General features: G+C 38.5%; 6 protein-coding genes across 9 annotated transcripts in view; 1 reads left to right on the forward strand and 5 right to left on the reverse strand.

Annotated features, from left to right (window-relative positions):
• Nucleotides 1-878: 878 nt before the first annotated feature.
• cers1 (ceramide synthase 1) lies at nt 879-14,372 on the reverse strand. Its single transcript, XM_056242689.1, has 7 exons — nt 14,112-14,372; nt 5,055-5,214; nt 4,136-4,316; nt 3,390-3,551; nt 2,664-2,811; nt 1,903-2,027; nt 879-1,126 (listed from the first exon to the last, which is right to left on the reverse strand). Exons 1-7 carry the CDS (start codon nt 14,355-14,357, stop codon nt 1,084-1,086), a joined length of 1,065 nt encoding a protein of 354 aa, XP_056098664.1. The 5' UTR covers nt 14,358-14,372; the 3' UTR covers nt 879-1,083.
• A 2,574-nt stretch (nt 14,373-16,946) lies between these two features.
• Nucleotides 16,947-29,169, forward strand: tnfaip8l1 (tumor necrosis factor, alpha-induced protein 8-like 1). The gene is made up of 2 exons (XM_056242691.1): nt 16,947-17,209; nt 28,575-29,169. The coding sequence occupies exon 2, from the start codon at nt 28,580-28,582 to the stop codon at nt 29,138-29,140; it is 561 nt and encodes a 186-aa protein (XP_056098666.1). The 5' UTR covers nt 16,947-17,209; nt 28,575-28,579; the 3' UTR covers nt 29,141-29,169.
• Nucleotides 29,170-43,295: 14,126 nt separating this feature from the next.
• Nucleotides 43,296-50,297, reverse strand: mydgf (myeloid-derived growth factor). Its single transcript, XM_056242685.1, has 6 exons — nt 50,049-50,297; nt 48,674-48,724; nt 47,512-47,573; nt 47,262-47,343; nt 46,688-46,760; nt 43,296-43,543 (listed from the first exon to the last, which is right to left on the reverse strand). The coding sequence occupies exons 1-6, from the start codon at nt 50,196-50,198 to the stop codon at nt 43,464-43,466; spliced, it is 498 nt and encodes a 165-aa protein (XP_056098660.1). The 5' UTR covers nt 50,199-50,297; the 3' UTR covers nt 43,296-43,463.
• A 1,267-nt stretch (nt 50,298-51,564) lies between these two features.
• loxl5a (lysyl oxidase-like 5a) lies at nt 51,565-55,599 on the reverse strand. Of its 2 annotated transcripts, XM_056242699.1 has the most exons (6): nt 54,754-55,599; nt 54,127-54,235; nt 53,907-54,044; nt 53,119-53,275; nt 52,919-53,014; nt 51,798-51,917 (listed from the first exon to the last, which is right to left on the reverse strand). In XM_056242699.1, exons 1-6 carry the CDS (start codon nt 55,586-55,588, stop codon nt 51,798-51,800), a joined length of 1,455 nt encoding a protein of 484 aa, XP_056098674.1. In that variant the 5' UTR covers nt 55,589-55,599. The 2 variants fall into 2 exon arrangements, with proteins under 2 accessions (XP_056098673.1, XP_056098674.1); XM_056242698.1 differs by lacking the exons at nt 53,907-54,044; nt 54,127-54,235; nt 54,754-55,599 and adding an exon at nt 51,565-51,724 and having other exon boundaries at nt 51,802-51,917; nt 53,119-53,269.
• A 1,782-nt stretch (nt 55,600-57,381) lies between these two features.
• Nucleotides 57,382-60,292, reverse strand: mibp (muscle-specific beta 1 integrin binding protein). Of its 3 annotated transcripts, none has more exons than XM_056242696.1 (8): nt 60,119-60,292; nt 59,273-59,363; nt 58,778-58,826; nt 58,435-58,609; nt 58,065-58,136; nt 57,877-57,983; nt 57,699-57,784; nt 57,382-57,599 (listed from the first exon to the last, which is right to left on the reverse strand). In XM_056242696.1, the coding sequence occupies exons 1-7, from the start codon at nt 60,142-60,144 to the stop codon at nt 57,699-57,701; spliced, it is 606 nt and encodes a 201-aa protein (XP_056098671.1). In that variant the 5' UTR covers nt 60,145-60,292; the 3' UTR covers nt 57,382-57,599. The 3 variants fall into 3 exon arrangements, with proteins under 3 accessions (XP_056098671.1, XP_056098670.1, XP_056098672.1); XM_056242695.1 differs by having other exon boundaries at nt 57,382-57,602; nt 60,119-60,291; XM_056242697.1 differs by lacking the exons at nt 58,778-58,826; nt 60,119-60,292 and having other exon boundaries at nt 57,382-57,602.
• A 1,104-nt stretch (nt 60,293-61,396) lies between these two features.
• The window catches only part of atcaya (ATCAY kinesin light chain interacting caytaxin a), a 9,900-nt gene continuing 8,039 nt past the window's right edge, over nt 61,397-63,257 (reverse strand). Inside the window, exons 6-11 of the mRNA XM_056242694.1 lie at nt 63,046-63,132; nt 62,866-62,964; nt 62,737-62,772; nt 61,963-62,028; nt 61,713-61,874; nt 61,397-61,611 (exon numbers count right to left, since the gene is read on the reverse strand). Of these exons, the coding sequence (XP_056098669.1) occupies nt 61,844-61,874; nt 61,963-62,028; nt 62,737-62,772; nt 62,866-62,964; nt 63,046-63,132 (319 nt within the window). The 3' untranslated portion in view covers nt 61,397-61,611; nt 61,713-61,843. The remainder of the gene's footprint in view (nt 61,612-61,712; nt 61,875-61,962; nt 62,029-62,736; nt 62,773-62,865; nt 62,965-63,045; nt 63,133-63,257) is intronic.

Here is a 63,257-nt window from a genome sequence, read left to right on the forward strand (position 1 = left end):
ACTTATAGCACGCACGGAGATGAAAAAGGTATGTATGGACTTATCTAACTCTGGGGGATAAGGTGAATAGGCTAAAGTCCCAAAAAGTCGGAGTGTTCCTTTAAACATGAAATGTATTAATATTACCATGAAAGTATTCTGTATCCTTTTTTAGTACAAATAACGAAACATTCTAAATTCAAGATAAATATTGAAAAGCAAAATTACATTAGATATTAAGTTCTGTTTTTTGACGAATATATCAAAATTAATTAAGTTTTTACTTGAAACAAGAAAAATATCTACCTATGTTTATTTTTTCTGACCAATATGAACCAATATTTATTGCAGTCTGGGTGTTTTTTTTAACCTTGCAAAGTTATGGTTGGTATATGTCTATTTTGACTTTATAATAATAAAGAACATGAATTTTGTGACGAAATACCATTGAGTGTGATTGGATGTACAGCCTGCCCTTTGATGCCAACAACAAAAGATATGGTAAGAATTTCCACTTATTTTACTGCCCTAACTATGCATGATTTCATGGTTAATATTATTTGCATTAACATTATATGAATTTAACATTGCCTTCCCCTCCTTTTCTGAACAGATCTTCAACCAATTGAGAACCACTCCACTAGTACTCACTACAACAAGATACGTACTAACCCTTTTTAATGCCTTCACTCCTGGAATTAAAATACACCAGAAAAACAAAAAGTCTAAATCTAATCAAACAAACTGTCAACCACAAAACCTGATTATAATGTGTTCCACTGTTCTCCTAAATGCATGGTATTGTATTTCATATCCAAAGATATTCAAGTCACTCCCGAAATAAGTTCCTGATTTAAAAAATAATAGATTAATTTACTCGTTTATCTTAAATTAACATTTTTAAAGCAATAACAAATAACATTCACAGTGCTATGATTATATTACAATTACAGTGATTAACAAAAACAAAGACGATGGTTGATTTGTTTCTTGTTCTCTGTATGACTGTCCAATCACCTTGGCGGTCCGAGGTTAGAATCAAACTAGGTCACGTAAGTACCTTGCAGTCATGGTTAAGTGCCTGCAGATGGCAGCATCTAGATATTATTGATGTTTCTTCTTGCTGGTCCCATTCTGCACATGGTTCCTAAGAGGAAATAAGATGCATAAAAACGCACAGAGTTAGGCTAGAAAGAGGTGATCACAGGATGCATGTGGCGTAGTCGGATATCACTTCACTTCAAGGTCAGACAGATAAGGAGAGGACTAATGCCATGACGATAGTCACATCTACATGAGACGGCTCTCTCATCCAATCGCCAATCAGGTCAAAAGAGACTGCCACACTCTGTGATCTCAGATTGCGTTACCCTAAACCTAAAGCTATTGATGTCAACAGGCGTATGGCACAAAGCTACCTCACCATGTGGTTAGAATATCTAGAGCTATAACAAACACTGGCCAACGGTGAAACTTTTAAAGAACTGGAGCCCAGATTTGGCAGAAATCAAGTGTAGAATATGGCCTTGTTTTATATACTCTTCTGGTCTAGTTAGCTTTATCATTTTTGGTAAAGCAAAACTACAGAAAATTAACATTATGCTGCCTTAAAGTTAGGTTGGAATGAGCATATTTATGGGTTAAGTGCACATGTACACCACCGCATAATTATAATTACCAGTAGGAATAACCAAACAATTTGGTTCAAAAGAAATTATTTGAACGCTCAACAAATTTTAATTGCACCTTTTCAACTCGCAAGTAGAAACTTCACAAGGGGACTTTGAAGGACCAATGTTTTAAGGTAGAAGACATTGGCAAGTCACAATTCTGCCTCAACTGCTAATCGACCACACAACTTCCTCTTTATTACGTGCACATGCTGTATACCTGAACCACAGACTGCTGCATTTCTCCACATACCCTTCGTTAGACGTCTGATCGTTAGTGTCTGTTCTCTCCTTTAGATGATCTTCCTCGTACTCCCGGACATCGTTTACTTCCTTCATCTGGCCTGTCAGGACCTTCGCCACAAACAGCACGATGAACTAAAAGAGACCAAAATGTCTTGACATTTCATAGCAATAACATAGAAATGCAACTTGAACAGGGTTAAATGGTGGTAGGTTCTCAGCTAGTTACCAAAAGTTACTTTGTAGGTTAAAATTCAAGTGGAAAGTTAATGGGATCTGTCAAGGTAGTTCTACAAGATGCTTGGGATAAAGTATATGCTAGATAGGTAGCTAACATAAGCTAACTGATCCCACTGATAACAGCAGTCGTTTTAGTAGAACATGTTATCTTAAGCAACTTAAAGTACACTTATTCCTGGGACAATCTCTCTAGAGCAGTGGTCTCTAACCCTGTTCCTGGAGGAACCCCCGACATACACATTTTGGATGACTTGCTTATTTGACACCCATTAAAGGTCTCGAATCTTGACTGTCAAAGCAGGTGTGTTTGATTTAGAGACAACCAAAATTTGCACGGTTGGGAGTTTTCCAGTACCAGGGTTGGGAAACAATACTCTTGAGCAACCTATGGCCTCTCTATTGGACTTGTTTAAGGGCACCATGATAATAGCTCTCAGTGGACTCATTAAACGGCTCAAGCCAGCAACCTTTGGGTTACTAGCACTGAGCCTTACTATACTGCCACTGTCTTCTGAAACTACCCATTCTTACCAGGAACCAGTAGATATTCATGAGGAGCAGAGCAAGCAGGAGTGTGTTGAAGAAGAAGTAGAAAGGGATGGTGGGAACTGACTGGATGCTGGTGACGCAGGAGGCCCACATAACTTTTAGGGGGAACCAGTACAAACGGAACCAAAACCTGCACAAATGTCAAGAACAAACTAGATGAAGCCAACTACATCTTTCGAGCATCCTCTGGACATTTGTTACATGAACAAGGTTGGAGAAATCTGGCCCTCGACGGCTACTGTCCTGCAGAGCTTAACTCTAACCCTAATCAAACACCTGTCTGTAATGTCTAAGTAATCCTGAACATTTTTTCAAACTCTGCAGGACCGTGGACCTCGACGGTTAGAGTTGCCTAACCCTGCTATAGACCCTTATATGGGTAACTTCATTTAATCAAGTAGGGAATGTTTCTGGATGAACATCCTTTGTTTTTGCACAGCATTCCTATCATCCTTTCCCCTCCCTAAACCAAGGTTACTCAATCCTGCTCCTGGAGATCTACCTTGCTCCATAGTGTAGGTCCAGAAAAGGTTTTGATCGAGCAAAATCAGAGGGTAATTATCATTTGATTGGAATTTTCCAGGACCAACAAAGGATGTATGTCTACGTGTACAAATCACTTTGAGCCTTGTATAAGTTTTCCATGCTGTGTCATGTTTGCATCAATAAACATAGCTTCTGGTTTCTTGATCAACAGGCAAGCCTTACCATGTGATGCTAAAGCTAACGGCACCCATGTTGGACAGGACGTCATTGATGAAGTACTCTTTCCCTCCCCGGATCTTGAAATAAACGTTGACCTTGGTGAATTCCAACTGAATGTCATTGATGTCGTGGAGAAAGAGGACGAGAATGCCAATGTTGTGGTATCTGAGAACGATATGTTCAAAAACACAAATGAGTGGTTAATGAACTGTGGCTTTTAGTGGCATATCATTTGAGCTAATTCTTTGTATAATTTATTCTTTAAGATGCAAGTTCTTGTTGTAACCAGGGTTTGAAATGTACTTTTTTCCTCACCTACCAATTTGGCTACTACATTTTTAATGTTACCGGCCATTCAGAACTTCTATTGGCCAAAAAAGAAAGAAAGAAAGAAATGAACCAGACTAACTACATGCCAGCTAATATTTATAACTATTATAAAATTTGGATTTTATACATTAATTTCTTATTCAAACAAAATCCTGTCATCCAGCATCTGTTTGTTGCATAGTGACGTGCATGTTCAGGTAAGCCAGATATACGCAGATTCTGCGCAATACGCTGTATTTAATATATCACGATGACTCACTAGTTGAGTATTTGCGCTAAATCTGCGCAGATTTGGCTTACACGAACTTCCACAGTTGATTTTCACCTGCATTTGGCGGGTGTTAATTTCAAACCCTGGTTGTAACTAAGAAAAAAAAAAACAGGCTGTAGATTAAACAAAGCCCGTAAATTTGCCTGACCTAAAGGCATAGGAGAATGTGATCAGGGCCAGAGTGATGAAGTGATGCACCACCATGACAAGGGAGTCCTTCCTCCATGCGTCCATGTAGACCGTTGCATATATCGAATGGCCGTAGAAGCTGCCCTGGATAAGGTAAGCTATCGCAATATCGGTGGGTACCGACATCCCACTCTTCCAGTCTAGACCGAAAAGACAGAACAAAACAGTGACACTCCACAACCATAAAAAGAACAACACTAGATGGTAATGACCTTGACTTGCTGACAAAAAGTCAAACTGGCCTCATAAAACGTTGGTGGATGGTTTATGCTGATATAGCAGAGATTAAAGCTATTACTCTCAAGATGCCATTCATTTTCAATGACAGTTGATGGTTTCCGTCAACAGCGATCTTTGGCATCGTGATAATCTTTATTGGGATTAATAAAGTAGTATCGTATCATTCATGCAAATGAGTAGTGAGATGATGCAGCAACTACCAATTGGAGCGTAAATGGTTATCAGTGGCCTGATAAGTGATAATCAGAATAACTGTAATTATATTGATAAGAAGTGTTAACAGATAATAGTAACTTGTGACCTTTAATATTTATTCATTCATATTAATGTTTATTCTGACTTTTAGTCATTAAACATTTAACACTGATAACAGCAATCACCAACAATGTTTTACTTAACAAATTGGCCTTTCCCAAAATCTGAACTCTTTCACAAGTTTCCTGGGAAGGATCCTGTACATTTTAAGCACTCAATTTAAGCATTAAATTGTATTTTGTATCATCTGACACCTTCAAAAGTAGCATGTAATCTGTTTAAAAAGCTTTTTAAAAGCCAAGGGTTTAGTTATTCAGGCCTATTCAGGGTTTAACAAAATTATTACATGCAAAAACAGGACATGTGTTAGCTTTAAAGCTTACCGTAAAACACAGATGGAGGGTTTTGAAAGAAGGAATAACTAGTGAAAAACAAAAGGTAGGTGCTGTATGACCATGACATTGTGTAGAAGACCAGCTTCCACGCGCTCTCCGGCATCTTTGAGACATCTTTTGATGGGATGCAACACCATTGTCCAAAAGGCTGTGGAAGACAAGAGGAAAGAATGAAATCGCAATGCTAGCATTTGCATAGCAGGTGTTCATTCATCAACAAAGAAGACTGCAGAGGATCAATGATACTACACAATGCTGCCAGGTAAAATTATCAACAGAAAAGCTCATGTTGTACACGCCTGTAACAGTACATTTCGACTCATTTGTGCATATAATTTGCTTAGAAGTGAATGTTTATAATTTACTGTGTATTTCTTCCCAGGTGCTGCCGCCTTTGTGATTTCACATAAAAGGATGAGTCATGAAAAGGCCATTCGAATTAGCTCAGATGACTCAAACGACCCATTGACGGTAATAGCCTAAAGCTAAAGTTGTACTTCATCTTTGCTAAACTTTGTGTGTGCTCACGTGCCTTCACCTTATCTCTCCCATGACAGACTATCCTGCTTGTGTGGACACAAAAGCCGAATGTCACAGTAACTGAAGATGTTAAAGGCTTGACTTAATCATTTATCTATTCACAAGCATCACCTTCACTTGGCGTTATCTAATCTGCACTCCCTTCTGCTAATTACAATATATATATTATATATATATAAAATAGGCCACTGAAACTAGACATATACGTTGGCATCATTTGACCTCTCTTGTGCTCATAGCCTCATGGTTGCCTCTGATTGGCCAAGAGGCAATGTGGTGTGCACCGCAGGATATCCACCACGTGTATTCGGCTCTCCGCCTCCACCCGCTGGGGTTATTTATAGAGGCCAGCTGTCACCCAAATGCTCCACCCCTGTTCCTCTATCATCACCACCTCTAGCTGAGTCCCGAGGTTCAGGCTGACTGCTGCTGATGCTGGTGACTGCATCATGGTTGTGATAGAGAGAGCACACATCGCTTCTCAGCTGAACAGCCTGACATTGCTTTGCGCTCTAATGGCCACAAATTAATCAAAGAAAAGTTTAGGCGAGTCTCAGAAAGAAAACCATGAATGAAATGTCTTTAAAGGCCCTTGCACACTGAGTCCGAAATTTTCGTATGCGTTTTTTCGTATTCGTGATTCGGTGGCTCTGAATTGTCAAAACACCATTCAAACTGCTTTCAGATGCGGAAAACGCAGAAAACCGAACCCGATACGATTTTTTTTATGACGGATGAAGGTTTCAGAGGCAAGCGTGATTGATATAACGTGAAGTCGTATTTATTTTTTAACGTGTGCGAAAATTTCGGACGTGAATTTCGGACTGAGTGCCTTATTTCCAGACTGATCTCATGAAATGGCGTATGTATGACACGCCAATTCGTATTTCCATTTTTGGCGTGCTATCAACACGCATAATCGCTTTTCAGCGTGTTTATCAACGCCGTTGACTTAACGTTACATTACTGTATATATAAATATATGACCTACCCCAACCCCGTCCCTAAACCTACCCGTCACTGGGGTTAATACCATTTATGAGTCTTCCCCTATCATCCTAGGAAAAAAAATATCGCTCCCAGATGTAGATCTACATTTTGCTTCGTTTTGCTCAGACATTTAACGGCGTGTACATACACACAGAATCACTCGGACATTTAACGGCGTGTACATACACGCCGAATCACTCGGACATTTAACGGCGTAGACATACACGCAAAAGATGACGGTTTGTTTCGGCGTGGACATACCGAAAGCATTGAGGATAGCTCAAAATGCGTATAGATAACACGCCACTTGACTTAAAAGTGGCGTGTATGTTTACGCAAAGTCATGATGTCATGTTGTTATTTCGGACTAAAGATTTTTCTAGTCGACAAATGGCTTAAATGAACGACTACTAGTCGACTAATCGCACGTTTATATTAATTTAATTATGTAAGCTTGCCGCAAAGCACTGGCAAAAATAATGATTATAAACGTCGCAAAAAATAGAAAGGAGACATTTTAGGGTACGTTTACACGACAATGATACGGAGAAGTTTTTCCTTTGAGTTTTCATCATTGTCCAAACGATCCCCATTTACACGGATCAGTGAAAACAACTAAAAAAATAATGTCTAGTTATGGCAGATTTTTCTAGTCGACTAGTAGTCGTTCATTTAAGCCATTAGTCGACTAATCGCACGTCTATATTAATTTAATTATGTAAGCTTGCAGCAAAGCATTGGCAAAAATAATGATTGTAAACTTCGCAAAAAAATATCAAGAAGACATTTTAGGGTACGTTTACACAGTGATATGGAGAAGTTTTTCCTTTGAGCTTTCCGTGAACAGACGACACCATTGTCAAAACGATCCCCATTTACACGGATCGGTGAAAACAACTAAAAACGCTGTATTCTGGTGCGAGGCCGTTAGACGGCGATGAAACACTATAGACTGAACACGTAATACGCATGTGCATGACATCATCGTCTTCAGAGATTCACGTTTTTGTTGTTTACACAGAGACCGTTTTCAGAAACTTGCACTTCGAAACCCGTTTTCAGGCACCCAAAACGCCACTGTCGTGTAAACGAATGGCCAAAGCGCATAAAACGTTTTACGTTTTTAGTCGAAAACGGTGTCATGTAAACGATGTTAGAGTTAACGATGCCGACTCGCCATCTCCGCAGTAAATGTGCCTATAGAGAGAAATGCAACTTTCATATGGATTACATAATCAGAGAGTATTTGAATTGGTTTGTTTAAAAGTAGACATTTTATATTTCTCATGTCTGTGAGGCAAGTAGCAAAAGTTGAGTTTCGGCTCATGTACGGCGTTTCTCATGGACTGCGTGATTTCGTAAGTGATTCCACTTACCGACTTATAAAATCTTGTTCGACTAACGTTTAGTCGACTATTAGGGGGCAGCCCTAAATTTTAGCTATGCTATCCACCTCAGTTTCTTACGGTGTCAACTGTGTTTAATTGGTGTCTCTTGTCATTTCTCCTTAGAATTTGCTGAAGAAACTTGATACCTAATTAAACACAACTGAGCTTTCCAATAAGTCTACAGAGCTTTGGACGAGCAACTTCTGAGCAATAGAAGTTTCCTCTGGGAATGCTTGTTATGGTGGAAACGTTGCCACTCATTTTAGGCCACCAACTACTTTTGCTCCCAGGACATGAATGGCAAGCAAAACCGAGGGCTGAACTGAACCTGATGACCGAATGTGACAAACTCATTTTGTTCTGGGGTCTCGTACAAGAGCCGACCCGTCCATTAAACATGCAGTTTCCATAGCGACTATTTGAGGATAGCAGGTGGTTTTGTAAAATAAATCAAAGACAAATGACAACAAACACAATGTAAAAGAACAAGCCCATCGCCAATGAATGTAAAATGTGAACTTACTGGTTTGTTGCTCTCTTTGGATCTGCGTTATATTAAAAGTGCAACTTAAAGGAATAGTTCATCCAAGAATGAAAAGTTGAGTCATTTATAACCCATATGCTAATTTTTTTCCTTCATGTAAGTTGTATTATGAATCACTTGTGGTCACTTGCCATTTTAAGTAACTAAAGAGTATATTCTTCTATTAAATGTTCTGTGAATGTAACCTGTTTGCATAGCCATCGTTGTGAGTAAAAGGTAAAATGCAAAGTAAAAAACTATGTTAAACAGCACATTGCAACTTAACATGGCGGATTTAAAGCAAATTTCACTGGACAGTGAACAGCGAACAAAAATAGCCGAGGTCTTTCTTTAACAGAGGAAAAACTACACCAAACACCTCTAAAAACACACTCCCACATTCACAGCCCAAATAACTTGTGAACTTTCTGCATCAAGTTTCAAAATATCTGTCATACAGCTGTTAGAACAACATAAAGGAGAATAAACATTGACAGTGTTCATCTGTTCCTTTAAAAGAAGCGTACAAAGATCAGGACATTCAAACAGAATGCCAATATAGTTTAAGCCGGGTACACACTGCGATTTATTTGGCCGTCTGAGACAAATTTTGCAAATCCTAAAAGATTCCTCTGATCCTAGGCTAAAATCTGAAGTCTTTAATTGTATGACTTCAGGGCTGAATATCTTGTGCTTCTTGGCTAATATCCCTCTCCATGAAAGAGGGTTTTCTCCTTCAATATATCGCAAGATTAAAGTCAACTTATAGCCATTTGATTAATGACCGTTGCGATCAAATTTTACCTCAGATAAAATTCTGGCAGTGCCAGAAGATTTGCCTCACAGACTCTCCAACGACGACTGTCAAACTCTTTGTTTTTCAAGCCCACGACCACTGACGGACTGTCCCGTATTAGCATATTTTCCGTATTAGCATATTTCCACTTCAGCCATTTATCAAGTCAAGTCATCCTCATTTATATAGCGCTTTTAACAATGTAGATTGTTTCAAAGCAGCTTTACAGAGATAAACATATGAATATTTGTATACTGTCCGCCAAGGCATCACTTTACATGTCTTGTGTCGACACCCCCCATTGGAAGAAAGGGGAGCAGTTGCTCATTATCATTTAAAGAAACATGCACCGAAACGGGTCGCTGTGAACAAAGCTGTTTTTGAGGAGGTAAAAAGGGTGTTGTTTTACACAACCATTGAGGAATTTTAACCTAAGTATGTTACAAACTTTACACGAAGACCACACCAACTTGTGTAAAATGGGCATCCGATGACCCCTTTAAAGTCAGAAAAAGCCCTTTTCCAATTCTTTGGAGGGTCAAGAGTCAGAAAACGGCCTCATCTTCTCATTTGCCCCTCAAACACCCTCCCCTGTTGGGCTGAGCTGTATTTCCTCAGGCTTTGATTGTTCTTGGAATAACTAGTTTGTTTTCTGCTGTCATTTCAGATGGAGTTGATGCATCTAGTCGAGGCATCAGAGTACTTGAAACAGGGCGGCACAAAGAGGAAGGAAGGATGTAGACGACGATGCCTACCGATAATGGCATGCAATTTCCACTCCGAGCACCAAACATTTGAGAAACACTTCAGTGCAATCAAGTCTCTGGGGGGACATATATTAAACGGGTGCTTTAATTGCCTTTCAGAGTCAATATACGGGGCAGCACATTTCCTTATGTTATCAGTTGGTCATCACCATAGATGTTATTGAGTTTTAGAAGATTTTTTGGCTGATAACTTGGTCAACTACCATAAGTATTTCTTTTTCTTTGTTGAAGTTCTACCATTTTATTCCATCCGATTATCAGTACATTTATCAATTTTACACTGGCGTTCATTTTGCTGATAGTGCCATTTTTAAAATAACATCTACAGCACAAAAGTAAAATTAGGTTCACGTACATAAAATTGATTGACAATCTCGCAATGGATAAGTAAACTAATAATCAATGCACCTGCTGTTCTCGTAATTATATTTGTGCGGCGTGTGTTATGAATGTGAACTGGTGAAACACGTCTGTAATTTCACTATCTTACGAGCTGATGTCCTCTGTCTGTACGACTGCTGTTTACTCAAAGGTTATTGTCAGCAGAATACACAGCGTGACATGATATTCCCTTGGCAGCTGTTCAGACAGCCAAAGTTTATCGTAGTGGTGTTGATGTTGTTTGCCAGAACATGATATTGTTGGGTATTTTGATTTTAGTGAAGTGATTACTGAAATAAATTCCCTCTGGTCCAGTGAATGGTGGTCATCACAGTCTCAGCAAAGGCTACCACAGCTTGATTTTCACACATGATGTTTTATTAACAAAGTTCGGGAGGAGCACGTCCAAATAATTGATCCAATTATCACATCATTCCAACCAGCTGTCGACCATCAGTAATCAACAAGTCTATCCAATCAGCTCGAGTTGGAGACCTATATATATACACACATTTGACTCACCAATGTTCTTCGACAGTTTTTCAGCATCCCTCCACCACCCCGTCTCCTCACAATCACCTGGTTACTACTTAAACCAGCAATACGGGGGGAGTACTTTGGGTTCGGGCCAAATATCCGAGCCCGGAGCCCTCTCCCCGGACAGCACGCCAAATATGCATACCATTTATTCTATCTAACTTATTTGTAAGTGTGAACTAGTGAAACACAGTTTACAGTACTGGCCAGACGGCCTTTTGCTACTCATCCATCGAGTCTGAGAACGTGAAAGTGCATGGGAACTTTAAAAATGAATGGGCCTCATTATCGCTAAGAGCTGATGCCATAAATTGTTTATTAGGTAACATGGAGATTCGTTTAAAAACCAAGTAGAGAGATCATGTTACGTACCGCACGCATGTGTATGTGAGTGCAGGACATAGTCCACAAAACACTTTAAAATCTGCAGACTATGTCAGAAATTATCTCCCAAGACATGCGAGACAATCTTGTGGCCAAAGTACAGTAAACTGCAGTAGTGTGCTCACACAGCCAAAAGGGCTTGTACACTATACCCCATGTCTTCTGAAGTCATATGATAAATCAGTGTGAAGAACAGACTCGTATTTAACTTGTTTATCATTAAAACATAGCATATGTATGTGCAATCTTTGGAGCATTAATGAATCAGAATGAATCATTCTTTTGAGTCAGATCTTTACAATGAATCAGTTAACGGTTATCGGGTTATTGAGTTCAACTCGCTGACTCAATCCTTCCAGGGGTTAACAGCTCACTATAAGACTATCAGTGAATATCAGTAGCCACGTTTCCATTACCCTTCAAATTGCGGAAAATTGAAATTGCAATCGCTTGCATGAGGTGGTTTTTCAGGAATATTTCGCACACCGGAAACAGTTTTTGCACATTTACAGGTCACCTGATGTAGATGGCGCGGCGTGTGTGGACAGAAGACGAGACCGAGTTCTTCATTAAACTCAAAAGATAAAAGTATCACGGGAATACTGGACTCTAAACCGCAAAGAAACGCCACAATTTATCAAGAGCTTGAAGCAGAGATGAGGGAGAAACCATAGGTATCCATAATAAAGGCTAGATGTCTCGTCCGCGCTGCTGGCCAATGGAGGTCGACGTCCACACTGGCGGCCATCTTGTCACAGTCAGCTCGCTCACTCGTAACATTGTGTTTTAATGGCGCATGTACTTTTTAAATAACCATAACTTGCTCAATTTTCTACCGATTTTCAAACGGGTTGGTTTGTTATAAACATCAGAGATGTAGTTATGACACTGCACACTTATGAATAATAAGTGTATAAATAAATAATCATCCAGAATCATAGCCACGTTAATAACGTTTGTAAGAAACCAAACCGTTAGTAAATCCGTCAAGATAAGAGTATTTGTGTTCGTGTTGATCACTCATCTTACATCAGGCACCACAGAGCCCGCCAGAAAGCTTGCCTGTGACAAGATGGCCGCCGGTGATGACGATAGAGACTCCGCTGTAAGACATCTAGCCTTTATTATGGATATCTATGGGAGAAACACCCAGAAACACCTCATACGAGCCGCTCACAAGTATAAGGGGCTTTCCTTGCCATTAATGCTTCAATAACACGCCTACGTCTCCTTCCATTAAAAATAATGTCTAGTTATGGCTGCGATATACATAAACCTAGCAACATCCGTTGCCATGATTTTTTAAATGAATTATCGCAATTAAGTTTCAGTCGCATACATCGGTTAATGGAAACAGCATCGTTTCGGAATAGCTTTAATCAACATATCGCAAAAGTTTTGCGCAAATCTGTGATGGAAACGCCGCTATTGAAAGCTATTCTATGACTTCAATAAAAATAACTGGTCATATTTGGGATAACTATTCCTTCAAGAAGACGCACCAGAATCCCATCTTGTGAATCCCATTTTTATTTTTTTTTGGCATGCTTTAAGCATGCAATGATTTGATCAAATGACTATATGATGACTTTAATCTTGCGATGTATTGAAGGAGAAACCCTCTTTCATGGAGAGGGATATTATTAGCCAAGAAGCACAAGATATCAGATCTGACACATTGATAAGTGACTAACTGTCACCTTTTCGTTTTCTAAGTCATGCCGGTTTTTAATCACAAACTCTTTGCCAAGACCTCACACTCTCTTACTCAAGGGTTACAGGCCAGACAAGGTCCTGACACGTCACATATTTCCATATAAACACCACGCCAGCCGTCAGGGTTTCTCCATGTGCTGAGAGTAAAGACTTTACAGGAGGAATTAAACCTGAGTAAACATGGATGCAGAGGCCCATGAATCATGACGGCATTGATCCCAGTAATCGCAGCACATCAGCAGAGCTCAAACGAGTCATCAAAACACGTTTCAGGACAGGAAGTGAAACCAACGTTTGCCGCATACATCATACTTCGCTGAACATAAGCAACACATGCACAAATGTGGCGGAAACAAGGCAATTCGATCAAGTTTATGTCTGGGAAACTTGATAGTCAATGTAATCTGTTTGCATACCCATCATTGTATGTAAAAGGTAAAATGCAAAGTAAAAAACTATGTAAAACAGCTCTTGAGCACATTGCAACTTTACATGGCGAGTTTCAAGCACATTTCAGTGGACAGTAAACAGAGAACAAAAATAGCAGAGGTCTTTCTTCTAAAGAGAAAAAACGACACCCATGTTCACAGCCAAAATAACTTGTGAACTTCTGCATCAAGTGTTAAACGTCTGCTTTTCAGAAACAACAACAGCTCTTGAGAAAATGAGAGGTGTTTGCTTGTGAACAACTCACTCAGATCACTAAAACTAAGTATGCGTAGCAGTCCTAGTGATGCTCGACTTCACAAACATCACTAATCTCTGAAACACACTCACTCACATCTATCCTCAAAATGACCTTTAATATGCAAATGTCCAATGTTTCAGATATTCATTGAGGGCGCCAATGATTCTTTCAAAACCTGGTGTTTAATATTCATATATTTACAGGCTTCACCACTGAACTTGAAAGTTTTTCAGTGACCGATAACGAAATGAACACATATTTTATACAATATTAATAATCGGCCTAGTCAATATCAGTTGTGTTTGTATTGACCGTGGCTTCTGGAGTATATTTACCTCAAAGATGTACACGGTCAGTCCCTTGCGCACCTTCGTCCACATGACCGCGCTCATGAAGAACATGAAGATCTCGATCCAGGTTATGTAGGCATGATCCAGCAAGGTTTTTATGGACAGTTCCAGTCCGCAGTCTTTACAGTCTCTAAAGGCACTGAAAATGACTGAATATGCTCTGGTGATGAGCTCAATGTAGCCAGGCATGACCTCCATCTCCATGCCATCATCCATGTGGTTGGTGTCCATTACGCTAGAAATACTATAGTAATCGCTATAATAACAAGCCACTTAGGGGCTAGAAAGCAATGGAGAAACACAATGCAGAAGTGCCACCAGCTATAGCTATAGCTGCTGTAAACCTTAAGCTGATTATGGCATCCAAAGTGTCCTGTCTGTCTTTCCTTGTCTTCTAAATAAAGACTAATAAACTACTAATGCCAATTAACAAATTATGCCAAACAAACAGATTCCAAATTAACCCCAAATAACGAGACAAAAATATTATTTTATTTCCTATAGTGCATACATGCCATTGGAGTGTAAAATGATTCGTTTTCCAACATCTTCTGCTTAAATATAAACTGAAATCTTCTCTGTGTAGCCTATAATATATTGATATTAACACTTCCCTTTCTTAATGGTTGCAAAATCCATTGCACAGTATGTGAATCAGCACGCCTGCATTGCCTATCACAGTTCATTTATTATAAATTTAAGCAAAAGGCTCACAATTTAAGCATTCTTTGAGCAATTCCGAAATGATAAGTTAAAGGTTAATAAGAATCATAACCTCTTTATGCCGCACATGTGACGTGTGTCCATGTGCAAAATGCTTCATGTGCCGAAATAGCGCGTCCTCTCCTTTACGTTATCCAGTATAACATCTCCTCTGGGTTTCATCTCATGGCGAGAGGTTAAAAGCAGAAATGATCCTTGTGGGTCGAATATAGAGAACAGGTAGTAATAAAAATCGCCAAATGAAGCCTAAATGAACCTGCGCACAAAACCGCTCAGCATGTGATAGATTCGCAGACGCACAATGAGAAAAAACACACAAAGATAAAAAACCCAAATGGACCTAAAATGTCTCTAAAGCCTCATGTGAGAACCGACATCCGCAGCGCACTGTGAAGAAGTTGAGGTTAGTGCACAAAAAAAAAGCAGATGATGATGTCCTTGTGTGTTCATGTTAGCCGGTTCTTTTGAACCATTCGATGGAGTCGATTCGCAAAGCGATGGCAAGACGTCAGTTGTTTGGGTGTTTAGAAATTTAGAAAACTAACATATTCGAAAGGTTGGAAACATAAAAATAGAATAAGTATCGCAATACATGACAACAGTTTAATCGCAGGCTGATTCGAAATGGTACAATTTGGATCAAACACGATGATCATCTTTTAGAGAATCAAACTGGACAACGTAAATACATATACAATAAGAAATACTAATGTATATCAATAACGGCGATTAAATAGTTTAATTGATCAACATCTTTATTCCATCACCTAAGTTAAACTTCCAAATTGTTTTAAACAGCGAATTGTTCAAATGAACCGAATCGCCAAAATGACTCTGCTCAAGCGGCGGTCCGTTATCTTCAGACAGATTACACAGAGAGAGAGAGAGAGAGAGAGAGAGAGAGAGAGAGAGAGAGAGAGAGAGAGAGAGAGAGAGAGAGAGAGAGAGAGAGAGAGAGAGAGAGAGAGAGAGAGAGAGAGAGAGAGAGAGAGCAGGAACATGTTTAAAGTGACAGTAATCATGTGGACAAATGTTGATTTTCTGCTCAATTCAAAGGTTTTCTTTATTTTTAGCAGTGCTTTGAGACGTTTCATATGAAATAACAAAAAAAAAAACATTTTAATTTATATATTTTTAATTTTTTTAATTTATTTTTATATTTATTAATAAATTAAATTGGTCACATTGAAAAAAGGCATTAAAAAGTATATGAAGAAAATTGCTGATATTTTAAAAGAATTTGTCCATGTTGCTGCACTTTGACACGGACGCTGCAATACAATCTTGTAGCGCTGGGCGGCGCCATCGGGCTGTGTAACATCCAGGTAACATCCCATAATGCGCGCTGCTTTTCTTCCATAAAAACCATGATACAAACCACTGTGAAAGGTCTAATAAAAAAATAGTTTTAATAGTAATAAAAGCATAAAAAAATAATAATAATGTTGCTAAATGTAGTGCATTCTTGTAAAAAAAAAAAAGAAGAAGAAATAATGAAATATTATTAAATGTAGAAGAAACATATTCGTATGTATTATTATCGTTCTCGATTATTCCCATCTGTGGTCGCAGGTGTTAGGGTTGTTTGTGTTATCAGTCACTGAAGAGGATGTCATATGGTTTAAGAATTTCTAGTGTTTATTTACAGCCACCGGATGTTTTTGAATGTTTTCCATTTATAAACGGAAGAACAGGTCAACATCCGGCGAGGATGACTGGATCTGTCTCGCACCTTTCTAAGTATTCCTTAATGTAGAGTTCACTTACACAAATGTATAAATAATAAAACTCAGGTATTAGCGATACAATTCAGGTATACCTCACGTAAACAACCCATTGAAACTATCTATTAAAGGTCGACCGCCATTTTGTTTACAGAAGAAAAATCACTAATACGAGAGTTCCCCTTCATTGTTCAACAGAATTTCCTCTGGGAAATTTTCAGCCTTGGATTTTCTCAGGATAATGACGGGAAACCGTATGGAAGGCTGGACGCACGCTCCTCTCTTCCCTCTGATTGGCCCGTTGGGGAGCCAAACCCGAACGTTATTGGTCAATTAGAACGTCACTCACCGAGCGCCTGAGACCCTCATGTTTGAAACTTTTCGAAAAGGTGGAGTCAGGTTACAAACTCTCTGGTAACCAAACGCGAAAAGAGGGAGAAGAAAACGCTTCAATTATTCACACCAGCGGCTCAGACCCAACACATACCTGTTGGACACATTTTACCGGTCTTATAAGATAGTTGTAAGCCTTATCCTTGTGTTGGTTGTTTATTGGCTGTCAGTGTGTTTAGATGGAGGTTTGAAGAACGAAAGTTACTCTTTAGACGCCCAGTATCCGGTTGAAATAGGCGAGAGGTGAGTGAGTGAGTTTCTAACACACATTCTGCATGTCGTGCATTCATGAACACATCATTTTTCCTTCTGTGTCTATAAAAAAATCAACATTTGTGCATAGAACATGTGCTTTTGTTATTTATTGGGGTTATTTTTTAATGTTATTTAGTCAATGCATAACGTTATGTACCTCTGTTTTGAGAATAAAAACAAAAATCATGCCTCTATTGCGTGCATAGACCATCACATTGTTAAATAACAAACCAAGATGATAATTATTAATAGTATGGAAACACTAATTGCTAATTTGACAGCAACTGAAACATTGAAATGAAGGCGTTTTGCATTTCAGTGAATGCAAGGGATCAATAACTAATACATATTTGAGATGCAATACAATGTAAACTCTATTAGAGTAACAGGCCGGTAACTTATTGATAGAAACGGGAGGATATGACCTTATTTACTGGACTGCAAAGTTCACTTGCATAGAGGCTTCGGATGGTTGTAGCCTAGGAAACATTAACCGTCGACATTCTTCCAGTTGTCTGGGATGTGTCCCAACCTTCGTTGTGTTCAGCACTCAATAGGTGGCTTTTAAAGTGTTATTTCACCCAAAAATTAAAATCATCCCATAATTTACTCCCCCTCAAGCCAATCTAGGTGTATTAAGCTTACGTCGATTGTTGAAAGAAGAATGTCATATTCTTCTTTCAACAATCGACGTAAGCTTTATAATGGGAGTGAATGGTACCTGAGAAATTTGAAGTCCAAAAAAGCATATCTATCCATCATAAAAGTAATCCATATTACTTAATAAATACCTTCTGAAGCGAAGCGATGCGGTTTTGTAAGATAAATATCCATATTTAGAACTTTATAAGCCATAATCACTGGCTTCCGGAAACGTCCGTCTGGTTCTTTTTTTTTTTTTTTTTTTTTTTTTTCAAATTGTAATTTTTTGGGTGAACTAACTAACATTGGCCTTTAAGGCGCATGTTAACTGGCATTTATTATATGCATATAGAGCCTTTACCTTCAAGACTTTGAGACTTTGTTGACTTAGATACTGTTGAATATAGAGTCAGGTAGTTGGATATAAAGAACTTGCTGTTTTAGTTAAGTCCATTAAGGCACATTAATGCTGACTGGGCATTTTGTACGTGCAGGAAAAACCCTCATCCATCTTAGGCGGTTTAACTTTACTAGTGGTTGACCGATATGGGTTTGTAAAGGGTTCAATCCAATGCTATGACAGACAGAGTAAAAAATATGAGAGTAATTTTGAGGTCAAATTTAAAATACGATGTACAGGTGAAACTCGAAAAATTTGAATATCATGCAAAAGTTAAAATGTTCAACTTAAAATGTGAAACTAATATACTATATAGAAACAAACTTTGTTATATTGTTTTCATGTTATCACTGTGAAGCGCTTTGATACAATCTGTATTGTAAAAAGCGCTATATAAATAAAGGTGACTTGACTTGACTTATATAGACTCATTACATGCAAAGTGAGATATTTCAAGCCTTTATTTCTTATAATTTTGATGATTATGGCTTACAGCTTATGGAAACCCCAAATTCAAAATTAGAATATTGTGAAAATGTTTTCACAGCTGTATATCATCACAATTATAACAAACAAAGGCTTGAAATATCTCACTTTGCATGTAATGAGTCTATATAATATATTAGTTTACCTTTTAAGTTGAATTACTGAAATAAATTTAATTTTCGAGTTTCACCTGTACAATCGCAATTACGAGAAACAAAGACATAAAAACACAATTACCTTTTTATAATTGTATTTTTTTTACTCTTAGATGGAAACTGGTTTAAGTTTATGTTCATGTCATTAAATAAAAAATCAGACGTATACAAAAATTGCCCAATATTTGATCAAAATTCACCAAAAAACACAGACATTTGTTCATCTTTTCTGCATCTCAAAACTAATGATCGCTAATTCTGTCGGAGAGACTCGTTCTCATAATGAACTTTCCAGGCTTTGATAAACCTTTGCACAAAAGCACACTTAATCAACCCAAAACCTTATTCCTAAATTGGTTCATGCATTATTAAAGTGTGATACTATTTTGTGGAACCGCTGAATAATTCATTGGCACCGCAGGCTTCTCTAGATCTGTGTGGCCAGAAGAAAAATATGAATGCATTTTTCTTATAATTGTGACTATAGCCCGTGAACCCTGCACAGCAGACGATCGATGTGAACACAGCACTTCCACATGAAAGACGTGCCACTGTTGCACGCTGTGCTTGTGTTGCTTCAGTCCGTACCTGAAAACAGAGCTAGTTTGAGTTTGGACACTGGCCCTTTTGTTGGCCTCTCCAGCTGCAGGAAGCTTGTTTCTCGTTTGCTGACATTGGGCGTCAAGAAGGTCTATGCTATTCACACCAAACAGTATGTGAGATTAAAATAAGCATAGTACACTCACCTAAAGGATTATTAGGAACACCATACTAATACTGTGTTTGACCCCCTTTCACCTTCAGAACTGCCTTAATTCTACATGGCATTGATTCAACAAGGTGCTGAAAGCATTCTTTAGAAATGTTGGCCCATATTGATAGGATAGCATCTTGCAGTTGATGGAGATTTGTGGGATGCACATCCAGGGCACGAAGCTCCCGTTCAACCACATCCCTAAGATGCTCTATTCGGTTGAGATCTGGTGACTGTGGGGGCCATTTTAGTACAGTGAACTCATTGTCATGATCAAGAAACCAATTTGAAATGATTCGAGCTTTGGCACATGGTGCATTATCCTGCTGGAAGTAGCCATCAGAGGATGGGTACATGGTGGCCATAAAGGGATGGACATGGTCAGAAACAATGCTCAGGTAGGCCGTGGCATTTAAAACTTGCCCAATTGGCACTAAGGGGCCTAAAGTGTGCCAAGAAAACATCCCCCACACCATTACACCACCACCACCAGCCTGCACAGTGGTAACAAGGCATGATGGATCCATGTTCTCATTCTGTTTACGCCAAATTCTGACTCTACCATCTGAATGTCTCAACAGAAATCGAGACTCATCAGACCAGGCAACATTTTTCCAGTCAAATTGTAGCCTCTTTTTCCTATTTGTAGTGGAGATGAGTGGTACCCGGTGGGGTCTTCTGCTGTTGTAGCCCATCCGCCTCAAGGTTGTGCGTGTTGTGGCTTCAGGAATGCTTTGCTGCATACCTCGGTTGTAACGAGTGGTTATTTCAGTCAAAGTTGCTCTTCTATCAGCTTGAATCAGTCGGCCCATTCTCCTCTGACCTCTAGCATCAACAAGGCATTTTCGCCCACAGGACTGCCGCATACTGGATGTTTTTCCCTTTTCACACCATTCTTTGTAAACCCTAGAAATGGTTGTGCATGAAAATCCCAGTAGCTGAGCAGATTGTGAAATACTCAGACCGGCCCGTCTGGCACCAACAACCATGCCACGCTCAAAATTGCTTAAATCACCTTTCTTTCCCATTCTGACATTCAGTTTGGAGTTCAGGAGATTGTCTTGACCAGGACCACACCCCTAAATGCATTGAAGCAACTGCCATGTGATTGGTTGATTAGATAATTGCATTAATGAGAAATCGAACAGGTGTTCCTAATAATCCTTTAGGTGAGTGTATGTTGAAAAGATACATGCATGATGTCACCCGTGCTCACTATAACAGATAATATTGCCCTCAACCCATTGCGCTTTGGAGGAGGAACTACAAACACGAGTAAAAAAGAACTACAAAAAAAAAACATGGCGGATGTGCGCGACCAGCGGTGAGAGGTTTAGATAAAGGTTTGAGTGACTAATTAAAGTTTAACCTGATAAACAAGATTTTTATTTCATGTTATCCATGTTATATTTCATCTGCAACAACAATGTGGACTTTTATAAAGATCAGTTTGGCCATTAACTTTTAAATGCATTAATCAGTCCCTCCAGAAAAACGTGATTATGCGATCGCATGATTTAGTGCATAATCAGCCAAAGTCCGCATATTTATGCGGGGGTCGCATTTTTTCAAATACGCCGCACTTTCGCCGCATAAATTGCCGATTTCCGTGCAAAATATGCGGGGCTTGCATGATTTCATAATCCTCGCATTTTCGTTGCAAAAAAGTCACATATATCTCAGCAGAAAGTTGAAAAATGTTGCGTTTGCTTCACACGAGAGCCGCCGTTTCCCCCTGTTGCCATGGGAACGTTACGAAGTGACGTAATTACGCGACATGAACATCATCGAAAAGCTGTAAAACAGGAGCACACTTTATTTTTTTATATTTCATTTATTCATTTTTACAGAAGTTGTAGCATATTCCTCTTGTAAAGCTACAGAACTTGTTGGACTCATCAATGTTTTGTAAGTTTGATGTGTTTATTAAGGTCTGAAATAACACAAGATGAGAACTGAAATATTCCAGCACTTTCTGTGATGTATACGCTTGCTTATCATAGGAAGTCAGAAGAAATGACTCTTCACAGTAAGGTAGGAGCCTAGTGAGAGCAGGGTGTTGGGGAATCACTTTTTTTCTTCTCTTTTTTCATCAAACCGCAGTTTTTGCAAGTTCATCGCATAAATATCCCGCATATTCCATCGCATTTTTAAAGAAAACGGGCCGCATAATCAAGGATTTGTGCCCTTAGCAATTACAAAAAAACTCCGTTTTTCTGGAAGGACTGAACTTTATGCATTAATATGAGGAGCGTCTCCGCATGAAAGACCCGTGACTGCAGATCAACGTGATTCTGCATTTCTCTCCGATACGGTAGGAAAGTAAATGAAAAGTGGAGGAGTTTAACTGTGATAAGATGATTGACAGGCCAGTGTGGAGAGCAACTGTTAAAGTCCCACTCCGATCATATTTTGAGCTATTTTTAAACATTCCCAGTGGTCTTTAAATTATGATTATGCCATTTTTAGCCAAAATCACAAAACCTGTGCCGTTTTCTGGGACTTCGCCTCAGCAGAGCGGCAGTTGCTCATTAGCAATTCGCCTCTGCGTTGTGGGCGGAGCCGTTGGCACGGAGACGCCCCTCCCCCTGCCCGTTGCTGAGAGCTCTGTCTCTCCCGCTAGCTTACACCCCCAATACCGGTGGGGCAACAGTATTATATACACGTTAATTATTATTATCCGAAGTTAATCAAAGTTATCACCGATCATTATTTCACTCCAAGACGCCGCGTGTGGAGACGCCCAGTGGAGTTACTACGTCACAACTCCAGTCTATTTTAGCCGGCATTTTAGCGTCTGCTACTGATTCACAGCCATTTGAATGTAGAAAATACAACTTTGAGCTGATTTTTCTCAAGATATGTCCTCTAACATCAGAAAAATGCCACAAGAACATGTTAACACCTAGAAAAACATTAAATAAAGACGCAATTGAATGACGTGATAGTATGTCCCAAAGCTTGTGTACTCGTCTGCTACACACTCTTTTCTTCACAAAAAGAGTGCATACTTTTAAGGCGTAGTATAAGTAGGAGAATTGAGATCCATTAGGTGTAGTTCCAGCATCTACCAGCAGGGTGGAAGATAACAGCCAACCCTACAGGTGAAATCACTTACACACCTGAAACAATCAGTTCCCACACACAGGCATGGCTCAGTGATCTCCAATGTTCTCCAGCGTCCTCCACAAGCTCTTGCTTTCCCACTCCCCAATCATGGAGAATGCAACCGTACACCTTCAGGAAGGTGAGTGTTGACGCTAAGCAACTCAAAACCTCGGTCTCTCGTTACAGCCTCTTTGTCCAGTGGTGAATCAAACGCCACGAGCGTTGCTCTGATCTCTGTGGTCGTTTCACGCCAGCCTCCGTTTGTACATGAGCTTTTTGTGTTTTGTTTCCACACTTGTAAAACTCGCCACTAATGATAATGTTTGGGAAGCTGGTGAAATGCCCATTGTTGCTTGGCCAACGTTCAGCTATTTTGCTCTGCTAGTGCAAAACAAAAGAGCGTAGAATGCTTTAATCTTCTCGAGATGTGCTTGTGGAGGTGTAAATACGCCCATTTTCTTCCAACACCAGATTTTTTATTTATGCTTTTATTGTCATGTTTTTTGGGAGTTTTGACAGCTGTTATTAGGGCTCAAATGCATCTAAATCTGGTTCTAATAATGCCTGAATTGTTAATTAAGGCCCAGAACCAGCATATACCTTGCTTGGACACATTTTATTGACCTTACATGATAGTTTTAACCCCTTACTAGTCAGCCCCAATTTTGGCAAGTGATGCATTCATGACATACCCAAAATAAAAAGGTTTCTGCTCATAAGCCATTCTGAATGGACACATAACACACATATATTTAGAAAGCCAACCCTTGAGAGTTTCCAGTTCAAGACTCAAAATTAAACAGACTGTTATTAATATCATATTCCGGTCGCGGTTTAAAATGGTGTCAAGTCAAAAAAAGATTTTGAAATATGTTATATTTAGCATTTTATATGAAGCTATGGGCTAGCCTTACCTAGCAAGCACACTGGAAGCATTCCTATGCACATGTTACACTTATATTTAAAGCAATTTAAAACCATCATGGCGAACAGTTGTGCATCTGAAGTGTCTCAGCTGAAGGAAATAATCCATTTATCGGCTTTGATAACCATAACATTAAAAATTAACATATATCGGCCGATACCGATATGGTGGCCGATATATCGTGCATCCCTAGTTTTAAGTCTTTATCAATGTGGCTGTAGGTTGTCAGGGTGTTGAAGAATGAAAGTTATTATTATTGCCCAAATGCATCTATATTTAGATGTAAACATGCAAAAATGGTTTCATAATTGTCTGGCGGGAATCTGTCAGATTATCACGATCTCACCTTGTCTGTTTCTCAAGCGATTTACCTTTGATCTTGACTGATGTTAATACGAGACTCAGCAACCGATGTGTGATCCTCTCAAAATATCCAGCGTTAGTCCCGCTAACCAGGGATACCACATTTTCCCAGGGAATCGAGTCACATCAAACGTGCCTTTTCAAAGAAATGCAAATGGCGTGTGTGAAAAAAGACAATGTTCTGAGGAAGCCATCGGTCTCGGGCTGGTATCACTTCCTAATGACTGTGGCCCGGTTTCACAGACAGGGCTTAGATTGAGCCAGGATTAGGCCTTAGTGCAATTAGGACATTCAAGTAACTTTTTTAAATGTGCCTTAGGAAAAGGCAGTGGCATATTTTAAGATATGCCATTACAAGTTGCTTTCAATTAGAACAGCTCAAACATGCATTTTAGTCTGGGACTAGACTTAAAGGATTCGTTCACTTCAGAATTAAAAATTCCTGATAATTTACTCTCCCCCACGTCATCCAAGAGATTTGCTGTCTTCAGTCGAAAATAAATCAAGGATTTTTTTTGAGGAAAACACTCCAGGATTTTCTCCATATAGTGACTTCAATGGGGTCCAACGGGTCCAGATGTGAGTTTCAGTGCAGCTTCAAAGTCTCGACACGATCCCAGCCGAGGAATAAGAGTCTCATCTAGACAAACCATCGGACATTTTATAAAAAAAAAAAAAAAAAAAACGTTTTACGTCTTGCACGTCCACAATTTCACGCATTACGTAATCATGTTGGAAAGGTCACGTAGGCGGATAATGTAGGGAAGGGTGAAAAACTCGTCCGACAGCGTTGTTTTACCTTTTTATTTATTTATTTTTGTAAATGGCGTTTGACTTAGTCTTTGCACGTTCGGTCGGTTCTTACACCTACGTCCCGCTTGACCTTTCAACGTGATTACGTAATGCGTGCCGCATCACAGAGCTAGTGCAAGACAAGCATTAGTGGTTAAAAAGTATATAAATGTTTATTTTTGTTATAAATGTCGGCTGGTTTGTCTAGATCAGACTCTTATTCCTCGGCTGGATCGTGTCGAGACTTTGAAGCTGCACTGAAACTCACATTTGGACCCGTTGGACCCCATTGAAGTCACTATATGGAGAAAATCCTGGAATGTTTTCCTCAAAAACCTTCATTTCTTTTCCACTGAAGAAAGAAAGACATGAACATCTTGAAAGAGTAAATTATCAGGAAATTTTAATTCTGAAGTGAACTAATCCTTAAAGCAGCCTCTGTGAAAACAGGCATTTGGGTTTTAATTAGAAACAATTACTCGCATTGACTCAGAGTTGAAGACATTGTGCAACACGTCCCCAAGGGAACGCTCATTTTAAGAAGGGGAAATTGTCCTGTCAGGCCTGTGCAAAACTTAGGAAGTCCATTGTTTTGTTAAAGCCTCTAAAGTGTAGCGTTCGCCGTGTGAGAACCGAAATGCACGGATGCCGTATTCGGATTGTTTAGTTGCAGAAAATAATTGTGAATGACCAGCACTTTCATATTTGTTTGCAGGAAACGTGCACAAGGAGACCTTTATGTCTCGCCTTTTTGATGAGAAAAGTTGGGAAGATTTCTTTCCTCAATGTCCCGAAGCGAGACCTTCATGAATGTTTAACGTTTCACACTACCAGTCAAAAGTCATGTATCGGTAAGATTTCTGTATGTTTTTAAAAGAAGTCTCTTCTGCGCACCATTTATTTGATTAAAAATAAAAAGAGTAATATTGTTAAATATTATGACAATTTAAATGTTTTCTATTTTAATATATATTGTAAAATGTGATTTATTCCTGTGATCAAAGCTGAATTTTCAGCATCATTACTCCAGTCTTCAGTGTCACATGATCCTTCAGAAATCACTCTAATATGAGGATCTGATGCTCAAAAAACATTTATGATTATTATCAATGTTGAAAACAGTTTTTTTCAGGATTCTTTGATGAATAGAAAGTTCAAAAGAACAGCATTTATCTGAAATATTATCTTTTGTAACATTATAAATGTCTTTACTGTCACTTTTGATCAGTTTAATTCATCCTTGATGGTAGCGTTTAATGTTAAAGCTTTCGATTTTTAGATAAATGCTTTTCTTTTGAACTTTCTATTCATCAAAGAATCCTGAAAAAAAAATGTTAACAACTGTTTTCAACATTGATAATATTAATAAATGTTTCTTGAGCATCATTTTAGAGTGATTTCTGAAGGATCATGTGAGTAATGATGCTGAAAATACAGCTTTAAAATAAATTACATTTTACAATATATTCACATAGAAAACAGCTGTTTTACCTTTTAATAATATTTCACATTTCCCAATATTAGTTTTTTTGTGTGTGTATATTTTTAATTAAATAAATGCAGCCTAGGTGAGCTTCTTTTAAAAACTTTAAAAACCGTACCGATCCCAAACGTTTGATTGGTAGTGTGTGTCTCGCCTTTTTGCTGAGAAAAGTTGGTATGATTTGTTTCCTCAACGTCCCGAAGCGAGACCTTCATGTCGCATGAATGTTTTACGTTTCACATACAAGAATGGTTTGTGTTCCTCCTATTAGGTCGTGTTATTTGATTTCAACGTTTAGCATGTTTTGACTTCAACGTGGGAGTCGTTCCAGCCGAGACACTCAAGATAAACATCTCTTTGGATCCTAGTTTGGATGCATGACTGTTGTTTGGAAGAATGCTAAACCGCAGCTCCGGTTTAAGTTTTTCTTGTTTGGAAATCTCATTTTGAATGGCCTCTTTCAGTGCAATACTTTCAGCGCAATGCAATAGCTTTTAGTGCAATAAAAAGGTCTTAGAAACTTCTATATATCCCACGGTTCAGACTAAAACAAAGAGATCATCGTGCTTTTGCTATTATTGCGGGCCCTAAATTATGAAATAATGTGCCATTTCAAGTTAGATCTGCACCTGACTTGCCAATTTTTAAGTCACGGCTGAAAACCTACTTTTACTCGCTTGCTTTTAAAACTCTTTATACCATGGTCTGGGTGAATACTCGATTCTGATTGGCTGCAGGGTGATAGAGGACACCTAGTAAAGGAGTTCTGGTGAAAACTGACTGTTTACCGTTCGAGATTAATAAATAAATGCGCTGGCGACATCAGCTGTGAGTAACCATAGCAACAGGCCGTCAACGTATCCGGTTACCATTTATTGTATCAAAACAAACATCTAGTTGGCCGTTATACTACGCCTACCTGTGTGTTTTAATTATAGGTTAAATAAAACGAAAGTGTAACGCCCGTGGCTAGACAAGCCTAACTTACAGGAAAAAAAACATGTGAAGTTTCTGGCTCGTAAGTTAGCTAAACTGAAGGCTTCTCCGAGCTGAGCGCACTATAAATATCTCCGGTTGCTAGACTTGTAGTCGAGACCGCCTAAACCGAGACCAAGACACTACCAAGACCAGATGGTATCGAGACCAAGACCAAGACAGACCAAGTCGAGACCAAGACCAAGTCGAGACTAAGACCGAGACCAAGTCGAGACCGGAGGGGAAAAAAACATTAGTGTTGAAGCTAAGCAATAACTTGTCAAATGTTGTTTTGCATTTGCCTGCCTATCTCTGCTGATTTCGAAGTCTCCAAATGAATCCATTCTGCAACTTTTAAATACATAATTATATTTTTAAAAACAAAATTATAGGCTTAAGTGCAGGATCCGAAAGTTGGTCGTTTTTGTTGCTATGGTTACACACACACACACACACACACACACACACCGTTGGCGGTGCGCTCAAAGTCATCTGTCAATTGTGCAGTTACCCAAAATCTCCTGAATGAAGGTAAAACCCATCATGTCACTGATATGTGTTTTACTAAATATTAATATATCAAAAACTGTACATGATATGTGTTTTTTAAATCAAGTGATCAAAGTGCTCGTTGCCGCTGGGATCAGTGGCGCGGATACAGTGTTTTCTCGCGTGGCTCGCGCGCACCGCACTGTCTTCACTCGGACGCGCGCTTCAATCCGTTGCGGATATCGTCGTGGATATTGTAGTAATGTATTGCTAAATCCCCTGACCACTATGTCGGTCTGAGACAGCGAGACCTAGACAAGACCGAGACCAAAGACCGTCAAGGCCGTGACAAGACCGAGACCACGTAAAAGTGGTCTCGAGACCGGTCTCGAGACATACATCACTACCGGTTGCTAAATAAACCGTCAGGCGTAACCAGGGAAACCAAGTTATTGTTTGTAAAAACTTTAGATTCCGATTGTAAAACTAATTAAAATATAAACTAATGTGTTATTTGGCAGGTGATCGTGGTATTAGCGGGTTAATGCCCTTCGAGGTGTCCATGTCTAGGTATTAATGGACTCCGCTGCGCGTCGGACGGTTCACGCCTCGCCGTCGTCCATTAATACCTGACATGGACACCTCGTCGGGCATTAACACTTAGATAATTTGTCTGACGTGTTTTGATGTTTCGTAAAGCACGTTGGTCAGCTTCGGCTGTATAAATTGTGCTATATAAATAAACGTTGACCTTGACTCTTTGTTTGTGTCTCATCCGTAGACATCATGGACTCGTTCAGCACCAAGAACCTCGCCCTTCAGGCCCAGAAGAAGCTCATGAGCAAGATGGCGACCAAGACGATGGCCAACCTGTTCATAGACGACACCAGCAGCGAGGTACTGGACGAGCTGTACCGGGTGACCAAAGAGTACACGCGAAACCGCAAGGAGGCCCAGAAGATCATCAAGAACCTCATTAAGATGGTGGTCAAGCTGGGCGTCCTCTACCGCAACGGCCAGTTCAACAACGAGGAGCTCGCGCTGGTCGAGCGCTTCCGGAAGAAAGTGCACACGCTCGCGATGACGACCGTTAGCTTCTACCAGATCGACTTCACCTTCGACCGGCGCGTCATGAGCAACTTACTCAACGACTGCCGCGAACTGCTTCACCAGGCCATTAACCGGCACCTGACGGCCAAATCCCACGGCCGGATCAACCACGTCTTCAATCACTTCTCCGACTGCGACTTTCTCGCGGCGCTGTACGGACCTTCGGAAGTGTATCGCGGCCACTTGCAGAAGATCTGCGAAGGAGTCAACAAGATGCTGGACGACGGGAATCTCTGATGACCAAATTATCCGAGCGTTTTCTTCAAACGGGCTTAAGCTCGGGAAGATCGTAGTCGTGAATCGGACGCTAAATGAATGTACGTTTGTCTCCTTGTTTTAGACGCGAGGAGTTTACAGCGCGAACTCAACGCAAATCTTGCTCCTGTTTGTCTGAGGGTTGAACTCGGATTCACTATCAGAGGAAATCAAGGGCTATTTACAAACCTTTTGATAGGAAATGTTCATTTCAAGCACTGCAAACACAAAACGCACTGGGGGAAGCGTATGAAACGTTTCATCTCTAATTTTAGGAAATGAGCCTGAAGCGCCACCCTCTCGCTTCCCGTAAATAGACACGCTAAAACCCAAAAGGACTGTTGACATGTCTGATGTCATCTTGCAGTTTATACTGAGCTGTTTGTAAACGATCACCCTTGTGATTTCCAAACTTGGTCATATATGCGTGTTTACGTTCGTCTTGTTTGTTTTTCACTCCACACCGCCCCCTGCTGACGGGAGGCCTTTCCCATGATGCAGTTTCTTACCGAGGAACGAAGAATTGTGTTGGAACTTCACTGTATTACCTTTCAGCATGTTTATTTGCTGTTTTAATGAAGGTTTTATATGTATAAATACATGCCTGAGCCGTTTTTTTCCTTTTATATGATTGTTTTTAATTTATATGAACACTCAAATCAACAATTTAAAGCCTTAATGTCCCTGCCATCAATGAGCTCAAAGCAGTTTTTGACAGAGATCAAAGGAATACTTTGGGTATTATATACAAGTTAAGCCCTTGTGGTTTCCACAACAAAACTGTAAAAGCTACCGAAAAATGTGCATAGAGAAGTGCACTTAGAAGTCTGTGAGGCAACTGTGTACTTGTCCCATTGACCAGCATTGTAAGTGCCCACGTTTTTATGTTTTACTTGATTATAACCTAGAATATTCCAATCTGTCCAGTTTTCTTACTAAATATCCTATGCTGAAGAGTTATTTGGATCATTTTGGGATACTTAAAAGCTCTTGTTGAACAGTTTAATGTGTTCTTGGCCTCAAAAACATTTTATCTTTATCTCTATGCACTTATTGTTCTTTGTAAATCAATAACAGAGGGTTGTTTGAATTTGTCGACTAGATTTTTAAGTACAGCTCAAGCTTACGAATAAAGTATCTCATATCCGAAGGGGAAAGAAGTGAATTTTCCGAGCAGGTCCTCAGACTTTGGCAGCGGTGAAAGCCATACCTCCTGATTACCCTCAAACCTCTCAGGGTTCAGTCTTCAGTGTGTCTTACTCGTGCCGTTTTTGGCCAATTTAAACCGATTAAGGACTGCATACCTTGTTTTTCGTTTTGCAGATGTCACCTGAGCATTACGAGACTGTCTTTCACATTTACAACATGATTTTAAAGTACAATTTTAAAGGTTATTTGTGTTAGTCACAAACAAGTTCTGTTCATGTACATTGTTTTCTTTGTTTGTTTTTTTTAGAAATTATGCATATAAATACAGTGTGTGTGTATATAAATATAATTCTTAAGAGGCATGTGTTGTTTCTTTAATGAGAACTGCAGAACAATCTAGCAAAAGAGTGCAAGTAGTATCAGCATGTTTTCCCTGGATTACAGAATGTTAATCATTTTCAGGCACGCTGGGTTTTTTTTTCTAGAAAACCAAATCTGAACTTTTTCATTCCTCTCACATGGACTGAGCAGCAAGATTGTAGACTTTAGCATTAACATAATCCAACCCATTGTGACGTATTTCGGGTGAATTAATATTCTTGGGGGAGGGGAGGGGGGATTATGATGATTATTATTATTATTATTGATTGGATTGTGGAAAGTGTGTGTTTCATACCAGCATGGATCTGCTCTGTACGTCAGGTGGTTGGATGAGGGGTTTAGTGATGTAAGCCAAAAAGGACAGTCGTTTCAGAAGAAGCGGAATTACATTTTAGATGAAAGATTACAAAACTGTTTTGTTTTTTCTCTGTTGGAAGAACATGCACTGATGAATCTTTCACAGTAAGACTAAATATTATAGAAAATAATATTTATTAATATAGTCCTTTTTGATTTCATTTTCACAACAATTCTGAACCGATGGCCTGGATCTATATATGGATAGACCCACACACACATGTATGTGTCTGTTTATATATACATGTCTACTTATGTCATATATATATATATATATATGCATATTTATATATGTGTATACATATATACATACATAGACTTGTAAATATATTATATACAGGTGAAACTCGAAAAATTAGAATATCGTGCAAAAGTTTATTTCAGTAATTCAACTTAAAAGGTGAAACTAATATATTATATAGACTCATTACATGCAAAATGAGATATTTCAAGCCTTTGTTTGTTATAATTGTGATGATTATGGCTTACAGCTTATGAAAACCCCAAATTCAAAATTAGAATATTGTGAAAAGGTTTTCACAGCTGTAATCCATAAATCATCAAAATTATAACAAACAAAGGCTTGAAATATCTCACTTTGCATGTAATGAGTCTATATAATATATTAGTTTCACCTTTTAAGTTGAATTACTAAAATAAATTAACTTTTGCACCATATTCAAATTTTTTGAGTTTCACCTGTATGTGTGTGTCTATATATACATCTTATGTCTATATATAAACATGGATATATATGTGTGTGTATATATATATATACACATACACACACATATATATATATATACCTGTAAATATATATTATATATAGACATGTATATAGACTCATGTGTCTATATATGTATATGTAGGCTATATATGTGTCTATATATGTTTATATATACATGTCTGTCTACTTAGACATACACGCAAATATACAATATATATGTGTATAAATAGACGTGTACATATTTATATATACACACATATGCAGTATATACAGTATATAGAAAACACCAATGTGTACAGTGTGGTATCGGTATGAAAAGGTAATCCCAGTTCTCCCTGAGGTGGTCCTGAGCCTGAAACCAATAGCAGGGATGTTCACAGGCCTGTCGAGTGCGGGACAGTGTAAAGAGTCTGTAAATGTGCGATGACACGCTGGTTTCGTTTGCTATTCTCCTCACGGCTGTTTCTATGTGCCGTTCTGACACGGCTTCTGTATTCTGTGCCGACGCTCAATCCCCCTCCGGCTGATACCCGAGACGTGAGTTACCGGGGACTGGAGCTCTTCAACCTGGAAAACTCTTCTCTCTTTTATTCCCCCTCCTCCTCCTCCTTCGCTTTTCTCTCCTCTACAACGTCCTCTGGCTTCTAAAACCTGCTGTGTTTGTTTTCACCTAAAAGCGAGGGTGCATGTAAAGCAATTATTTATATAATAAAAACATGGCCTAGATAAAGAAATCATTGATATTCTGCGCGCCCCTCAAGGTTATGCATGCAGCGATGATGAATTCTGTCACATCAGCTTGTTTATAACACTAGAAGTGGAATTCCTGAGTTATTAATAGCTGGCGATGACATCATGCTCGACCCGTTCCCCGCAATGTCCCTTCACACCTAACCTGCGAAACCGGCGGTTGTCTTGGTAACAGCCATCAGGAGTCTAGAAATGACCATCTGACCACAAGACAAAGACGAGAATCACGTATTACGGTCAGCTTGGTAAACCTGGTGCTGATGTGTACGGTGTCGAACCCTCATCTTTCCCTCGAGGGGCAAAATGACCCGACGCCCTTAAAATTATACTGATTTTTTTTTTTTTTTTTTTTTTTTTCAGAAAGCTTATTTCATTTCACTAATTTTTTTTTTTTATGCCGTTTTTTTTTTTTTTTTACCTTTAAATTACTAGATTTGATCAATAAATAATAAATAAATATTAATTTAAGAACATTCCTCGCATTCTTTCACACTTAAATTCAAAATAACTCACAATTTCATGCATGACCCTTTTAATTCAGCTCAAAATATCTTACATTGGGTGTCTTTGCCGACCTCTTGGGGGAAAAACAATAATATAACATGATATTTCATGACTCTAGAAGGCCTTATTGCTCTATTTATGGAGCAAATGAGCCGTTCCGCTGGGTCCTAAAGTCAGCTTTTCTTCAGTATGCATTCAGATACACATGTAGACATTATAAAATAATTTTTTGGTAAAGTTTGAGCATTTTTAGGTTTTTCTATGTGTACTGAAGCATTCCTCACAGTCCATTAATTCCTAAGGGGGTCAAATTGACCCGCGAATGAAGGATGTGTTACTTTTTTTTTATTTCAACCACAAAACTCCTCGAATCCATTCAACTTTTTTGTGTGTATTCATTCGTGTCGTGGTTCAAGAGCGACAAAAGTCCTAGAGTCTTGGACCCCTCTGATGAACACTCAATTTAAAAAAAAAGTTTCGGCTCAAAATGACCCGAGGGAAGGATGGGGTTAAACATTTTTTTTACAGTCTATGCCGGGTTAAACCCAAACCAAGCGTGTCACACAAGTCCTGAAAAGTGAATCCAAAGCGTCTCGATCGCCCCCCGGTGGCCGGTCCTAGTATATAAATATAAACCACGCCTCCCCATGAAGTCTAATGAACGCGATGGAAACTAAACAATCAAATTACACTTTGCGTTGTTTCCAAAGATGCTTTCTGTCATTTTTGGTCGTTTTTTTTCACGCTGATGTAAATTTAAGTGTTCGTTTTTTTTTTTTTTATAAGTTTGATCTTAGTTATTTGATGCTATAAAAACGGGAATGTGACGTCATGATTGACAGCTGTGATTGACAGTTTCTCTAAACGAACTAGTCCGCTCTTTTTTTTTTTACAGTCTATGATAGGCACCAACTGACTTTTTGGGGATTTTCCAATGGATGAGAATGAAGGGTCGTCGTCCATCTTTTTTTACAGTCTATGGGTTAAACCTAAACACACCACAGCTGTTGTAATAGCATCTGCAGGCCATTATATAGTGTCGTCAGACTTGACAGGTATCAGCACTTACCCGTCCACACTGAATGTCAAATGAACTGCTGTGTTTTTCAGCTATTTATGGCTCGCAGTCAGCGTGAGAGTGACGTCTGGTGTCAAACAAAAGGCCCTCTGACCCGCGCTCTGGGACCGTTAGCCCGCAGAAGCTACGAGGACGATAGCATCTCTGTGGCTGCGCTCAAACTGCTTATCAGTAATGTTGAACAGTGACTCATGTTTCTGTTGCCTGCTCAACCAAGTGCTACACAAAAAAATATTATTATTTGTAATTTATTCTTCTTAGAGATTAAACTCCTACACGATTAGCGTCACCAAATTAGCATCACACGGTTTTCAAACCATTTCAAAATGCAGGACTGTATCCCACAATGCAACGTCCTCGACTTGACCTCCCCATAATATTCCCAGTCAGTGTGACTGGAAGTAATTACAGCCACAATTCTTAGCATCTTTATTTATAATCGATCAAAATTTAGTTAAAACACCCAAAATTACCCCCAAAATAGCTGTATTTATTTACAAGATGCTAATTGAATGCCACTTGTATACAGTATGATGAGGTCATGAGATGAAAATGAAGCATACTTGTGTTTCAGTTGTTCATTTAAGCAATATATTTCTATAAATATAAGTTTACAGTGTGTATAGTGTAAGTGGAAAATTAAGTAACATCAAGATCATGAGTTTAAATATTAATTAACATACACTGTTCAAAAGAACAGTAATATTGTGAAATATTATTACACTTTAAAATGACTGTTTTCTATGTATCTTTTAAAATGTCATTTATTCCTGTGATCAAAGCTGTATTTTCAGCATCATTACTCCAGTCTTCAGTGTCACATGATCCTTCAGAAATCTTTATAATATGTTGCTCAAGAAACATTTATTATTATTATTATTATCAATGTTGAAAACAGTTGTGTACCTTTTTTCCAGGATTCTTTGATGAATAGAAAGTTAAAAAAGAACAGCATTTATCTGAAATAGAAAGCTTTTGTAACATTATACACTTCCGTTCAAAAGTTTGCCGTCAGAAAGTATAATTTTTTTTAAAGACATTAAAGAAATTCATACTTTTATTCAGCAAGGATGCATTAAATTGCTCAAAAGTTACAGTAAATACATTAATAATGTTACAAAAGATTATATTTCAAATAAATGATGTTTTTTTACTTTCTATTCAAAGAATAATGAAAAAAATGTGTTTTCAACATTGATGATGATAATAATAATTGTTTCTTGAGCAGCAAATCATATTAGAATGATTTCTGAAGGAATGTAATGATGCTGAAAATTCAGCTTTGATCACAAGAAAAAATAGTTTAAAATATATTTTTAAAAAGTGTTATTTAAAATTGTAATAATATTTCACAATATTATATACACAATAATGTTTGTTTTGTATTTTTAACCAAATAAATTGCAGCCTTGGTGATCAGAAGAGACTTCTTTTAAAAGCGTAAAAAATATCGTACAGATCCCAAACTTTTGAACGGCAGTGAACATAACAAAATAAGCATCTAAAAAAGTTACTTAGGATACAAGTAAGTGTCTGCAGTCGCAGTGTAAGATCTGTTGAATGCACTTTGGTTTGATATGAATCAGAGACTGTGTCAAGGGTAAAATTCTTGACCTTTCTCAGAGTGATCGGTCAAGATTATGTGGAAATGAGAAAAGAACCGAAACACGAAAGCGGCTGAGAGTCACAATGATGAAAGTTTGCATTTGTGACCTTTCAATCTTGCATACTGGCATTGAACTATAACCAAACAACAAATAAATACTTAATAAAACGTGTGACTTTCAGGTTAATCACATTCAATTGCACCAAAAATGGCACCTTGTGGAATCTGATTGTTTTCAATGTATGTTTTTTTTTTTTTTTTTTAGTTTGTGATGCGACTGCCCTTGTGGGATTAATAACTTAAAAATATCAAAAATCATTAGAAACTCATAAAACTGTTGTGGTTACTAAAACGTTTGAAAATGCAGCAGAATTCAATCTTGGGTATATGCTCTTTTTCTGGGAACCCCCTCCATACCAGATAAACCAGAAAATAAACCAAAGACATGAAGAAGTATTTTCATGCTGCAGTGTGCCGGGTTATTAATTTTAAAAGTCGCATCCTCATGCAATTTTTTTTTTTTTTTTTTTTAGGGACTAGCCCTACTTGCGCTGCCCCATAAAGCACTAGAGGGGGAGTCTTCTCTATCCCTGGCATCCTGCTATAAAATCCTGGATGTAATTGTAGCGTACTGAGGCAGAACAGGAGTAATCAGATCAGTCCCGAGGCTGGGAACATACATGGAGATTTAGCATCGCCACTGGATTAAACCCCCCACCACGTCCCCCCCTTTACTGATTGAGGTACGATGAGTTCCTCCAAGTAGAGAGAGAGCGAGAGAGAGAGCGAGGAAAAGCCGTGAGAGGGAGTGGGAGGAAGAATCAACCAGAAAGGGAGGCAGCGCAGTGCGAGTGAGCGCGAGAGAGGGAGTCAAAGCCAGGAAAGCAAAGCAACAGCCGGTGGAACAGAAATGCAGGGAGTTTGAGAGAGACAAGGTGGAAAACCGAGGCTGGCGGGACGACGGGGACAAAGCAAGGTGAGAGAGAGAGAAGGGCAAGGATCCAGAGGAAGAAAACACACCAGGAGGAAGCAAACCCCGGGAAGGTGGGGGTCAGAGCAAGAGAAAGTTTGACAGATAAGAAAAACATCTGGTAATGACAAGGCCGGGACATTTAAAGACGGGACGCGTCCTCTCGAGAGTCCCATTCTTAGGCCGAAGAATGTTTTCCGAGACAAAAAGGACCGGAGAGCAGTGCATTCAACCCATTAACCCAACCCAAAATGGACCTCAAGCTGACCCCCTTGCCTGTTTTGGGAACGGGGAGCATGTATCGAACACCTGTGGACCAAAGGTGCAGAATTCACCCCTGAATGGATACACTCCCAAGCAATGTCTTGCCTTTCAGGGGGGTCGACGCCGGCATGACGTAACTGGGCAGATTTGTCATAGGAGTGTGCGGTGGGATCGGCCGCAACATAACAGCGTCTCTGTGAACTACAGCTTGAGAGAATGCAGCTTTGTAAGCCACCGGCACCAATCCGAGACACACCCCTCCTTGAGGAAGTGTGCTTTGGACACGCCAACACAGTTCAGAGGTCATGGAAACTGTGGAGAGCCTGTGTGTGCGGCGGACCAACAATCAGGCTCTGTGCGAGTGGCCCTGCAACATGGATCAAACTGGATGGAAGCGAGTGACGCTCACAATCCCACCTTTAAAAGGGATTCAGAAAGTTGCACTTCTAACGGACAGGGAGCTTTAAGTAGATGCCTCGGACGTGTAACGCAAGACTTGAACGGACCAAGTCTTGGGCATGAGGTTATGCAGTCAACCAAAGAGGTCAACAAACCCAATACGAACCATATTAAGTGCCAAGTAAAAGTCGCCCAAGTGGATCTCAATGAACCAGGACGAGGGACTTTTAGCTCGAAGCGGTCGGAAAGAGCAATTCGGGACCAGATCCAAAGAGTTGTTGTGAATCTCGAGGAGGTTTTACACGGCCTGAAAGAGATACATCTGGAAATGAAGGAGGTAAAGGTTTATCTATCACTTGGGGATGTTAACAGATGTTCTTCACTAAGGGCGGCGTTTAAATGTTCTGTTTGGGTAAATCCCAAACTCTTTACTATCCATCATCAAGTGCTGGATACTGTTAACTGGATACTTATCTTCATATTAATAATTAATACTGTTTATAGAGACCCCTGGATTTATTGCACATTGGGTAATTTCACTTCTGTGAGGGGATAGTGAAACTTTAATGGTCTGATACGCTCCATTTAGCAAATGCATTCGGTATCGGAGAGGAACGTTGGCCAGTGGTTTATGGTCCCCTCAGACGGGCGAGAAGAAAGAGCCGCTGTTTCATAATCTTGTAAACACTCTTGCGTGAAATGTGCCCTAATATAAACTTGTGTAGTACTCAAGTATTTGCATTAAAGGGATAGATCACCCAAAAATGAAAAGACTTTCATTCATCTTCAGAACGCAAGAAGATCTTTTTGATGGCATCCGAGAGATGTACGTCCCTCCTTCGAAAGCTACGCAACTACCAGTTTAACACTTCCAAAAATGTGGACTAAACCGTTCAATTCACATGGATTCGATTTACGATCTCTTCATGAATGTTTTAAAGCGTCGATGTGGTAGTTGCGTAGCCTGTCAACGGCGGGACGGAAAGCTCTCAGGCCTTGTCCACACTAATGCGAAATTCTCAAACAGAGACATTTTTAAACAGCGCCACAGATTTTTGCAATATTTAAGGAAAATCCATTTATTTTATTTGCATATTAACCGCATATTAATAAACTATTCTTTGCCGTTAAACAGATTAGCTAGTTTTACTTTTTTGAAGGATCGTGGGTTATATTGAAATGCGTGTTTCCGTTAGCATGTTTGCTTAAACTGAATTATAAACACATGAAATGATACTTAAGTACTTCCTCCTGTCCCAATTATAACATCGTGGCTGTAAGTTTCGGGTGTTCGTGTTAGTTAAAGGAGTAGTTCACTTTTAAAAAAAACTTTTGCTGATAATTTACTCACCCCCATGTCATCCAAGATGTCCATGTCTTTCTTTCTTCAGTCGAAAAGAAATTAATGTTTTTGATGAAAACATTCCAGGATTTTTCTCCATATAATGGACTTCAATGGTAGCCAAACGGTTCAAGGTCTAAATGACCGTTTCAGTGCAGCTTCAAAGGGCTTTAAACGACACCAGACGATGAATAAGGGTCTTATCTAGAGAAACGATCTGTCATTTCAAAAATAAATAAAAAAGTTAAAGTTTTATAGGCACAAATGCTCGCCTTGCGAACTCTCCTGTTCGAACTCGTTCATCAAAATGAACGAATCTTTTGAGCCATTGAAGTCCATTATATGGAGAAAAATCCTGGAATGTTTTCATCAAAAACATAAATTTATTTTCGACTGAAGAAAGAAAGACATGGACATCTTGGATGACATGGGGGTGAGTAAATTATCAGCAAAAGTTTTTTAAAAAGTGAACTACTCCTTTAAGAGTTTAAAGTGTTAGTTTTCGTGCTGTAGTGTGGACTGTGAAAACGATGACGCAAGTTTAGTCATGTGACGCACATTGAACCCATAGATATTCATGTTTATACCAGTATTGTGCCTGCTATGTGCTAATCACTTTCACACAGTCGCTAAAAGATGTTTGTTTGCACAGTCCTGCAAAGATGACATAAAATTCACTCGCATTTGCTGTCCTGAGACAAAACATGAGAGCAGTTGCATTTCAGACCAAACATTTAATGTTGATTGCGTGCGACCTGGACACATCAGTGAATGGTGAGATATTTAGCTAAATCCAGAAGAATAGCATGACAACTTTAGGTTACACTTTATTTAAAGGTGTCATTGTTAGTGTAATTATACATTTAGGTACTGATTAATATTAATTAACACAACATGTACTTACTATAGAGTTAGGGTAGGATTAGGATTTGGTTAGTTGCATGTTATTATGCATAATTTACTGCTATTACTATGGTAAGTACATGTAACATATGTAACAAGGACACTGTAAAATAAAGTCTGTATCATCTCAGTGAGCTTTTATGAGGGTTTACACGTGCGCTGTATGAATTTAGAGGTGAATTTAGCGTTTTCTGGATGAGAAACTTAGAAAACGCTAGTGTGGATGGAGAGCGTTTTGAAACAAAAACTCTGTTTTCAAATCTATCCGGATTAATGTAGACGTAGCCTCAGATTTCATCAAAACGATCTTCATTTCTGGCCCAAAGATGATCGAAAGTCTTACAGGGGGTTGGACCGACACGAGGGCGAGTAATTACTGACAGAATTTGTATTTTTGGGTGAACTAACCGTTTAACTATATGCCTTGTCATCCCAGGTGGTCCAGAAGATAGACCTGCTGACGGCTGACATTGATATTTGCAAAGAGGAACAAGGCGACACTTTCAGAGAAAAGTCGGACATGGAAGTGGCGTCTTCTCAAGGAGTCGAAACACCGACTCCATCGGTGTCCCCACCACCGTATCCGACCGGAGATCAAGAGCTGCATGAGGCAGGTCAAAAACTGGAACCAACTCAGGAGACGGTCAATTCTCCACAACACACATCAGGGCGCAGGAGCAAGAAGCCTCCTCCGTACCCTTACGCCAGCACGATGGGAAGAGTAAATCCCAAAGCTAAAGACAAAGGGCAGAAGACGCCGCCCTACCCCTTTAAACGGACGCTGCTCTCGACCATTGTTTGAGCAGGCCGTGGCTCCAGGTCACAAAAGCGGAGCATCACTCACTCGATGTGGTATAACGGGTTACAGGCACCGTCCTAGTAAGTTCGATCCTTACTGGATCCAATAGAGTGCAGAAGCAATTTAAAGGATTAGTTCAGTTTTAAGAAAAACTTTTGCTGATAATTTACTCACCCCCATGTCATCCAAGATGTCCATGTCTTTCTTTCTTCAGTCGAAAAGAAATTACAGTTTTTCTCCATATAATGGACTTCAATGGGGTCCAAACGGTCCAAGGTCCAAATGACAGTTTCAGTGCAGCTTCAAAGGGCTTTACACGATACCAGACGATGAATAAGGGTCTTATCTAGCGAAACGATCGGCCATTTCAAAAAGAAATAAAAAAGTTTAAGTTTTATAAGCACAAATGCTTGCCTTGCTCTGTTCTGTGAGACCTTTTCAACGTAATTGCGTATTCACTGACGTCACGAACGCGCATTTATTTTAAATTTATTTTTTAAACCGATCGATTCGCTAGATGAGACCCGTATTCATCGTCTGGTATAGCTTAAAGCCCTTTGAAGCTGCACTGAAACTGTCATTTGGACCTTGAACCGTTTGGACCCCATTGAAGTCCATTATATGGACAAAAACCGTAATTTCTTTTCGACTGAAGAAAGACAGACATGGACATCTTGGATGACATGGGGGTGAGTAAATTATCAGCAAATGTTTTGTTTAAAAGTGAACTAATCCTTTAATGTCTGGTAAAGTCCGGCAAAACCATGTAATGCCTTTTCGCTTTAGGTCGACAGGACAGAAACATCATCATGCACTAATAAATCTAGAGCGTGACTTCTTAGAAATACTGTACGCAAGTCAAAGGTAGCGGGAGATTATTTCTAGCCTTAGATGACATCTGGAGTGGGATGCAATCTCAATTCCTCTTCCTCTGATCTCCCCCCCATCTGTTAAAAAAGGATTATTTTTTTATTGCTTTCCTAACTCTGGTCTAGTAGTGCTTGAAGTCTTGCCTTAAAAATATGATGTTCTCGGATACACGTCCTGAGGGCGTTTTAGCAAAATCACTGTGCGACACAGTGCGAATGCAAGCACTTTTCAACAGGTACTGAAGGCTAAGCATGCGTTTACAGCGTTATGTCTCCCTCGTGTGTGCTGCGATGCTCATTTCAAAGCTCATGACACAGAATCTACTGTGGGGAAAGTCACACTTTCACATTCATTGGTTACACTTTACAATAAGGTTCATTAGTTAATGCATTACCTAACATAAACTATGATCAATACATTTTTTACAGTATTTTTTTAATCTTTGATAATGTTAGTTAATAAAAATACAGCTGTTCATTGTTTGTTCATGTTAGTTCACGGTGCATTAGCTAATGTCAACAAATACAACCTTTGATTTTAATCATGTATTAGTAAATATTAAAATTAATATTAACTAAGATTAAAAGGTTAGTTCACCCAAAAATTAAAACTCTGTCAGTAATTACTCTCCCTCATGTTGTTCAACCCCGTCAGACTTTCGTTCATCTTCGCAACACAAATGAAGATATTTCTGATTAAATCTGAGAGCTGGATCACTCCTCCATAGGCTTCTAAGGGATCGAAACTTGCCGGCCCAGAAAAGTTATTAAAGACATCGTTAAAATAGTCCGAGTGACGACAGTGGCTCAACCTTAAGTTTATCAAGCGACGAGAATACTTTCTGTGCGCAAAAAACAAGAAAAATAACGACTTTATTCAACTATTAATTTCCTTCTCTGTGGGCCGTGAGTGAGTTCGCGTAGTGTAACAGCGCAGCGCTTCTGGGTTGTACGTCACACACACACACATGACCAGCGTCGGCCAATAGTGAGCCTACGTGCAACACAGAAGCTTTGCGCAATATCACGGCCCACAGAGAAGGAAATTAATAGTTGAATAAAGTCGTTATTTTTGTTTGTTTTTGCGCACAGAAAATATTCTCGTCGCTTGATAAACTTAAGATTGAGCTACTGTAGTCACTCGGACTATTTTAACGATGTCTTTAATAACTTTTCTGGGCGGGCCAGTTTCGATCCCTTAGAAGCCTATGGAGGAGTGATCCAGCTCTCAGATTTAATCACAAATATCTTCATTTGTGTTGCGAAGATGAACGAAAGTCTTACGGGGTTGAACAACATGAGGGAGAGTCATTACTGACAGAGTTTACATTTTGGGGTGAACTAACCCTTTAATAAATGCTGAAGAAGTATTGTTCATGTTAACTAATGATCCTGATTGTAAAGCGTTACCCGTTCACTTAGAAAATTGCTGACACATAGGATTCAGACGCTTATATCCACACAGATGTACAAAGCTGAGTGGACAAATCTCACAATATGACCAGAATCTGCAAACTTAGAAAGATTTTAAAAAGAAATACATTTTACAATACTTAATTTTCATTACACAGATCCCCTTCAAAAGAAATGGCGGACACATCCGCAGATTCTGACAGACATGTGCAAAAATATGAATACAAAAAGTCATTTGATTTGCAAATTGTGACGCGAGAAACAAAGCGTTCTGATAATAGATTTATTAAAAATTCCAGGACATCAGCTATCAGAATAAAGCACGACTGGAAGTGTGACTGTTTTCCTGTTTTTTTCCTCCATCACAGAAATAATCAAAGGACTCTGACACTCCCCAAAGATCGTTGTGGGAATACTCTACAAGCGGCAGCTTAAGAAAGTAAGTACAGTATGAGCATAAATGCACTCTTGATAATCACATTTGCACAAACCCTAAACACTGCCAAGCATAGAAATCAATCAACTGTTCTGAAACGAATTTGATGAAGCCTTCATAACACATCACAAATATACATTTTTTCCCCGTAATGTCCGATAATAGATTTGTCGTCTACCTCATTGGATGATCAGTCCAGTTCATGGCCATTGGCGTAACGCTGCCTCTATAGAAAATCTGTAGTATTTCCCGTCACAGGAAGTTCCTGTGTCTTGATATAGTGAACAGTTAAGTGTCCATAGCCGTCAAATAACCAATGTCCTCGCGCAATAGGACAATCCTCTTTCGGATCGGCCAATCAGAGCTCATCGTGGCGTGTCCGAGCAATGACGAGGAGCTTGGAAAGCTCGGAACGAAACTTCCCGTCTCTGTGGGTCACTAAAAAACAAGATGTGAATGATTAGCAACATTCATATTCAGTATGGAAATTGCCATGATTGTATTCATTTCTATGACTAGGAAAACCAGATTTTTTTTAACAGTATTGCAAGTTTGTTTATCTATAACACAACAAAAAACACCAAGGCCACATACATAAACATAAACACACAAAACATACATGGTGTGTGTGTGTGTGTGTGTGTGTGTGTGTGTGTGTGTGTGTGTGTGTGTGTGCGCAACTATATCTGGGTGTGTGAGTGGAAATATCTTTTGTGGGATGTGGGAACATCTTACAGATACAACACCGACGTAATAAATATTAATTAATACATTTTAAAAAAACATACCGATGACAACAATAATAATGATGATGATGATAATAATACCAGTACAAATAAATAAATAAACAAAATAAAATATCTGGAGGATGAGGAAGATATGATAATACAGTCTTATATAATAATACAATAATAGTTAGAAAAGTAATAGTAGTAGCAATAATAATAATAATAATAAACAGATTTTAAAGGGGATATATCATGAAATCTGACTCCAGTAACTTTGTATTGATAAGCCTTTCTCCGCAAGCATGTCAAAAAATAATCCGATCAGATTTCGCTCCCCTTCTGACGTAGGAAGGGGATATTATTATAATATTACCGGCCCTTAATCTGCACGTTTACACACACACGACGCCGCCATTTGGTTTCACAAGCGACAACAGTGACCAGTTCTTACGCAATGGCAGAAGTTCCAGCAAAGCATGCAAACTGTTCTGTCGTTGAGCACAGACGAGCACTGAACACTTATTTAACCAGAAAATGTCACAGCTGTCTTATAAGACCTCAGGGAACTGTCAACTTGTGTAAAAGTGGATGAGACGAATCAATACAACTCCTCCATAAATGTATCCACTAACATTCAGAAACGTCCAGGTGCGTCTAAAAGTTCAACTCTTCCCGAGTCTCTCCGTAAGGCTGCACTCGCTACTGTTATTACTGAGATTTAAAGTGAGATTATTCGCGTGTTTTGTTCTTGTATCCGAAGCTCGTGTAAAGGCTCCGCCCTCTTCTGAACGGAGGCGGAGCTGCAGCTCATTTACATTTAAAGGGACACACACACAAACGGCGCGTTTTTGCTCACACCTAAAAAGGGGCAAATTTGACAAGCTATGATAGATGATTGTGGTAATTAGAGCTGAAATTTCACAGACACATTCTCAGGACACCATTTATATATATATATTTGTTATGTTTTTAGGGGTGAATTCAGGTTGATTGGGACACTTTTTCCCAGTCATCTCAATAGCAACCTGAATTCATTGGGCAAGTAGCGGTGTACTAAGTGAGATTATGTACGTGCATCGGGTCATTAACATACAAATAAAGCACTTATGGGTAGTAGTCGACTTGAGCAGCTGATCACCCTGATGGGGTTTATTTTGTGACAATGCCCAGCTGACTGTATATATATATATTTATTAGGGGGGGAACGGTACACAGAAGTCACGGTTCGGTTCAGACATCACGGTTCGGTACGATTTCGGTACAATGGAGGGATAAAGCAAAACAAAAATGCAGAAGGCATTGTATTTTTTAAATACGTTTTATTAATAAAGGCATAGAACCAGTTTATTTGTAGTGCACTGACAATAGTTTTATATAATTCGTTTATTAATTAAATTAATAAAAAGACAAAAATACCTTGCGATATGTTTGGTAATTGTACCTGAATGAATTTAAAATGATTTTGCTATATTTCAGATCAATATATTTGTTTTCCTTCATTTTAATTAACCCTAACTTAATTCTGATCTGAATTATAAATAATTGATTTCCGTATAAAATAATACTACCATTAAAAACTTTTGTTAACAGTTGTAGGTTGCAGTTTGACAAGAGTTTACAGTGTGACAAAAGCACAATGTTGTGTTTTATTGCGAGTGTACACAAATATAAGTAAACACTTTGCAGTTTGAATGATGTGTATGAACAAAAAGACGGAGTATGTTTTTTATGTTTCCACTGTTCGATCGCGCACGCGCCTCTCTCCCTCTCACACACACACACTCACAGAGTTCAAACGCGCCTCTCTCTCTCTCACACACACACACTCACAGAGTTCAAACGCACCTTTCTCTCTCTCGCACGCGCGCGCGCGTACACACACACTCCTGCATTGCAATCTTGACATCGCAGCCTGTTCATTATGCGGTCACACCAAACGCGAATAGAGCGAAATTTATCGCAATTTTTTATTTTTATACCGTGTATTCTCCGTGCAAATTCGTGCACCGAACCGTGACGCCCGTACCGTTTCGGTTCAATACGAATACATGTACCGTTCCACCCCTAATATTTATATTACATCCTGTAAAAATGGGCATAATATGTCACCTTTAAAGGGTCAGTTCACCCAAAAATGAAAATTATGTCATTAACGCCTCTCCCTCGTGTCGCTCCAAGCCCGTCAGACCTCCGTTCATCTCCGGAACACAGTTTAAGATATTTTAGATTTAGTCCGAGAGCTTTCTGTCCCTCCATTGTAAATGTGTGTACGGTATACTGTCCTTGTCCAGAAAGGAAATAAAGACATCATCAAAGTAGTCCATGTGACATCAGTGGGTTAGTTAGAGTGTGTTGAAGCATCGAAAATACATTTTGGTCCAAAAATACACACACACACACACACACACACGTCAGCAGCGTCTTACGTCAGCGGCGGCACTGAACGCGGATCCACAACAGAACCGGAACACAATACAATGCTGAATAAAGGCCTAGTTTTTGTTATTTTTGGAGCAAAATGTATTTTCGATGCTTCAACACACTCTAACTAACCCACTGATGTCACATGGACTACTTTGATGATGTCTTTATTTCCTTTCTGGACGAGGACAGTATACCGTACACACATTTACAATGGAGGGACAGAAAGCTCTCGGACTAAATCTAAAATATCTTAAACTGTGTTCTGAAGATGAACGGAGGACTGACGGGCTTGGAGCGACACGAGGGAGAGGCGTTAATGACATCATTTTCATTTTTGGGTGAACTGACCCTTTAAAATCCACTGATTTTCCAGGTTTTTCCACGTCTGGTCTGTATGAACCCTTCTGAAAGCAGTAATTCGCTGACTCACCTGCAGACTCTGACACAATGTACTCTTCTTCCTTCAAAGCAACATCCCTCTGTCCACCCACGGCCGTCTGGGACTGAGAAGAAGAGAGAAAGAGAGAGAGGATGAGTGACACGAGACATTAACAGAGAAGCCTAGAGGAGTGGGCTTGGATAACAGAGAGATCTCGTCTAAGAAAAACAAAAAGAGACTTTTCTTATTTGCAACAGGGACAAGGCCACCGAAACGTCACTGAGAATCTCAATGCGATCTGAAGATGAAGATCTTTTCACAAAGTCTTGATATGCAACACCTGTATAAAAAAGGGCTGACTGCTTTTGATCTGAATTACGGTTTGATCTGCGGCAAATGTCAATGTCACGACTGAGGATACATTTTAAGCACGCTGTTCAAAAAAAAAAAAAAAAGTGCCTATTCTTTTTATGCGCAAATTAAAATGTACCTTCTGGATAGTCTCGGGTCTATGAAATGCATCAACACATTAAAAGCAGGTTTCTTCATATTGAATCATGCCTATTGCTGAGTGTTTCACTCATTGAGGTGGTGTCAGGTCGTGATGGATAGCTGTGATACTTACATATGCGGTGGCGTACTCAATCTTCGCTCCTTTTATCTCGGCTTTGAACTGGGTAAAAAACAAGTAGGACTTTCCTTGAGGCCTATCGTGAAAATGACAGAGAAAAATCAATATGGTTCCCCCTTTCATCTCAAGTTTCACGACGACGTTTGAAAACACTAGACTAGATTTGCTTGTACTTCTACTTTTTAGCATTGCATATTGAGTAGAGCTTTTTATAACACCAATATCACAGTGTTTTTAAAGTTACCTCCACACTGAACAGGAGAACATCTGCTCGTCGTCACTCAGTCCGACGCTCATTTGCCATTGCTACAGGGAATAAAAGCACAAACGGTTCACATTTGAGTCAGAAACGGAGCAATCCTGTGAAATCACGACGGCGCATAATTGCGGCAATTTCCCATGTCGTCAGTGGCGGAGCGACAGATTTCTGGATGCCACAACAATAGCGGAGATTGTCTTAAAATTAAAAATGTAAATTCTGTCTAAATTGTGACACTATATACAGGAAAAATTTGAATATGGTGCAAAAGTTTATTTATTTCAGTAATTCAACTTAAAATGTGAAACTAATATATTATATAGACTCATTACATGCAAAGTGAGATATTTCAAGCCTTTATTTGTTATAATTTTGATGATTATGGCTTATAGCTTATGAAAACCCCAAAGTCAAAATTAGAATATGGTGAAAAGGTGTAAGTAAATTATAACAAATAAAGGCTTGAAATATCTTACTTTGCATGTAATGAGTCTATATAATATATTAGTTTCATCTTTTAAGTTGAATTACTGAAAAAAAATAACTTTTGCACAATATTCTAATTTTTCGAGTTTCACCTGTATATGTGCTAAATAAAAAATAAACTAGGCAAACAAACAAACAAACAAACAGCCAACATAAGTCAATTCTGATAACTCCTGTATATTTGTGTGTGTGTGTAAATGTAAGTGTATCTAAGTGTGGGAATGGAAGCATATAAACCAGAGAATATAAACCAGAGAGTAGAAGGAAAAGTATCAGTAACAGATATAACAATAGTAAAATCCATAAATAATAATTAACAACAACAATAAACTCATGTCATCAAGATTGGGGTTTGTGGAGGGGGGGGGGGGGGGGGTGAGGAAGAAGGGAAATAAACAGTAGTAGTGGAAATGGTTTTAATTCTTCTAATAATAATATTGATAATAGTAATAATTATTATAATTTTGATAAAGTTATTATACAATTAAAATGGGATTGGAAGCAATAATTAATAATAAATACAAGTACCCGCCATTCATCAATAACATCTAATACAACTGAATGAATCTAATAACTAGCAAAAGTACAAAAATCACAAGTTTTGTTTATATTTTGAGAACGGTTTATTATCTGATATTATAAATAACAGAAAATGTCTTACCTCGTTGGTTCCTCCTTGAGACGCATATGTGAAGGTGCATTTATACTTTTTCTAAAACAAGAAACAGATCATTGTGAATAAATAAACATGTTGAAAATGCCAAGATTCCACCCACGAAATATGCAAATTTCCCAGACTGATCTTTTGAGAATGACTCCGTATTGAAAAGATGCTGACCCTTACAAAAATAACCATGGTAACCATCGTTCCTGTCAAAAGCCTGACAGCTATTATTACTACATATATATATATATAAAAAGACCTGACAAGGATTCAGATTAAATACTGATTTAAATTTGGTGCGCGAGATACACATAAAAACATGGCCACTGGTGTCACACCTGACACAACTTACGTTTGAATTATGATATGATATAGGCCTAAAGGGATAGCTCACCCAAAATAAATTAAATAAAATTCTTAATTCATTCGATAGCTTTATGTGAGGGACAGACCAAAATATTACGCTCTGTTGTGGCTCTTAAAGGTATAGTTCACCCAAAAATGAAAATTCTGCCATCATTTACTCACCCTCAAACCTGTATGAGTTTCTTTCTCCTGTCCTGCTAATAACAAAAGAAGATATTTTGAAGAATGTTGGTAATCAAACAGTTGATGGGCCCTATTGACTTCCATAGTTAAAAAAAAAAAAAACATATATGGAAGTCAACGGGACCGTCAACTTTTTGGTTACTGACAGCTTTCAAAATACCTTCTTTTGTGTTTAGCAGGAAAAAGAAATTCATACAGGATTGAAACAACTTTAGGGTAAGTAATGATGAGAAAATTTTCATCTTGGGGTGAACTACCAGTTTAAGAGCTAGAGCGCAATATTTTGGTCTGTCCCTCACAATAAAACGATCTAATGGCGCACAGGTGATATAGAATATTATTTTTTCCTCGTTTGAATTTTATGGAAAAAATCAAAATATTGGGGTTTCAGAGACAACATTAAGTCATAAGGATTTGGAACGACATGAGGGTGAGTAAACAATAATTTTACTAACTAAAACTATTCCTTTAACGTATTTTTGAGCCGTTAGGTGGCGCGCGCTGCACGTCCGCGCCTCCACAACAGTCCAATGAGAAGATGACGTGTGGATTTCCTTTCAACGCGTCGCGGTTTTTCAAACACAGTATCCATTCATTACTGTAGAGTTTAAAACGAACACACTTTTAAAAGATACGAAGTACAGTAACGTTAGGGCATATAGTTTCAAATATAATAATAACGGAGAACTGGAAAACGACATGAAATCGAGTGCTAATCAATGAGGAAAATCGCGGAAATTATTCGTTGTTACGTTTCTATCCAACAAAACATGTTGTGTTATAAATATTACGTTGCTATAGTATTAATGTGCGTAATACTCACCAGTTTAGCTGAGAAAGTCTGCACAACTCCCCCAGGTTTGACATCGAAGTCGAGTGTTTTGGTCCTGTCAGCGGAAGCGCGCACCGCGCACAACACAACCAACAGTAGCAGAAGCTTCACACACGAGTTTATGTGATCATCGTATGCCATGATGCTCTATGGGGGAGAGATCTGTGCTGATGTTGTGATGAAAAGCTGCCAGCACTGTTCCTGTATGTTCTTCATAGGATGGGATAGTTCTGTGAAGCGAGGTGTTGAGCATCTAGTGGACTGGAGTTGAATAACAACTCAATTTACAGTAGCCCAAAAAGTAGACTAATTGGCAACTTGGGTAATTTACATTCAAATAAGCATTTATGAAAATTTATGAATAACATTTTCATGACATAGCTTTTTGAATGTACAAAAAGATCATTTCTGTGATTGAAATATCACAGAATTCAAATTTTCCGAAGATCGGGAGCATTAGATGTCTGTAAAATATATGCAGTTAAATCCTCAAGGTTAGCCTATATTGCAACACAATATACATGTCTTTCATTCGGGGCGACTTGGAAAGAATCACGTCTTTGTCTGAACTGGAAACACACTGCCTCCTCTGTAACTTCTAATCATGAACATTGACAATTTTACAGACTAGGTAATGGATTAATTTGTCTGAATAAGGGTGGTTAAGCATACCAGCATTCGCCAGACATTTTCTTCACTTCTCTAAACATCATTCACCATCAGAATGTGTCCGTTTTTCCTAAAACTAACACTTCTCAATGAGTACATTGTCAATGATTTAGTCACAATCTTGTGGGGTTTTTTAACTACCCTTGAAAATTGCAATTCACAAAACACATTTGAATCAAATTTCCCCAAACACAAAATTATAATCACTTTTTGCTCATTTTAAAACTGTCAATAGAAGTCTTCTCCATTGTCAACAAGGATGGAGTTTCCTTCTCACATATGAATGTTTCTCTGTCCACAAATTCCACTCCGGGATTTCTCTTTCTCGTGTCATTTTAAACCTTCAGACAGATAGGAATGTTTCCGGGACGTTGTTGCACTCTCCGCACGTTTGGAGATCTTGAGCAAACTGAACTTTCATGACTCTGATGTCAGGCTGTGCTAATTTGACCCCATAGACCCATTTTCAAATGAGCCATGACCTGAACTACTTCAGAAGATCACATATGAACCAGTGGTTAAAAAAACATCAACTAGTAGTAAAATCGATTTATGAGTGGACTATAAAAATCTGCCCCTCCTTTATACATGTTTTTATGCTGTACACCTTTGTGAAACACTAGTATTTTATTAATCTTCTTTGACTGAAACTATTAATGTCATTTACTTGATGTAACTAAAACTTTAATTTAAGGGGTTCAGTGGGAAATAACACCAAATTACAGAAATTAAAACAAAAATATAATATGATGAAAATGTAATTGAATACTTTTTATTAAAAAATACAAAAGGTTAATAAATAAGAATTTATTAGCATTATTGGCATTGGATGTTAAGCTTTACCAAATATGTCACAGTCACTTTGCTTGAAGAGTCTGTCGCGAACATAAATCTAGATAAATAAAAATAAGTCAAGTTAACGCCCAGTCGATCCACATGACAATGTGACTTTGCTTGATTTCAACTCTGGAGGTTTGGATGAAGTACTGGATCAGTATCTGTGAAATAAATAAACATCATTAATGCGTCAGGAGTTTTAATACGATTTCTGATTCCACTCCTGCTTTAAACTCACCCTGTGATTCTACAGTTGTGTGCTTGGACGTACGACCCCGTGTATCTGATGTCACATCTAACAACGTTATTGGAGAAGTCAGACTCTTGCACCTGGAAACCTGGGTTCACGGTCACCTGTCAGTGGATCACATGGTTTCAAAACATGTCTCTAACTTTTGGTATGTTTGTTTACATGACAAAAAGAAACGTTTTTCCTTTGCGTTTTTCGTGTCCAGACAACATTGTCACACGGATCTGTGAAAACGACTAAAAACGCTGTATTCTGCCAGGCCAGTAGATGGCGATATCACTTTGTAAAGAAACACTAAAGGTCCTTGCACAGTGAGTCAGAAATTTTCATGTGTTTTTTCGTATTCGTCATCCTAAAAATTCGTCGCGCACAGAAACCTTGCACACTGAGTCCGAAGGGTATTAATTAATCCGTTGCGCAAAAATTCGCTAAACAATACAAAATGGAGTCTTCAAGCAGTGAGGATGGTTTTGTTGTCCTCTCTCTTCTTAAAAAGTGAAAAAAACAAGAGGAAATATTGGGTACATCATGTAATCCTGAGATTGCGTAGACTAGAGGAAGGAGAGTTCGATGCGGGATTATCCCGAGGTTTACTTCAGGATGTCAGTGGCTCAGTTTGATGCTTTGCTAGCGATACTGGAGCCACATATTAAAAAGAAGACCACCAATTCCCGTGTACCAATTTATCCTGAACAGTTCTGGATTTTGGCGTTCGCTTGTACGGTGGCTCTGACTTGTCAAAATACCTCTCAAAATGCTTGCTGCGAAAAACACAGAAAATTTAACCCCATCCGAATATTTATATGACGGACGAAAGTTTCGGAGACAGTGTAACGTGATTGACACAACGTATGGTCGTATTTACTATTTATTTTTTGGTGCAAAAATTTCGGACGAGAATTTCAGACTCATATGCATGATGTCACCGTTTTCATAAATTCTTGTTTTTGTAGTTTACACGGAGGCAATAACAAAATTTTCAAAAGTTTGCGTTTTCAGCCCCACAAAACTCCGTTGTCGTCTAAATGAACGGCCAAAAGTTTTCCGTTTTTTCTAGTTGAAAAAGTTGTCGTGTAAACGGCGCCTAAATAATCCATTGACTCACCTTTAGAATATAATCTCCAGGAGAAACATCGGTAACATCAATCCACTGACAGTCGATGTTGGCATGGTAGGTGTCATAACAGCCTGGGCTCAATCCCTGCTCCAACAAAGACAAAACGTTCTAAACTGGCTGATAAAACAGCTTAATTGTGGAAAAAATAAGACATTTTGCATTGCCATGAGTGACATTATTCTCCGCACCTGTGTGTGAGCAGTGCAGGCGTATCTTCTCCTCACACCTGGATCACAGCTGGTGTCCTCCAGACAGAAACTGGCTTTATGACCCTCAGCCACTTTTCTGCCCGTGGAGGCGGTCAAGAGGTCGTAATTGCTGAAGGCATCCATGCTGTGATAATGTCTTAGGAAGAAAACAAAGTAATATAGTAAAATAATCTCTTTGTTATCAAGAAATTAATAGAAGAGTTATTTGTAACTATGATACTTTGAGTTTCTGTAGCTAGTACGCCAAGGTAAAAAAACCGCAAAGCATTTAAAGTGCCCCTGTGGTGAAAATCCAGTTTTCAATGTTGTTTATATATATGTCTGTGGTGTTTTGAATACGCTTTAAGACACACCATGTGTAAATTCATAAGTCGACAGCATTGCCGAGTATTTCCTCCTTAAAACTGCAGTGAGCCAAAGACAGTCTCAAAAACACGGTTTGAAATCGCTGGTGTTTCTGACGTCACAAACGACCTTGTAACCAATCAGATCAACGTGTGATCGTCAACCAGTGGATCTCTGAGCTGAGTGAGTGAGTGGAGGCAGGGCTCATTTGCATATTCATAGAGGCAAGGGTGTAGAGTTACATTCAAGTATAAGGCATGAAGAAATTTATTTCAAGGAAAAAATGTTTAAATATGTAATTTTGGTGATCAAAGATGAGTTTTAAGGGATAAAATGATTGACTACAGGGGGACTTTAACAAATATGCATACATGTAAGTGCGTAACGTTCTAGATTAGAACATAAAGTTGTCAGGAACCTACTGATGGCAGCTGTGCCATTCCCACTGATGATGTGGTTTCACAGGGAGAAAATCTGCTGTGCCTTGATTTTTGACCCTCTGAGGAAATCGGAGAAGCACTCTGTAATCAAGGTCCCTCACTCTCGCACCGTACGCTGAACTTGAGGGAAAAGGCAAATATTCAATTTAAAATGGTCAATAAAAGTTGTATTTTTTGCTGCTATTGTGGTTCGAGTCAGCACCTGGAGAGACAGTCTTCTTCTGCGGCACATCTTAATGTGTACATCTGCACTCTCTGGATATAAGATGCAGCTTGGATATAGTATGGATCAGGAATGAGATCAGGCAGTCCTGGAAGATGTTATTAGTCTTTAATTGAAATGGTTAGACTATAAAGAGAAACAAATATTTAATAAGATATTCAAATGCAGTTTAGAAACCAAAAGTAGCCTCAACATTTAATCTCAATGCTGTCTCTATGATAAATAAATTAGGTCGTTTGTCATTTCAAAAGTTTAACCAAGGTATCCGAACAACTTTTCATTAAAAAAAAGTCAAGTTCGCCTGAGGTAATCATAGAGTACGCGGCGGCGGAAAGATCATTTTTCATCGGGATTGGACACAATATTGAGAAACCATGACAAGTAAATTGCCATTTATCACTTTAATTATAAGTTAACAATACTATTGGTTAAATATACCGTTTGTGTTTTAAAATGCTGATTTCTGGCCAACAGTTGGCGCCAAAAAGACCAACAACAGCTCGCGCCGCGAAAATGTCAAATAAAAATTACTTAAAGACAGTCGACAGCCCTGAAAGACATGGTAAGATTCGCACATTGACTAAAAAGTTCAAATTGTTGTTTTACCATTATGGAAATACCTTGTACCCTGACCCGTTTCTCTGTGAGGAAATCTATTGGCGCTTCCATACGGGAGCAGATTAAAGTAGAAAGAGTATCTGCTGTTTACGTGATGATTCGTTGGTTCATCGCCAATCATAGTTTCTCCTCCTCTTTCCTCAACCTGGAAGGGAGGATTTCCCGTATTTCTGTTATTAACATATGCTGAGGGTGAAGCTGAATTGGTTCTTGATGAAAGTTTAGAATTATTTGCAGTTTTACTCCCAGTCGAAGTGGAAAGTGGAAGCGGATTCTCCTCAATATTGATAGTGGGTGATGTTCGTTTTGGCGATTTGGTAAGTGTGTTATGGTGTCCTGGTGCCCTTGAAGCTTTCACAGGTGCCAGTGTAGGTTGTTCAGTTGGGGCTGCTATCCCGTAGAGCATGAACTGGGTCTGCAGTGCTTCACCTGAAGAAAGTGCAGTTCTTTTTGCATGCAAAGACAACTGATTATTCCTCATAGATATACGACCAGACACCATGTAGTGTCTTGCATCCATACCAGGACTGTGCTCTGGCACTGAGTTTGAATGGACCACATGCCCAACTGTGTGCATCCTATTGGCAAAACGTCCCATGAAAATCCTGCCTGTTGGCATCATATGCCTGGTCAATAAAACTCTTGTATGTTTTCCAGAAACAGGTGTGTGATATTGAGAACCGGTGCCCAGTAAACTGTAAACCTGTCCGTTAGTTTCCCACTTAATCTTGTGTCTCCAGGGTCCATTACGCTGCGTGGTGCTAAAACACACCAGGACGCACAGGTGTATGAAGAAGAAGAGAATAAGCGAATATTTCTTCATTTCGAAATGTTTGGACCAGGATGCAATAGAAAGTGTGGCGCTTTGTGCTCCTCAAAGCTGTTAAATAAGAGCCCATAGGTACAGATGAAGGCGGTGCATTGGAGGCGTTTCTCTCTACAAACTTTCCCACTTTTTCCTCTTGAAAGTTTCATAGACACCTATAGGCACACCACACATTTACAAATGGGGTAACACTTTACAATGAGGTTCATTAGTTAACATTATGTATTAACTAACATGAACTTACCACGAGCAATACATTTGTTACTGTATTTATTCATCTTTGTTAATGCTAGTTAATAAAAATAAAGCTGTTTGTTTGTTTCATTAACTAATGTGAACAAGATTTTAATAAAGTATTAGTCAATGTTGAAATTAACATTAAGAAATATTACTAGATGCTGTATAAATCCAGTTCATTGCTAACTAATGTAGTTAACTAATGAACCTTATTGTAAAGTGTTATCACAAATGGGAAATGTGATGCCACTTTAATGGGAATTAAAGATGAAGTTAGTTGACAAAAACATGTATAACAACTAAAATTAAGTTTAAAAAAGGTCCATAGACTATTTGTTTTGTAGTCTTTCTTCATTGCAGATTATTAAATATGACAGTTTTTACCACTAGAGGGAGCAAAATTTAATATTTGAGACCTTAATATTTATTTAATTGCATAAGAGTTTATTATTGGCATAATTTAAACAAAATGACTACCTTTGTCAATACATTAAATGAAATATTAGTCACGCCATTATCACAAGAAAATCTGCCCTACGAAATGTTTAAACCATTCCAATCTTCCAATGACGACAATTGCTCCTAATAGCGACGAATGTCTTCACTTTCCCCTTGCACAAATATTTGAAGTGAATGTGTAGGCATTTGTCAAATGAGAAAGAGACACTATTGAAAAGCACATAGGCACATTCAACACGGAGTTTAAAGCATGAGCAAAAGGTTTATTCAGGAAAATGTCTAGACAATGTTTGTTTTCATGCAAGTTAAGCATAGGCTTTATTACACAGAGCGATGCATTGAAGAGCCGAGCTGGAACTTGTGGAGCGGAAAAGCTGATTATGGAGATCACCATATACATTTAAAAGTTATATCTTTATGAAAATAATCCATGAGTTTAATATAAACTAATTTGGGAGAGAAAAAAAAATGATCCCAGGAATGAGATTTGTCAGGTTATTTTTCATTTTAAGACTGTTAGGATGACCTCAGGAGGGAAAAACATGGACATTAGTTAATGGTTATTTAATAGTTACTGGTCCTGTTATTTATCATGCCAACATGATATTCAGCTCTTATCTTTCAGTGCACATATTCATAGTTAATGAGCTTTAAACCCTTTACCTTAATTCTATTTTACCCTTTTTCAGATCAGGCTCAAATTGACATTAAAACAAATTCCTTTAGAAATAGTTTACATAAAAAAAAAAAAAGAGCAAATGGTCAGTCACAATGGGCAACAAATCCAGGGCATGGCGAAGTATACAAAGCACCGAATACACTTAAAATGGTAAAAGTTAAAGTGTTTAAATGTACACTAGCACCTTGGATTGAGTAGCTGGGTAAGAAAAGTTTAAGAACCCAAATTAAAACGTATAATAAAACAAAAAGTAGAACATTATTCAGTAAAATAAGAGACTAAAACAACACATGGTCAATTTGGGTGTAAAATGGAAAGACTGACAAATGTAAATATAAAAGTCAAAGCACAATGTTTATTGGTTCATGTACAATCAAGCTTTGGAAATTAATTTTTAAGTGGTAAACACGGAGTGCTTTGAAAGTCACAAAAACTATATATATATAAAATAAAAAAAACTTAAAACATGGAGACGGTCCTTAAAGAGGTAATGCAAAAAAGTTCCTCCACAAGTATTTAAATTACATTCCAGTCAAACTATTTACAACAATTTCAGGTAAAAGAAAAAAAAAGGCCCATTTAAGTAAGATTCGTATTTACAATATAGTACAGATGATGGGCGGCAGCCTGTTCCTGCTGAAAGACAAAAAACAAGACAAGTTCCTTTATCATGGCACATAAACTTATGCAATTAATAATTCCACCTGACTGGATCTGGATCGGCCACCTCACCTATAAGCGGTTCAGAAGTGTATTGTGGATGTCTTCGTGAACCTGGTTGTACATTTCGTCTTTTGTTTTCAAGCCATCCAAGTATTCTGTTGAAGCAGACGTGACACAAAATTAATATTTATCTAAAAAAAATTGTGTGTTTTTTGTTCAAACTCAATGTTAAGAACCTATGTCGTACCGATTGGCAAACCGCAATTCTCCATGTCACATCTGTGTTTGAGGTACATGGGCCACACGTGACCGTCAAACAGTCCAGGAGGGTCAGGAACGGTGTACTGCCTTGTACTGAAATCAATAATACATACATTTATTCAAGATGCTCATATTTAGCACAATTCTGAGTGTTTGTATACAACTATATCACACCTTCTCCGCCTCTTGCACTCCTCGTACGGGATGCTTATGTAATAAGACTTGTCAAAGACGTCCAGCAAAGGCCTGTTCAGGGAGAAAAAGATCAACGTCACGATAAAAAGCGAACAGCGTCAGTGGAACTGCGAACGAAGTCATTTACTGATTACTGTACTTCAACACAGCCGCTTTAGAAATCAGCACATGCCAGTTCCTCGCCAATAGCGCAGAGTCTCCTTATCTACACCCCCGCAGAGAGTCACATGACTGCCGTGTACGTCGTGTACCCTAATGTCTCCTTACGTACACTGAGCATATGTAACCAACTGTTCCAAGAACCTAATCTTTTCAATTCATTCAGTTCAGGCCAACATATGACACTCACTTGTAGTTGTACAGTAGAAATCCTTCTACGATGAGAATGTGCACTTGGCTCTCGGGGTCGTCCATTTCTGCGGCCGGGGTCAACTGGATGCCGTGGGATCGGGCGAATTTAACTGGGTTCTCCTCCCAGCCCTTGATGGTATTCACCATGGCCTCCATATCCAAAGATGTGATCACTACAAAAGCAGGACAAAATGTTTTAGCGCACGCACAAAAGTTGAATTTTACTTTAGCAAAGCCACACTAGAGAGAATGAGAATGGGTTGGGAGGGACATTGTAAAATCTTTGTTATGGGAGGCGATGCGTAGAATGAGTTATTCTCTCCTACGATTTATATTCTTACCATCCCACTGTTTAAAGCCATCCGCTCCGACTGCTATCTGATCCGGCGGCTGAAATAACAGTGACCAGTAAAACACTGCAGCAAATGCCGTCATGTATATTACAGAGCCAGACTGCTGATCTAGAATCAGCTCTCGGCCATCATGACCTGATGAATAGAACTTAACAGATGGGAGGAAACTGATCTTGGATCAGCACTTTTGAGTTCTTACTCATATGACACTCTTATCACATAAATAGTTATCAAATAAATAGAGGAAAAGCAAATGTAGAGTCATTAAAGGGTTTATTATATTAAAGTTAACCTTATTTCTTATTTAGAAACAGAAAGCTACAATTAAAATGGCACAGCAAATTAAATATTAAAAACTTAAAATCTATTGTTGAATTACAAAACTGATACACTACAAGAGATCTTAGCCTTTAGCTGTAACTTTTAGAAAACTAAGCAGAAATATTAAATAACAATATTAAGCCTATATTTAGATGAGCTCACCTTGAAAAAGTCATCCTGGTGAACCACACAGCAGTTTGGCAAGGCTTTGGTTAACCTGTCCGTCAGGGTGGTTTTACCACCATTAGTCACACTAAAAATGAGTAAATAACCAAAGAAAAATGTTAAAAATAATAATACAGAGCTAATAAAGAAAGTCAAAAATCAGAACAATTAAACTTATTTTTAAGTTAGTATAATATTTAATAGTGTATGTTAACAATTTATTCATATAAAATTGGCGGGATGGATTCCTCAGTTTGCTTATAACAACAAAAACGATACCATTGTTGTTTATTACTCACGTGTTCAATACAATATCTCTTAAATTATTTTATAAACTTAAAAACCCCCACATAAAAGTCACTTTCAGCGTCTTTAAAGTCACTTTTAACTTACTTTAATATTTCTTAAATTATTTTGTATTTTTTTTATCTTTTGTTTTAAAGCAAATAGTGGTGAGGCACAAACATTACAAATCACATTAAAAATTAAACCTAAAAAAGAAAGTGAATAAAAAGACTGTTAATTTACTTCACACACACAGAACAACAATGCAAGAATAATATAGATATATAAGGCGCGAATAGCCGTTATAAACATTCAGCAACTTCGGCGCGCTCTCAATTTTAAATCTCCCGCTCAAAACATAAACAAACGTTTCAAAGCTCGCGATCCTGTGAAAGCACGCATCCAACACGTCATGAGTGAGAATACAAGACGGAAATAATGTAATAAATTACTATCTGTATAATATATTATCTTAACTGAAAAATATTAAAAGCCACATGGCTGGACTGTAACTATTACAACTAGTTGTTCACAATATAACTCTAAAAAGTCACTTACCCTCCTATTCCAATGATGTACTTCATTGTATCCGATCTGGTTTGAGTTTTACAATTGAAACTCCGCAAAACGCCTAAAATTAAATGTTAGATTAAAAGGTCCTGCTTGTAGGTAAAATGTTCACTCTAGTCTCCGTTCTCCGTAGTGACTGACTGGTGCGTTATGGGAACAAAGTTGCACGTGGGCATATAACCAGAGTTTTACGTCATAGAAAGGGGCGCGGCTAATGTGCTAGGCAACCAATCGCTGTGAACAAATAAGCAAATATTGTTTATGTAAATCAGCATGGAGAAACTGTACTGAATAATTTTCGTTGGTTCTCTTTATAGGACTGTTGAGCACATTTTTGAAACGTATATTGAAATTAACAACAGTTTAAGGAAGGTTAACAGTTAAATGCCACACAATACAATATTATAAATCATATGACAAGGATAGTGTCGCTAAAACTTATTTTGGTCTATCTGTTTTATGTTATCACAAAATGCTGACAGTTTATGGATATCCTCAATGGACTCTCAAATATTTAGGTGAGGGGTCAGAATAATTGAAGGGCAAAATCGCATGAAATGTGGGTGGGTACAGTTAATAATACATCAAGTATCTTTTATAATCAAAATGAAAAATTCATATGCACTTGAATGTTATTGACTAGAACTACTAAATCCAGGTGTGAATGATTCAAAGTCAAAGCTTATGGTTAATAAAGGCAACATTTCGTTTACAGTCTGACAATTGTTTGTGTCTAAATGACAGTGAGGGTCATTTTTTATTTTGGTCAAAGAGTGTGACTGGTCACTCCATCGTAAAGACTGCTGATATAATAGTCACACACACACACACACATAAATAGTCTGCCACATCATGGAAATACAGAAATAACCATCTTGTGATTAGATGCAAGACTTCTACGCAATTCTTTGTAGAACTCAGGAAGTTGATTTGGCTGATGATGAGGTAATATGTAATATCACACCCTTGTTTTAAATTTAAGCAAGATATGTTTTTACTCAGTGTCAAAATTTGACATTTATACATTAGCTTTCAGAACACATGATCGGTGATTCAGATATAAAGATAGACAAAAGAAAAGACAAAAACAGATCAATATTGTTCTCGTACACGTAGCAGAATGTTTAATTTTTCATAGCAAACATAAGGCAACATAAAAATACTGCTGAATACATTAATGTTGTTTTCAGAGATGACTGGCACTTATCATTTACAAAAGCTGCTCATTAAACAAGGGGTTAAAAACGTTCAAGAACGGATTCCAGGCAAACAGAACGGGCGAACTGGAATAAAGTCACATTGGATTTGAGCGCATACACAGAGAAGCACATGCACCAGCAATCAAATCCTGAGCCGACACATCCGTCAATTAAAGCCAGGTCACATGACATTCTCAGAAAGCAGCCTATTTAAAAAAGCGTTAACTGCAAAGAGGCTACAATGCATGATGGTACATCCCGATACCGAAAACAGCAACGTTTCTCCGTGCGTCGTTCCATTTTTTGGTGGATTTCGAGATGCTTTTTTATTTTATTGTGCCTTTGCAGACGAAAGCGAGAGCAGCTTGCCTTCTCACACACACACTCGCAATTCAAGTTTCTGCTTTGTTGCTGATCTGAAACTAGTTTTGCGTCGTCTAATATGTATATGAATAATTTGGGAATATGACAAATGGTCCAAGATCAGCAACAAGAACATTCAAGCTCGTCCCGCTCAGAGTCCAGGCTCTTCGGTCGTTGTTGTCCTGGAGACAGGAAGTAGTTTTTAGTATTTTAGCGTGCCGTTATATGAACCAATCGGGGAATATTGACGTGTTATGCGTGTTTGCTCACCTCTCTGGATTGGTTGGCTTCTGTTGCTGTTCTTGATGCTGTTGTTCTTTCTGTTCCTGCTCCATTCTACAAAGAAAAGTGCATTCTGGGTAACTTATTCTATTATCCAGTCACAATTGCTGCGTCCCAATTCGGATACTATTCGAAATTAGAATTAATTAGTGTTGAAATGAGTTTTCCAAAGATACTCGGATGGTCTACATTTTCCAGTTAAAATCTGAGATCCGTAATATTACCCACAACCCATTGCACGTTGGACGAGGATTCGATTAGAACTACAAACACGAGTAAAAAGTGTTTAAAAAACTACAAACATGGCGAATGTGTGAGTCTTACAGTTAAGTAGATTTGAGTGATTAATAATCAGTATATAACCTGACGAAAATACATTTATTCAATGTTATCCACATTATATTGCATCTGAAACAGCATTGTGAACTTTTGTAAAGATATGTTTGGTTATTAATAACTTTTAAATGCATCATTATGCATTAATATGAGGAGAGTCTCCTCATTTCTCTCCGATACGGTAGGAAATTAAATAAAATTGAATGTGGAGGACTTTAACTGTGATAAAATGATTGACAGGTCAGTTTAAACAGGGACAGTTTGCCTACTCTTCTGCTACACACTCACAATATGTACTTTTTCTTCACAAAAACAGTACATACTTTTTAGGGTGTAGTATAAGAAGGACGCAGCAAATGGGACTCTCCTCTTCCGGTTGAACTAATAGGAGTCAAATAAACCAATTTTGAGGATTTTGGTGATTACCTCTCTTTTCTAGCATTGATTCTTTCCTCTTCAAATCTGCAAAAATTGACAAATTGACCTCGTAAATTTGGTATCAGGTTATGGGTTTGGTTAGAAGAGCGTAAACATATTTGTTTGAAATCTCCTTACTGTAAGATGCACTCTGGGATCTGAATATGATCCATAGGAACAATCTTTTCCAGCTCCTCCAGGCTGTGCACGTAGCGGATCTTGTTCATGAACTTCACACTGTGGAGCAAACCATATCATTTATGCGCATGTGTGAACCTTCAGTGAACTTTATATCCATGCGTTATTATCCATGTTTACCTGATGAAGGGTTTGGAAATTGCGAGGACTGTCCGGATAAACCAGGAAGGGTGAGTGATGATCAGAGACTTTAGGTTTTTCCTCAGTCTGATAGACAGACAGATAGATAGATAGATAGATAGATAGATAGATAGATAGATAGATAGATAGATAGATAGATAGATAGATAGATAGACAGATAGACAGACAGACAGACAGATAGATAGATAGAT

This window comes from Rhinichthys klamathensis, unplaced genomic scaffold, assembly GCF_029890125.1.
Source record: "Rhinichthys klamathensis goyatoka isolate OS25496 unplaced genomic scaffold, OSU_Roscu_1.1 h1tg000744l_1, whole genome shotgun sequence".
Classification (NCBI taxonomy): Eukaryota; Metazoa; Chordata; class Actinopteri; order Cypriniformes; family Leuciscidae; genus Rhinichthys; species Rhinichthys klamathensis.

Bases quoted from the DNA above. Each gene is read 5' to 3' on its own strand.
- mydgf (XM_056242685.1), bottom strand. From the start codon at position 50,198: ATGGCATACGATGATCACATAAACTCGTGTGTGAAGCTTCTGCTACTG. The intron at 48,725-50,048 runs GTGAGTATTACG...TTCTTGTTTTAG, and splicing joins AGACTTTCTCAGCTAAACTG to AAAAAGTATAAATGCACCTT. The intron at 46,761-47,261 runs GTAAGTATCACA...TCTTCTTCTCAG, and splicing joins TTGAGTACGCCACCGCATAT to TCCCAGACGGCCGTGGGTGG.
- tnfaip8l1 (XM_056242691.1), top strand. From the start codon at position 28,580: ATGGACTCGTTCAGCACCAAGAACCTCGCCCTTCAGGCCCAGAAGAAG.
- cers1 (XM_056242689.1), bottom strand. From the start codon at position 14,357: ATGGACACCAACCACATGGATGATGGCATGGAGATGGAGGTCATGCCT. The intron at 5,215-14,111 runs GTAAATATACTC...TGTCTTCCACAG, and splicing joins TGACCGTGTACATCTTTGAG to CCTTTTGGACAATGGTGTTG. The intron at 1,127-1,902 runs GTATGTGGAGAA...ATTTCCTCTTAG, and splicing joins GATCAGACGTCTAACGAAGG to GAACCATGTGCAGAATGGGA.
- mibp (XM_056242696.1), bottom strand. From the start codon at position 60,144: ATGAAGTACATCATTGGAATAGGAGG. The intron at 58,827-59,272 runs GTGAGCTCATCT...CTGTTATTTCAG, and splicing joins ACCAGGATGACTTTTTCAAG to CCGCCGGATCAGATAGCAGT. The intron at 57,785-57,876 runs GTACGACATAGG...CTGCTTCAACAG, and splicing joins GAATTGCGGTTTGCCAATCG to AATACTTGGATGGCTTGAAA.
- loxl5a (XM_056242699.1), bottom strand. From the start codon at position 55,588: ATGAAGAAATATTCGCTTATTCTCTTCTTCTTCATACACCTGTGCGTC. The intron at 54,236-54,753 runs GTAAAACAACAA...AACATCTTCCAG, and splicing joins TACAAGGTATTTCCATAATG to GACTGCCTGATCTCATTCCT. The intron at 51,918-52,918 runs GTGAGTCAATGG...ATCCACTGACAG, and splicing joins CTGGAGATTATATTCTAAAG to GTGACCGTGAACCCAGGTTT.